Below are 72,089 nucleotides of genomic sequence, written 5' to 3'. Positions count from 1 at the left end.
ACATAAAGTTGTCTCTCTCTATCAAACTCCTCATATACTAATCAAAAGTCTCCTTCTCTTAATCAAGTCCCCATCTCTTTCTCATCCTTCATCAAATAATGTCGTAACACTTAAAACGATTTAGAAGGCTATTAGTGAAGAATGGGTTGAATCCCACGACATGTATAGTCTCTTTATGTCTTTCCAAAATGAGTAAACCAGTATTAAGTCTATTTTTCTAGTTATCTGTATTACTATGTAAACAATTTCCTATATACAAAAGAGTAAATTTCTGTCAAATTTTAAGATGGCATATGAAGTGTCAAGTTAAAATGCATAACTTTTTATCATTTTCTTTCATTCATACCCCTCTTCCCTTTATCAATGGTATTTATGTTTAATAAATCTATACTATATATTAGATTATTTATAAATAATAAAAAATAAGCTTATGGATCATAAACCCATCACATTCATTAAGAACATATATTCAAAAATACATTCTATTTTATTTGTGTATTTGGACTAAAGGAGTAATCAGTGAACCAAAATTAATCAAATTTAACATAAAATATGCTTTGTAATTTTAGAGAACTTAGTTAAAAATTTAGATGTAAATTGTCGACTCCGCCGCAACATGCGGGTTTCCCACTAGATAAAAAGATGTTGCAGTATACTATATAATGATTATCATAAGGGTTTCCCTAATTTTTCATAAGGGTTTCTTGTGCATCGTAACCGCGAAGTGCGAATTCTTTTATATATACACACACAACGTATATATGATTTTTTAACGTTTTTAGGTTTGAATTATGTTCTTGGCCTATGATATCGACTCCGCTACAAGATGCGAGTTCCCCACTATTATTATTCCAATACGTGTATGTATGTTTGAATTTCGACATTAATATCTTTATTCTTGTTGAGAGATCATGAATCTCCAGAAATAGTTGTATAGTTATATAAAATATTTGCAATGTAAGACACAAAATTCATATGTTTTTACTAATCAACTTTCATGTTAAATATGTGGCATCAAACCACTCATATTTATGATTAATACTTAGGCTATGATAATATCTTCCAGGTCATTCTCCCCCATATCTATTTATGATTAATACTTAGGCTATGATAATATCTTCCATGCCATTCTCCACCATATCTATGATTGATATTTATGCTATGTCATATGTTAAATATTTGGGCTATGATAATATCTTCCCGACCATTCTCCCCCATATTTATGATTGATATTTAGGCTATGTCACATGTTAAATTTTTGGGCTATGATAATATCTTTCCGACCATTCTCCCTCATATTTATGATTGATATTTAGGCTATGTCATGCGTTAAATGTTTTAGGCTATTATAATCTCTTCCTGACCTTTCTCCCCAGTATTTATGATTGATAGAAAAGTTTTAACTAACATTTTTTACTCATAAATACCGGTTAACATTTTTTTTACAAATATTTAAACTCACACCACTAAATATTGAGAAGGCCCGAACACTTTTCTAACCATAAATATGCTACAAACAGGGGAAAGATTGCCGTCGAGAGGTTTTGCTTGGGTTTCAGCTAGATTTTCTTGTAATCATATCATATGGTAGAAGTGGTGTAAATATCCCCTATATATGTTGTAATTTTTTGCCCTTTGTCCGTTTAGGTCGGGGGTTGTGTTTGTTTGTTTGCCTTTTGCCCGTTTGGGTCGGAGGTGGTTTTTTAATGAAGTTTAATTTTCAAAAAAAAAAGTTATTTAATGAATTTGATAAATGATATATGTATTTATATAATACAAAGTAGACCATAAACTAAATAAGGGTGGAAGGGGTGCCTGCGTGTACAAGTTTAAGGGTAGTTACCCTTGTCAGGTACACTGCTGCCACTCTTGCGGGTAGCCTTGGCAGTTTTGTTTAGAGGGTGGTGGAGACTGTGTCGTGGAGATCAAATGTGATAGTTGAATATGTTGGTTGAATGGTCATTCGACCGTTGTGGCTTAAAAAAATATTTTATAATTAAAACCCTATAAATACAACTCATTTCTTTCACAAACGCCACACCACACGTCACATACTAATTTCTTTCTCAATCTCTACACAAACATTAGACGTTCTTCTATCAATCAAATGGTCGAGCGGACCGAAAATGAAGAAATGACATTGGCGAGTGTTTGGTTACTATAGCAGCGAGCAAGGTTCGAGGGTCTTGTGAGATGTGGCTACTAATCCTTGACGTATTTCACGAATAAATGGGGTAACAAAACCTGCAAAGTGTACCGTGAATAGGTGGCATATTATCTAGACCAATGGTGTTAAGTTCGACAAATTGCTCAAAGAGGCGAGTAGCAACCAACAAATGCCAAACGAGGATGTCATTCAGGTTGCCCTAAGTGAATACAAACACACATACGAGCTCAAAGAATTTGATTCTCACCTTGAGGCTTGGAAGATTGTGCAAACTCATTCGCAGTGGAAAGAATTTCTTTAATTTAAAATTTACGAATTTTATTAATTTAAATTATGTTATTTGTTATTTCTAACTTACGTGTTATTTTATTTTTTAAAGAAATTATAAATTAGTTATTTTAATTTGTTGATTTTGTTTTTATTTAAAATAAAAAAAAATTCTAACGTAGTTTAAAGGAGTGCAACCAATGTTTTAGTGGTTTGAGGATGGTTTAGGGTAAAAATGACGTAACAATGCTGGATTGAAGGAAATAACATGCGTTGCTTACACTATTATACCTATATAGTCACGTAAGAAATTACATACTCATATACATGACAAAGAGTCACATATATACTTTCCGTGACAATCATAATTTCTTCTATCAATAAATCTAACTACTATAATAAAAGAAACCAACTTTTGGACACGTGTCATTCATTGAAGGTATTCTCAAATTTATATTTAGCTAAATAAATAAATAATAAATTAATATTAAATCTTATCATACTTTAATAAAATATTATCCTCAAATCTAAATTATTTATTTAATATATTTTTAAAACAAATACCTCTCTTATCTACTTATCTTATATTAAATATATAAATAATAAATTAATATTAAATGTTATCCTAATTATTTAAAAACATAACTTTTTTTTATTATTTGGTATACAAAATTATGTTTATTCGACTCGAGTAAAACACGAGGTTTTTAAGGATATAATTTTTTTTTATTATTTGGTAGATTTTTCAACCCGACTATACACAGGTTTTTTAAAGATACGACGTTTTTAGTATTTAATATACGAAATTACATTTATTTAGGATATAATTTTTTTTATTATTTGTTAATTTTTCAACCCGACTATACACGGGTTTTTTAAAGATACGACGTTTTTAGTATTTAATATACAAAAATACATTTATTTAATCTGTGTAATACACATGGTTTTTAAAGATATAAAGGGGTGTTTAGGATTCCTTTTCAATTTCTCCTTCTCAAAAAGTCCTTCTCAAATCCAGAAGTGAGAAATCCTTACTTCTCAAAAACTCCTTTTTGAAGACATAATTAGTACTGAAAGTTTTCATGGTGTTTGGAATTCTTTATGCTTCAAAAGTTCTTCTCAGATGATGTTTGGGTTTCCTTTTCCTTCTCAAAAGTCCTTATGAGCTCCAAAAGTCACTTTAAAAAGGAATCCCAAACACCCCCTAACTCTTTTTTATATCTATTCAACACGTGTAATATACGGGGTTTTTAAGGATGTAATTTTTTATTATTTGGTAGATTTATTCAACCCGATTATACATGAGTTTTTTTAAAGATACGACGTTTTTAGTATTTAGTATACAAAATTACATTTATTTAATCTGTGTAATACACATGGTTTTTAAAGATATAACTTTTTTATTATTTGATATATAAAATTACATTTATTTAACCTGTACAATATACAAGGTTCATAAAGATATAAGTTTTTATTATTTAATATATAAGATTACACTTATTCAACCCGTGTAATACACGGGGTCTTAATCTAGTACTAATTTAAACTAATGTGATACATGACAACACATCACGTGTACATAGAATGTTTATACTCAGGGTGTATTGTACCTTCCGTGAAGTTTGTTGTACCACACCAATATGATAGAAAGTATACCCATTAGCCAGCCAGATCGACAATTTTTACTTTTTTCCGGTACGCGGAAATCTCATTGTCAACACATCCATTCCAACTGTCACCTTCAATTATTTTATCCTTATTTTTATATTATTTATTTATTTTTATATCTTGTCAAACATTCCAATCTCCATATATACTCATCCATTCTCTCATTTCCCATCATCAAATCAAACTTCCAAATAACTCAACAAACATCCATCCATCCATGGGTAACTACGCTTCATGCACCCTCACAAAACACTCAAAGGCCACAAAGGTCATTTACCCCGGCGGCGAAATTAAAAAACTAAACCAACCAACCAAAGCCGCCGAACTCATGTTCGACTCACCCAACACGTTTCTAGTTAACTCCAAAACTCTCCATATTGGAGTACGCTTCTCCCCGCTCAATGCGGATGAAGATCTTCAACTTAACTCCGTATATGTATTGTTTCCAATGAATAGACTTAATTCGGTTGTCACCACGGCTGATCTGGCTTCGTTGTTTCTCGCGGCAAAATCTGGTGCGAATAAAATAGGAAGTGTGAGAGTTTTGCCTGAGAATCCGCCTACGCCGCCTAGGTTGAGTTTGGAGGAGCTTGAAGAGTTTTCGTCGCCTGAGTTTAAGAAGATGATTTCAATGTGTAGATCGAAGAAGCCGTTGTTGGAGACCATAGCTGAAGAACCGGTTTCTACAAGATGATTGTTTCGTGGCCCAAAGGGTTGTGAATTTGAATTATACATGGATATATAGATACACAGTATTCTTTTTATATATTCTTTTTTGCTAAAAGCAATAAGGGAATTGGGTTAATTACTTACTAGTTACTCCTTCATGTGTAACAATTGGTTTTTTAAGGTTGCTAATATACAATGGAGTGTTACTATATTTTTTTTAAAATATTGTTTGATATTTGGATTTATGTTCGATTGATGGCTGATGTTTTTTTTGAAATTGTTATTTATTTGTTTTTAAGGGTATATACACAATTATAACAAACATCTAACATGCTTATCTTACTACAAATGTTATACAAGTAGAAAATTCAAAATGCATGTCTTAAAAAACAGTTTTAAACAAATTTATATATTTACCTAATCCAATACCATTATATTGAATATATAAATTATGTTTAGGGCCGTAAACGAACCGAACAAACACGAACAAGGCCATGTTCGTGTTCATTCGTTAAGGAAATGCAGATGTTTGTGAACTGTTCGCGAACACATGTCGAAGAGAAGTTTATGTTCGTGTTCGATTGATAAGGAATTCTAGTTGTTTGCGAACAATTCGTGAACACTGGTCATAAACAAACAAACGCAAACGAACATTAAACTTGAAATAAAAAGCACAATTTACCTTAAACATCCGACACAACTAGTCAAATAAACCATAAAATGATAAATCAAGAATTCAAGATACAAGAAATCTACTATAAGCACCATACAATAAATCAATTTAGCTAATTTAATGTCACACCTTGTCTTTTGCGGAAGCGTATGATGTGTGACTAGTTTAATATCATTGCATTCAATCGTAATAAACAACTACATGATCAAAACGATGTTCATCCATTCATAAAATTTATGCATTACAAACATTGTTTATTCAAATTTTTAAAACACAACCTTCAACTAGGTTACAAACTAACAAAAGTGGATGACATCTAAACTTCTAGTTACGACACCTGCGTCCAAGATCCATCCTGTTACCTGAAATACATGTAATTTTGGAAAACATCAACAAAAGTTGAGCGAGTTCATGCGTCTAGTTTGTGTACTGTAATTGTTGTAAATCTTTGAGAGACTCTTTTGTAAACAGATATGAAAAACGTGTATGAACATGAATGTTTTACAAGAACTTTAAGGCATGTGAGGACATAGGGAGTACTTGTTATGACTCCTTGTCGGAATACTCGTTCTGATTCCTTGTCGGAATACTCGTTCTGATTCCTTGTCGGAATACTCATTCTGATTCCTTGTCGGAGTACTCGTTCTGACTCCTTGACTGTGTCGATTACCTTCGACTGTGTCGATTTCCCTCGACTGTGTCGATTAACCTCGACTGTGTCGATTAACCTCGACTAGGACTCCGAAGCACTACTAGGTACTAGTTTTGACCATGAGTGGGGTTCGGCCGTACCCGTTAGATCTAACCCTCGTCCCTAATTAATGAATGTTTTTAATGGCTTGGTACTAGTTTTCACCAAGACTTTATGGCATTTTTAGTATTTAGTCTATGCTCACATGCTCTAGTATTTCATAGGCATTTCATACCGTTTAAGTATTTGTACATGTATTTCACCCCCGAGAGTTATAAAACCAAAAACAGTTAAAGAAAAGGGGGAGCATGAACTCACAGTTTTGCGTCTTCAGTACTCGTAACTCAAATCTCGTCAGCAAATACGACTACCTACAATGTGCTAGGGTCTATTAGACGAGCGGGTCGTGCCTTGTCTTAGTATTCATGTTTTGAGTTACGTTTTCTTTATGTCTTTACATCATCCAGAGTTATAATACTTTTCAAGTATTTGTTTTCGCGTTTCTTTCCCAAGGATGGGAGTATTTCATATATGTATTCTCGTATTCTTGTATTTGTAGTTTCCAAAATAATATATTTTCACTTAGAAAATATACATAGACTTGTTTTGTCCAAAAATAATGAATCGTCAAAAAAATATATATTTTTCTTCAAAAATCATATATCTTCTGAAATATTCTAAGAAAATATATTTTTACTTCCAAAAGTAATATATTTCCTTTTTGTCGAAAATATGATATACTTTGTAATAATAACGAAAATTATATTTTCACCTCTTTCGTTTCCAAAATAATATTTACCAAAAATATATTTGTAATGGTATTTTCCGGAATATTTTATAAGTTACGTTCTTGTTCGGTTATCAATATTTAAGCGTGTAACTTATATACTTTATTCCTTGTAATTTTTGGCATTATTTTGGTGTTGTAAGTTCTTGGTATTTGTAAGTTATATTATTTTCCCTAAAATAATATAACTATTTCACATAATCACACACAATGTCTTTAATGTAAATATATATCCTAAATACATATTTACCCATTTTTATTTGTAAAAACCAACCTCCAATGCTTGTATTTTTGTTACAAAAATCTATGGCAATGTTTATCTGGAAAATCATAGTTAAAAATACACTTGTAAACACTTCTTTAGAAAATATTTTCTAAGTGTTGGTATTTTTAGAAAATTTTGTCATAGTTTCCTTTGTAAATGGAGGTTTCCATGCTTTCAAGCATATCATTTTCTTTTGTAAAATCATCACCAATCATCAACAAATCATTCAACACTTACCATGTGTCAAAAATACAAAATTTACACTATGTCATGAACTTGAAACCTTGTAAAAATTTGTAGTAACTTACTAGTGTACTTAGTAAGTTTAGTTACCCTTTAAAGTGTGGTTATTTATTTAAAAGTATCATTCTTGAAGAATTTAGATCTTCACAACTTGTATGAAGATTTTCTAAAAATATTTCTTCTTGTATTTTTCTTGTTAACAATATGTTTCTAGATTTTATTTAACACTTAAAACATGTTTATTTCAAGTTCATGTTTAACATAAAGGATGATCATTACAAATTTCTCAAGATCTATCCTTACACTTGCTAGATCATGTGTTTAATCGTCATCTAGCAAGCTTCATATGGTGATCTACACCACAAACACAAGAAATCATCAAACAAACTCAATACATACACTAGAACAACTTGACCTTCATGCTTTAGAGCTTTATGTTCATGTTTATGCTTATGTTTCTTTATGATCTTTAGTTTACCAAGTTACTTCATACTTTAACCACTAAAATTGTGAGTAAAAACAAGATCAAAGAGGCTTACTACTAGCACTATGGCTAGGGAAGAACTCAAGTTGATGAAGATGATCAACTAGGTGGATAAAAGCACTAGAGAGAGGTCCTTCAAGTTCCGTTGCTTGCAACCTTCTTAGATAGGCCCGAGACACCTTAGAATCACCTTGGATTACTTGGAATTGGATTGAAATGAAGGTTGTATGGAGGGTTGTTGTGGCCGTGAGCTAGAGGGGAAAGAAGGAGAAGATGTGGTGTGTGAAATGGTGAAGTGTTTAGTCTTATGGTTCTTATAATCTTCACCCAACATTAGATGGTATAAGGCATCTTATGTGTGGCATATTCCAAACACAATCTATTAAAATATGCAAGAAAATCCCCAAGTGGGACCTCCTTGTAACCGGCCCAACTATTGGGGGGGGGGGGATATTGGTTAGTTTCTAACTTCTAGTCAAGGGTGTTAGTTAGATATTAGGTGCAAGGTTTAGTGTTTAAGGTGTTATGGTGTTTTAGGGTGTATTATGGTGTTGGATGATCATAACTAGCTTTAATACACTAAAACAATGCTTCTAGTGAAAATTCGGTGTTTCGGGTAGTGTCCGGTTGGTTACCGGTTCGTTAAAGTGCTAAATAGCGCAGTTTAGTGTGCTTTATGTTATATTTTATGATAGTTTCGATTTCCGACACTTAGGAAAGTATTCTGGACCATTAAACCATTTTTCTGCATTATAATTAGATGTTTAAATGCTGAAAATAGCTGAATTTTAGTTATTTTCTGCAGAATTCTGCACTTTTAGTGTGTTTTAGGCACTTTCCGGCACTTTGTCTATCACTTAGGCATGCAGTTTTGTGGTCCTTACTTCCCTACACACTATACTAGTGTAATACGTCATCTCTGGCTCATACAGGGCCTCAAATATTGTTTGTTTATGTACTGAACTTTGTCAGCATTTTTTTTGTTTGTCTAATAATGGTGCCAATTTTGTTCTGTGCATTATTAGCACTATATCGTGTTGCATGTAGCAACGAATATGAAATGCCATTGTATGTATATAACAGTAATCAAAAATTCATTTGTCTTGTAAACTAGATCATGCATAATTATTTAAGTATATATTATTGTTCAATTAGTGTACGGAATGTACGGAAAAGTGACGGTTGTCACATTTAAGACATAATTATCTAAAGTTACTTAGACATCTCTCAAAAAATGTTTTTAGTGTCCAGCAGATAAGGGTTTACACACTTTACTATTTTTATAATATAATTATTAATTAATGTTTAGGGTGAAAAGTAAAAAAATGAGGGAAAGTAAAACCTAAAAGGGAAAGTGAAATATTAAAAAAAAAACATTAAATTCGTTTAATAAACTAACATAAACAAACGAACACGAACAAACGTAAACGAATGAACATATTACCAAACATTCAATAAATGCAATCGAACGAACGGGACATTTGTTCATGTTCGTTCATTTAGTTAATTGAACGTAATATCTTGTTCGTGTTCGTTTATTTAACGAACATAAACGAACTTTCTGCCGATCAGTTCATGAACTGTTCGTTGAATGTTCCGTTCGTTTATAGCCATAATTATGTTTGTATAACAAAAAAGTTGATCACTAGATGCAATGTTTTAACTTAATTTGTCAATCTTGTTAATTAGTTTTTATGATGATTTATTTTATAATTAGTTATTGACTTGATGATAAAGGAATTTCCTAAATCTAAGCATCCAGTGTGTGATTTCTATGCTTTAGATTACACGTATTATCTAGTCAAATTGGTCGATTAAACCATCCCAATCATTACATTATTCTTTAAATTTGAATGCCAACTAAAAAAGATATACAAGCATTTTGTATTTTAAGTTCCAAAAATATGTAACAATTACTTTGAGGAGCTTGTATATAACTTTTAACACAGAAACATTACACTCGTAGCACACAAAACAATTTATTAGAGAACGACATCATCATCATCATACTCAGTAAATCCAACCAGTAGCAAAGCTAAGGTACGGTCTGAGGAGGGTAAGATGTAGACAGTCTTACCTCTACCCCATAGAAATAGAGAGGCTGTTTCAAGTGAGCCCCCGACTCGATTAATAGAGAACGATAGAATTACATAATTCTAGTGTTACAAAGACATAACTTATAGAACATTAGTACCCCATCACCCACGTACAAACCGTTATGTACTTCTCTACGTAAAATTAGCTAAAACAAAATCAAAGTAATAAAATCTATGGTTTCATTTTAAAATGATACCTAGCTTTTAAGACCATATGTAGTAACCAATATGCGTTGGCCACCATCAAGCCACATCAGTCACGCCTTTCCCCCTCCACCCTTCATGCGTAATTAGAGCCACGCCTTCCCCCTCCACGCCCAAAACCTGCAGAAGTGGCGCCATCTTCATGATGAACGAGATCAACATATGCTCCTGAGAGTGGACCACTTCAGATGATCTAAGTTTCATCTTAAAATAAACCCTACGTGACATCTTGAGGGTGGGATAAAGCTTAGGGAGCAATTGGTCATGGGTTCGATTCCCACAAGGGGGTTTTCCCAGATTTATTGGGAATCCTTCTAAATTGGTGTATATGCATTATTGGCTAGTGGAGATGGATATGATCGGGTGGTTCCGCTGATGGCACGTTGATATTCCAGTGGTCTGTCAATGATCCAAATTTGCCGTTCAAAAAAAAAATCTTAAATTTAAGAATCTCGAGCCTAAAATTTAAGAATCTTAAATAAACAAGCATGGACCCAAGCTTTAAAATAGCCAAATACTAAATTATATGTACATAAAACTAACTGTAAACATATAAAAATTAATTAACACATCGTTAAGGAGTCGAGCCTGAGCTTTAAAAATAGATCTCAACAAACGGCGTTCTCGCTCCCGTAAATTAAATGAGCCGAGGCTCCGGTTCGGCTCATCTCGTTTAGACCACTAGTTTCCACCATTAACCGATATCAAGGCTTTCTATCTAAACTAAAAAATGCAAGCAACAACTCAGGATAGCACTGAACACTTTTCTCATATTTGCAGGGTATAAATCACTGGTTTTCTCCAATACTTTGAGTCAGTATATACATACACAGCAATAACTGATTAAATCTTAATATTAACTGCAAATCTGAGAAATAAAACGGAGCTATGATCGACGATAGAAGCAACTTGTGGAACCCAGCACCATCATGCAAAAAAATCTTAGATCCACCACTAGTTAGAGCATTCCGTTTTAACTTTTAACCATTTAACTTTGGATCATTCAATTTGAACCATTCACTTGTCGATCATCTATAGATCAAATTATAACAAACATCTAACATGCTTATCTTACTACAAATGTTATACCAGTAGAAAATTCAAAATGCATGTCTTAAAAAACAGTTTTAAACAAATTTATATATTTACCTAATCCAATACCATTATATTGAATATATAAATTATATTTAGGGCTGTAAACGAACCGAACGAACACGAACGAGGCCATGTTCGTGTTCGTTCGTTAAGGAAATGCAGATATTCGGGAATTCTTCGCGAACACACGTCGAAGAGAAGTTTATGTTTGTGTTCGTTTGCTAAGGAATTTTAGTTGTTCGCGAACAATTCGTGAACGCTGGTCATAAACAAACAAACGCAAACGAACATTAAACTTGAAATAAAAAAGCACAATTTACCTTAAACATCCAACACAACTAGTCAAATAAACAATAAAATGATATTAGGAATTCAAGATACAAGAAGTCTACTATAAGCACCATACAATAAATCAATTTAGCTAATTTAAGACATACTTATCTAAAGTTACTTAGACATATCCCAAATAATGTTTTTAGTGTCCAGCTTATTTGTATGTTTAGATAAGGGTTTACACACTTTACTATTTTTATAATATAATTATTAATTAATGTTTAGGGTGAAAAGTAAAATAATGAGGGAAAGTGAAATATTAAGAAAAAACATTAAATTCTTTTAATAAATTAACATAAACAAACGAACAAACGTAAACGAACGAACATATTACCAAACATTTACAAATGCAATCGAATGAACAAGACATTTGTTCATGCATGTTTGTTCAGTTAGTTACCTTGAACGTAATATCTTGTTCGTGTTCGTTCATTAACTAAATGAACGAACATAAGCGAACTTTCTGCCGAACAGTCGTTGAATGTTCCGTTCGTTTATAGCCCAAATTATGTTTGTATAACAGAAAAAAAAAAAGTTGATCACTAGATGCAATGTTTTAACTTAATTTGTCAATCTTGTTAATTAGTTTTTATGATGAATATTTTATATAGTAATAATGAAATTTCCCATTAATAATTAGTTATTGACTTGATAATGAAGGAATTTCCTAAATCTAAGCATCCAATGTGTGATTTCTATGCTTTAGATTACATGTATTATCTAGTCAAATATCTATTTAATGGTCGATTAAACCATCCCAATCATTACATTTTTTTTTTTTTGAAGGGCAAATTTCATTAAACACCACCCAAACCGCCTATCTCCAAGATGGAGAAAGACGAGGGACACAAAACAGAAACCGTTACGTTACATCAAAAGCAAAGCGATTCCACTCCTTCCACTCTACCCTATCCTTCTTGGCCCTACTATTAAACCATAGAAAACTAAGAGATTTAACATCCGCAATAATGTTACAAATTTGAACTTTCGCCGCCTTGAAAACCTTCTCGTTTCTAGCCTTCCACAACCTCCAACACGTGAGAATGAAGATGCCGAGCAGAAGGTCTTTTTTGCCTGCCCTAAATCTCGTCTGATCCGCTAAGCTTTGAATGTCTTTGACCGAGAACAGAAAAATAGGAGGAAGATGGCACCAATGCGCAATACCGGACCATACGCCATCAGCAACCGGGCAGGAAGTGAATACATGATCAGTCGTTTCTTCACCGTCTTCACAGAGGCTACACTTGAGATCTCCGACCCATATGTTCCGTCTACTAAGAGCCTGTTTCGTGGGAATCCTGTCTAAACTAATTCTCCACATGAAGATATTGCATTTAGCCGGAACCCATTTACACCACGTATGATAATCGTTAGCTTCCTCCACTTCATCTCTGGTAACCCACTTTTTAATATCATGAACCGCCAAGTGTTGAAGAGGAACATCATTCCACGTCCAAGTGTCTTTAAGCTGGGAAAGTTTAGTACCTGCAACAAGCCGAAAACAGTCAACCAGCTCCTCCTTTTCTTGATCTGAATTCGGATACGCCTTCCAATCCCACATCATAATTCCCATCAAGTCGTCATGGCCAATTCTATCCGCAACCGTACACCATTTATTTCTTTCGAGCCGAAACAAAGCCGGATAAGCACTTTTCAAAGGAATCCGGCTAACCCACGGATCAATCCAGAACCTGATAGCCGAGCCATCACCCACCTTCCCTTGCATTAAATTATTGAAAGTCGTTCCATTCAAAATCAGCTTTGACCCACAGTTAACAATTTTGCACCACACGCCTCTTATATTGAAGTTACACGGAACCGATTGCCATCTCCTCTTGGACCCATGAATAGCATCAATAACTTTCCGCCACATAGATTTAACTTCCATTCTATATCTCCATATCCATTTTAACAATAGCGCATTGTTAGAAACATCCAACTTAGTTAACCCAAGACCTCCACATTTCTTTGGTCTAGTAACTAAATCCCACCCCACCCAATGAATTTTATTCGCATCCGAATTACCTCCCCACAGAAACCTTTTAATCATCGCCTCGAGTTTATTCTTCACCATCACTGGCACTTTAAAAAGAGAAAAATAATAAACCGGGAGGCTCTCCAAAACCGATTTTATTAATACCACCCTACCACCTATAGAGAGGACCCTCGATTTCCAACCCGAAAGTCTTTTTTGGAAGACTTCAATGATCGGCTCCCAACTATTTATCCTGCCCATCTTTGCACCGACTTGGATCCCCAAATACTTAAAAGGAAGCTCACCCACCCCGCATCCCAACTCGTCTGCCTTTAGTTTAGTATCTTCCACATTAACCCCAATACCATAAAGAGTGGACTTAGAGATGTTTATCTTCAAACCCGAACAAAAATAGAAGATCCTCAAAATTCTTTTAAGGGTCTTGAAGTTCGCATCAGACCACTCTCCCATAATCATTGCGTCATCCGCGTATAACAAGTGGGAAACAGTCGGACCACCGTTAGGGAGCTTTATGCCCGTAAAAATCCCATCATCACAAGCCTTTTTAACTAGACCCGATAAAGCTTCCATAACGATAATAAAAAGGAAAGGCGAAATAGGATCACCTTGTCGCATTCCTTTCCCACAAGAAAATTCAAAGGTAGGCGACCCGTTGACTAGAATAGAAGATCTAGCCGAAGAAAGAACGCCATAAATCCAAGAACACCACTCCTCCGGGAACCTCATTTGACGCATAACCATCATCAGAAAACCCCAGTTCACGTTATCATAAGCTTTGGCAAAATCAATCTTGAACATAAAGAATTTCTTCCCACTTTGCTTGGCCCAAGCAATCACCTCGCTCACAATCAACGGACCATCTAGAATATATCTCCCCGCTATAAATCCCGTTTGGTTTTCATTGATCACCTTGTCTATCACCGTCTTTAATCGATTAGCAAGAACTTTGGACACGATCTTACTAACCGTACCAATCAAGTTGATCGGCCGATAATCCCCCAAGCTAATCGGATCTTTAACTTTAGGAATAAGAGTAATAAACGAGGACCCAGCTCCACGGTTAATCCGAGCATTATGAAAAAAATATTGGAAAATAGCGCAAAAATCCTGCACAAAATAAGACCAAAATTTTTTTATAAAGCGAAAGTTAAAACCATCGGGGCCAGGAGCTTTATCACTCCCACAACCGAATGCAGCATCTTTAACTTCCTCCTGTGAAAACGGCCTAATCAAAAAACCCGCATCCTCCGCACCCAAAAACTTCAAACCGTAACAAATAAGATTCGGTCTGTCAACCAAGTCTTCAGAAAACTTACTGCGAAAGAAAGAAAGCACTTCTTTTTTAATAAAATTCGGTCTAGTCTCCCACACTCCATTAACCATAAGCCCCGGTATCGCATTATTCGCCTTCCTATTATTAATGAAACCATGAAAAAGGAGGTGTTTTCATCACCCTCCTTCGCCCACCTCACCCGAGACTTTTGCTTCAAATCATGAATTCGGAATTGATCCAACTCTTTCAACCGGTTCGTACCTTCCTCAAAAACCCATAATTCTTCCTCTGTGAGATCTCTATCTTCCATAACCATTTGTAGATCATTCAAGTCTGACTTCAAACTGATCTCTTCTTCCATAACCATCTGTGAGATCTCTATCTTCCCAATCATTACATTGTTCTTTGAATTTTAATGCCAACTAAAAATATATACAAGCATTTTGTATTTTAAGTTCCAAAAAATATGCAACAATTATTTTGAGGAGGCTGTATATAAGTTTTTACACAGAAACATTACACTCGTACCACACAAAACAATTTAATAGAGAACGATATCATCATCATCATACTCAGTAAATCTCACCAGTAGCAAAGCTAAGGTAGGGTCTGAGGAGGGTAAGATATAAACAGTCTTACCTCTACCCAGTAGAAATAGAGAGGTTGTTTCAAGTGAACCCCCGGCTTGATTAACAGAGAACGATAGAATTACATAATTCTAGTGTTATAAAAATATAACTTATAGTACATTAGTACCCCATCACCCGCATACAAATTGTTATGTACTTCTCTACGTAAAATTAGTTAAAACGAAAATAAAGTAATAAAATCTACGGTTTCATCTTAAAATGAAACCTAGCTTCTAAGACCATGTGTAGTAACCAATATGCGTTGGCCACCATCAAGCCACATCAGTCACGCCTTTCCCCCTCAGGGCCGTTCTTACGTTTTTGGAGGCCCTAAACAAACTACAAAGGCAGTCCCTTTGAATTGGTATAAAGAAAACATCGCTTTTGCTTTCTTCTCTCTAAGTGTCAATCGCAAGCATAATATCAAATTAAAATGTTATTATAGATTTGGTGGAAACTAGTGATTAAGTAAATACAAATTAAATATCGCTTGTTGGAATTTGGCCTCTTTAATTTTAAATTTTGGTTATTCTGTTGGGTCTTACAATAAATCTAATTTTTATCTTGTTTATTTGGGCCTAATAGAGTAATAAATATATGATATATAAAGATTTTTTAAATTTGGAGGCCTCTATTTTTATGGAGGCCCTAGGTCGTTGCCTAGATTTGAAAGTCTCCTCTAGGTACGGCCTTGTTCCCCCTCCACCCTTCATGCGTGATTAGAGCCACGCCTTCTGATGTAGTGTGTGTTACGATAACGAAGAGCACAACACGTTGATTCAGCGAATACTCGTGTTGATCTTCCCCAACCCCCAAAATTCAACCAAAAGGGCACAGAATTTGAAGTGAAATTTGAGTAAATTCGAAATTCAAGTCTGATATTTCAACTTACAAGAGAAACATATAAATAAGGACATAAATTCGAAATGGGCCACAAAAAGGCCATGGGCCAAACACAAGCCCAAAAACAAAATGCCCAAAACACTTCAAAAAACATAAAAACGTAAGTAACTAATAGAAATAAGCGTTTTTTGGCCCGGATGATGACCCAAACCGCCGTAGGCAGCTCGTTCTCACGATCGTTTCACCTGGTCGCACGTCCAAAACGGACCCCCGTAGCCCAAGTTAGAGCCATTTTAGTGAAGCCCCTTTTGTTACACGATATTGAGCCTCCAAATACAAGATGGCCCGCTCCTCCACACTTGGACCCGCATCACCTTCCCTCTCCACTCCTAAAACCTGCAAAAGTGGCGCCATCTTCATGATGAACCAGATCAACATATGCTCCTGAGAGTGGACCACTTCAGATGATCTAAGTTTCATCTTTAAAATAAAACCTACATGACATTTTGGGAGTGAGATAAAGCTTAGGGACCAATTGGTCATGGGTTCAATTCCTAGAAGGGGGTTTTCCCAGATTTATTGGAAATCCTTCTAAATTGGGGTATATGCATTATTGCCTAGTGGAGATGGATATGATCGGGTGGTTCCGCTGATAGCACGTTGATATTCCAGTGGTCTGTCAATGATCCAAATTTTTCGTTCAAAAAAAATCTTAAATTTAAGAATCTTGAGCCTAAAATTTAAGAATCTTAAATAAACAAGCATGGACCCAAGCTTTAAAAATAGCTAAATAACTAAATTATATGCACATAAAAGTAATTGTAAACGTATAAAAATTAATTAACACATCGTTAAGGAGTCGAGCCTGAGCTTTAAAAATAGATCTCAACAAGCGGCATTCTCGCTCCCGTAAATTAAATGAGCTTTCTATTATTTCTCTCTTCATGATTCGGTTTCATAATTATTTCTAAACTAAAAAATGCAAGCAACAACTCAGGATAGCACTGAACACTTTTCTCATATTTGCAGGGTATAAATCACTGGTCTTCTCCAATATTTTGAGTCAGTATATACATACACAGCAATAACTGATTAAATCTTAATATTAACTGCAAATCTGAGAAATAAAACGGAGCTATGATCGACGATAGAAGCAACTTGCAGAACCCAGCACAATCATGCAAAAACAGCAACCGTTTTCCTAGTGAACATGAATCAGATTTGGCTGAGACTCTGTTTGTGACAGATCCTACCACACATAAACAACATTTTACTTTATAAGTAAATCTTAAACACACACACGCACACATATGTGGAATTTTTTTTTTTTAACGTTTACCGGTTGTTGTTGATGACGATGTAGATGCTGGGCAGCAGTAAAAGCTCTAGCCATGATACATATCGGCAGCAGAATGCCAATGACCATTAACAAGTTCAACTGCAGTAAGAAAATTAACAAATTAATATTTCAAGGCAAATTAGATTTAAATAATCCCAACTTTCTCAATTTGGCCGATAATAATCCCAACTCAGTTATTGGCCAATAATAATCCGAACTGGTCCACTTTTGGCCAATAATAGTCTGCCGTTAAAAATAGCTTAACGGAGTTAAGCTTGTTTACGAATTACAAACAGATGTTTAATGGATTTTGATCAGAAGGAGGATACGAGTCGATTTATGTAAAACTTACCTCGAAACGGTGCTTCAAACGGCTTGATTTTTGTTAATTGGAAGTTTAAACACCCGAATTGAAGCACCATTTTCGTCGTTTGGGCCAGTAGTATTTCGAGGTAAATTTTACATCAATCAACTCGTACCCTCGTTCTAATCAAAAGCCCTAAAACATCGGTATGTAATTCGGAAAAAAACTTAACTCCGTTAAGCTATATTTAACGCAGACTATCATCGGCCAAAAGTGGACCAGTTCAGATTATTATCAGCCAATAACTAAGTTGGGATTATTATCGGCCAAATTGAGAAAGTTGGGATTATATAAATCCAATTTGCCATATTTCAAACTAATTATCAAAAAACAAATGTGGAAGGTACCATTAGGACTGTACTAGAGTATGCTCCGGTTAATTTGATGATGATTGGCAGCGTGTAGCGCAACACCAGTAGAGTGATAAACTGCAAGAAAACGAATGAACAAAACTGGATAGAAAACATAGTGACAAATGATTCAAATGATCAAAGGGTGAAAAAATGCGTGCTTACGAATATGGAAACTATACGGCAACAAAAAAGGCTTGTTGAACTTGGAGCTGTGTACTCATCGAAGTCAAATTCTAATGAGTCATAGGAAGTGTCAACCATAGATGAAATTCTGGAAATCTCCCAGTTTCCCCTGAAATAAAATGGAATTTATTTTAAAGAGTAAATTACGTTTTTGGCCCCTGTGGTTATATCATTTTTACTATATTAGCCCAAAATAAGAATTTTTAACATATCTGCTCCCATGGTCTCTATAACTAACCATTTTGGCCCCTAAGTCTAGAGATCATGAGGCCAAAATGGTTAGTTATAGAGACCATGGGGACTAAAATGGTTAGATTTAGGGACCAAAATGGTTAGTTATAGAGAGACCATGGAGGCATATATGTTAAAAATTCTTATTTTGGGCTAATATAGTAAAGTGATATAACCACAGGGGCCAAAAACGTAATTTACTCTATTTTAAATTTGTTGTTTGGTGATGAAAAGAGCAAATGTTCGATGAAGATTTACCGGAAATTCATTGGAACGCTGCCATAGTGGAAGAGTTGAGGCGGTGATGTATAACCAGGCTTGAATGGCTGAAACTCATAGACAAACAAACATTCACCAACTGTTATTATTTTTTTTTTTTTTCTAACTTTGCTGAAACTAATGGTAAAATGGTCATATGGTGACTGAAAGATATATGTCATAGAAGACAAACTTGAAGGCAGATTTCACAAGTGGTGTTTCCCTTCTCGTTGCACCATCGCTGAACACATTTACGATGAGCATACTGAAAAAAAAAAACAATAAAAATTGAAAAGAAATTACTCAAATTAGTAAATCAAGAAACTATATATGATGCATTGTGAAAATGTACAAATTTTGGAATTGAAAATCTAGGAATAAAAGCAAGAAACCAGGTACCTTAAGGCTGCCACGGCATCCACAGGGCATCTCCATGCTCGAATCTTGATCATCGTCATGGCAGATTCTGCATTGCACTAATTTTCTCGGTGACGATACAACATAAAGATCCATCCTATGAGAAGAAACATCAGTAGTCATGGCTTTATTTGTTGAGGCTACTGTACGAATATGCAACGGATTTTGACTCTCATCAACGATGGATTGATCCCCCATGTTTTATATTACAAGACACAACAAAAGTTTACAAATACATGCAGTATTTGATTATTTGTTCCTTCACTGTAGGTCTGCAGTTTAATAGATAATCACCGTTAAAAACATAATTGAGCTCACTTATTACAAATGTTAAATGATTACAACTACAAGACTATTATATCTCCAATAATGGAAGTGTTGGTTGCATAAACTACAAAGCATTTAAAGCTGCATGATGCACCAACATAGCATGAGCACAATTTCTATGCACAAATAAGAACAAGAAATAGCATAAGCAATGGATCATCAAAAATGAGAACCTGAAGACTGAAAAAATCCCTAAATGTGAGAGAAATAGAAGAATTTATTGAGATATAATGGGCAATTGACATGAGAAATGGAAAGATTAGAGGAGCACGAATGGAATGAATGCACAACAAGGAAGATGAAACCTTCATTAGTCCTTGAACAGGGTTTCGTGAGGGTTGCAGCTTTGGGTTGAAGCAATGGATTGAGTGCAACAATGTCGACTAATAAACATCGATTGATTGTTTATTGATCGATGTTGGTTGAAGAACGCCGCAAATACCCTCTTCGATTTCCCCTTGCAAAGATGAATATAAGAATTTTAATGGCGATTCGGAGGCGGTTTACGGTTCAGCATCGCTGCCCATCCCCATCATTTTTCATCATTCTATATTATATTGTTCCAGTTGTTGCTAACCAACTTTTGGGCTAATTACAGCAGTAGAAAGTCATCAACTTTTAATCTCAGCCGTTTAAAGTCTCTAAATTCTTTCTAGAAGCAGCGGTTCTCGGCAGTTCAGCACTCTCTCACCCATGATCTTGCGGTTTTCTGCAGTTAATCAAGATGTACCAATCAGAAATGCAGGTTGCAATGCGGTTTAAAATGTGTTCTTTATTTTCAGGGAGTTAGTGGGGTAGTGGACACTTAACTGCATTTTTTGGTGCCTATATAATACAAGTTCAGGTAGTGTAATCTTCTGAATTTTTTTCGCTCTTCCTGTATTCATACAGCAACACATCTGCAGCAATGGATATCTCGGATGACTTCGTGGACATTTAGAAGACGATCAGCCTGCAAAGAAAGTAAGTTGGAATGTAAGTTGGAATGTAAATTATTAGTTAGCAAAGCATGTGGATGGTTTCTAATTGTTTGTGAATTGCACCAAATATTTAGTCTTCTAATATATGGTAGCAATTGTAATTTTTCAGCTGGGTTTTGATGCAATGACACCGAAGAAGAATCAAATATGCAGCCCAATGAAAGATTCTCCGAAGGTAACGTTTTAAGTCACAGCTAATGTATAAAAATTGTTTTGATATTTAGTCTGATTTGTTAAATTCTATCAATTTATTGTTTCAGACGGACAGTGGAAGTGTAGAGATCATTTCATATGGACAGTATTTTAGTCCATTCAAATCTGAAATGCATAGGGAGGTTATTGAACAGGTGGTGTTTTTTTTAAATAAAGTTTTCATTGCATAAGTGCATCATGATTGTTTCACACCTATATGTTTTTTTAAAATGTATTATACTAATGTTTTTAGTTCTTGTAGTTTCAGAACATAGAAAAACAAGCTAAAAGAAAGCATGCGCTCCTAACTTGGAAATGGGATGAGGTCATTGATATTACCCAAAGTGAAGATTCGAATGGTCAGAAAGATGATTCTAAGGCAAAACAACAAGATGATTTGGAGTCTGAGTTAAGTGATACAGCAGACTCTTTGGATAGTCCATTGAAAAAATCAAAGATTCCACGTATAACTAAAAATTGCAACGATCATGTTGGATGGGTTGAATTTTAAGTTTACTCAGTTTAAGTCCTGTTTTGTCATAGTCATCTTTTATGTTTTGCCTTTCAAGTCAGTGTTTGTTAAGGTTTGTTTGTTCAACTATTTTTAGTTTAAATGTAGTTTCCTTTTTTCAATTTATTTTTCTATGTTTTATATGTTAACTATATTACTTATTACATAATGTGTTATCATCAAAATCAACCAATCAATTAGATTAAGTTTTCCTAACTCATTGTTTTTGTTACTATTATAATAAGTTTTAGCATATATGTTGATGATTAATTGTTTATTTAATAATAAACATTTCTGTTATGAAAAAAAAAATGTAGGTAGTGGTTTTCACCAATTTGTATGTATGTTTATAAAGGTTAAATCTTCTTTTACTTTCAAAATACGTAAATAAAATTCCAGATATGCATAACTTCAACAGTTATATAAGTAGTTACACATAAGTCATAGAAAAACAATCTAGAAAAATTAAGTACCCAATAATATCCTGTTTCATGTTAACAAATTCCGTGTTCTCAAACAAGAGGCCTATTTAGGTATTTTAAAAAATATTTAGTCCTTTATAGGTTTTTTTAAAATAATAAGTTTTGTATTATTTAGAGTGAAAATAGCATTCAGTTATATAAATAACAACGGGAAAAGAATAAGATATTTTGAAAAAAAAAACATATAAAAAGACGGTTATACTGAATTAATATTGAAGTCAGCCTTCTTAGTCACGTTACCATGATCATCGGGCCACTAAGCGATGATCAAGTAACTAACTTAGGGTTTTAGAAATTAATATAATCGTTCGGTTATGTTAAGTTTATTTCTAAGTCAGTCCACTTACCCACTTGTCATGATCCTTGCTCACTAACCCATGATTGAATAACTACCTATGTTTTATTCAATAAATGAACTGTTTTCATTAAAAGTCGGACATGTAGCTCTATATAAGATATCACTAATATCCCTAAAATTTGTGTATTACTGTATTTCTAGATCTAATATCAGAAACTATCGAGTTATGAAAAAGTTGAAGGGGTATCTCTACTCAGCCTCTGACTCGAACACTAAGTTGCCTGACCTTGGTCCTGACTTAATAATGTCAGAGATACTGCCAAGACTTCCTGCAAAATGTGTAGGTCGTGCAAAGAAGGTATGTAAAGAATGGTTGTCATGTATATCGTCGAAGGAGTTTGTCATGATGCACTGTAGACATATGTGTAAGGGGTCTAGACAAAAAATTCTTAGTATTGGACAGGAATCATGCTTTATTTCCAGCACGGGTGTTGATTTAGTCGATGAGAAAACCATGATTACCCTACCGTTTCATGTTCGCCCTTCTGATGTGTGGATTTTATCAAGCTTGAATGGGCTTTTATGTGTTTGTTTACGCAATACGTTTGAAATGCTTATTTGGAATCCGTTGATCCGTAGCTGCATCAACATATCTGATTCTAAGTCTTATGGTTTTTTCAAAATCTATTCCGATGCTGTTGGCCTATACATCGATTCCTCTAATGATTACAGAGTTTTACATATAAAACGTGGTCGTTTTACAGTTGATGTTATGGCTTATTCAAGGAGGACCAGTCATTGGAAGAGAATACCGTTTTTACAAAAAAAGGCATTACCATACTAATGGTTATGTGTGGTCGGGGGGACTTTTTGTGAGGATGGTTTATATTTTACTGTATTCCAGTTTTGGCTTGCTGGTGATATTGTCATAATTCGATTTGATGTGAATACAGAGACGTTTTCAGAAATAGGGTTTCCATATGTTGGCAATGGTGAAACATGTCAGGGGAACTTGGTTAATATGAATAACAAACTTCACGTGTTTGTTAGTCATGGGTTTATAGATATGGCTGTGGATCTATGGCGTTATGAAGGTGAGCATTGGACGAAGGTCATGTTGTTTCCGAAGATCAGTTATATTCCAACGCCAGTTTGGTGCTCAATTACACATGTTAGTTCAGAAGAAAAGTGTTTTGTGATGACAGATTGGGGTGAGGTTTATGAAATAGATTTGAACAAGAAGACATGTGACCTTTTCATACCAAGCGATTGGAATCATGCTATACGGACAGCAATGTATGTGGAAACTATTGTGCCAGCAAGTCTTCAGTAATACATGTTGTTTGGTAATCCTTTTTTTTTTTGCTTCGAAATGTTTGTTGAATTTTGAAAAATTCCTTCATCGGATGTAATGTTCTTTTTTTAGTTAATGTTTGCTTTTTCTCTACTATTTGTTTGTGTATTATTTGTTTATAAAGAATTGCTTATATATTATGTTTAGATAAATATAAAATTATATTTTTTATTGTTATTGTATTCCAATGTCAGTACACATAAAAGTTTTTAATAAATATGTCTTCATTAGTGGAATTATCAAATAGTTTAATATTTTTGTTGATACATTTACAGAAGTTCAGCTTTGTTTATAAAAAATTCAAATGAAAATTTAGCTGGTATATAAAACTTATAGGTTTAGTAACTGATTATGCAGTTATTTTAAAAATATTTTCAGTTTAGCCCACTTTCCCACTATCCCATGATTTATTAACTGTCTGAATTAATATTAACTTCCATGAGAAAAATTCGGATATTAGCTCTATATACTGAAAAATCCCTAAATTGAGAGAAATAGAAGAATTTATTGAGATATAATGGGCAATTGACATGAGAAATGGAAAGATTAGAGGAGCACGAATGGAATGAATGCACAACAAGGAAGATGAAACCTTCATTAGGTCCTTGAACAGGGTTTCGTGAGGGTTGCAGCTTTGGGTTGAAGCAATGGATTGAGTGCAACAATGTCGACTAATAAACATCGATGATTGTTTATTGATCGATGTTGGTGAAGAACGCCGCAAATAACCCTCTTCGATTTCCCCTTGCAAAGATGAATATAAGAATTTTAATGGCGATTCGGAGGCGGTTTACGGTCAGCATCGCTGCCCATCCCCATCATTTTTCATCATTCTATATTATATTGTTCCAGTTGTTGCTAACCAACTTTTGGGCTAATTACAGCAGTAGAAAGTCATCAACTTTTAATCTCAGCCGTTTAAAGTCTCTAAATTCTTTCTAGAAGCAGCGGTTCTCGGCAGTTCAGCACTCTCTCACCCATGATCTTGCGGTTTTCTGCAGTTAATCAAGATGTACCAATCAGAAATGCAGGTTGCAATGCGGTTTAAAATGTGTTCTTTATTTTCAGGGAGTTAGTGGGGTAGTGGACACTTAACTGCATTTTTGGTGCCTATATAATACAAGTTCAGGTAGTGTAATCTTCTGAATTTTTTTTCGCTCTTCCTGTATTCATACAGCAACACATCTGCAGCAATGGATATCTCGGATGACTTCGTGGACATTTAGAAGACGATCAGCCTGCAAAGAAAGTAAGTTGGAATGTAAGTTGGAATGTAAATTATTAGTTAGCAAAGCATGTGGATGGTTTCTAATTGTTTGTGAATTGCACCAAATATTTAGTCTTCTAATATATGGTAGCAATTGTAATTTTTCAGCTGGGTTTTGATGCAATGACACCGAAGAAGAATCAAATATGCAGCCCAATGAAAGATTCTCCGAAGGTAACGTTTTAAGTCACAGCTAATGTATAAAAATTGTTTTGATATTTAGTCTGATTTGTTAAATTCTATCAATTTATTGTTTCAGACGGACAGTGGAAGTGTAGAGATCATTTCATATGGACAGTATTTTAGTCCATTCAAATCTGAAATGCATAGGGAGGTTATTGAACAGGTGGTGTTTTTTTTAAATAAAGTTTTCATTGCATAAGTGCATCATGATTGTTTCACACCTATATGTTTTTTTAAAATGTATTATACTAATGTTTTTAGTTCTTGTAGTTTCAGAACATAGAAAAACAAGCTAAAGAAAGCATGCGCTCCTAACTTGGAAATGGGATGAGGTCATTGATATTACCCAAAGTGAAGATTCGAATGGTCAGAAAGATGATTCTAAGGCAAAACAACAAGATGATTTGGAGTCTGAGTTAAGTGATACAGCAGACTCTTTGGATAGTCCATTGAAAAAATCAAAGATTCCACGTATAACTAAAAATTGCAACGATCATGTTGGATGGGTTGAATTTTAAGTTTACTCAGTTTAAGTCCTGTTTTGTCATAGTCATCTTTTATGTTTTGCCTTTCAAGTCAGTGTTTGTTAAGGTTTGTTTGTTCAACTATTTTTAGTTTAAATGTAGTTTCCTTTTTTCAATTTATTTTTCTATGTTTTATATGTTAACTATATTACTTATTACATAATGTGTTATCATCAAAATCAACCAATCAATTAGATTAAGTTTTCCTAACTCATTGTTTTTGTTACTATTATAATAAGTTTTAGCATATATGTTGATGATTAATTGTTTATTTAATAATAAACATTTCTGTTATGAAAAAAAAAATGTAGGTAGTGGTTTTCACCAATTTGTATGTATGTTTATAAAGGTTAAATCTTCTTTTACTTTCAAAATACGTAAATAAAATTCCAGATATGCATAACTTCAACAGTTATATAAGTAGTTACACATAAGTCATAGAAAAACAATCTAGAAAAATTAAGTACCCAATAATATCCTGTTTCATGTTAACAAATTCCGTGTTCTCAAACAAGAGGCCTATTTAGGTATTTTAAAAAATATTTAGTCCTTTATAGGTTTTTTTAAAATAATAAGTTTTGTATTATTTAGAGTGAAAATTAGCATTCAGTTATATAAATAACAACGGGAAAAGAATAAGATATTTTGAAAAAAAAAACATATAAAAAGACGGTTATACTGAATTAATATTGAAGTCAGCCTTCTTAGTCACGTTACCATGATCATCGGGCCACTAAGCGATGATCAAGTAACTAACTTAGGGTTTTAGAAATTAATATAATCGTTCGGTTATGTTAAGTTTATTTCTAAGTCAGTCCACTTACCCACTTGTCATGATCCTTGCTCACTAACCCATGATTGAATAACTACCTATGTTTTATTCAATAAATGAACTGTTTTCATTAAAAGTCGGACATGTAGCTCTATATAAGATATCACTAATATCCCTAAAATTTGTGTATTACTGTATTTCTAGATCTAATATCAGAAACTATCGAGTTATGAAAAAGTTGAAGGGGTATCTCTACTCAGCCTCTGACTCGAACACTAAGTTGCCTGACCTTGGTCCTGACTTAATAATGTCAGAGATACTGCCAAGACTTCCTGCAAAATGTGTAGGTCGTGCAAAGAAGGTATGTAAAGAATGGTTGTCATGTATATCGTCGAAGGAGTTTGTCATGATGCACTGTAGACATATGTGTAAGGGGTCTAGACAAAAAATTCTTAGTATTGGACAGGAATCATGCTTTATTTCCAGCACGGGTGTTGATTTAGTCGATGAGAAAACCATGATTACCCTACCGTTTCATGTTCGCCCTTCTGATGTGTGGATTTTATCAAGCTTGAATGGGCTTTATGTGTTTGTTTACGCAATACGTTTGAAATGCTTATTTGGAATCCGTTGATCCGTAGCTGCATCAACATATCTGATTCTAAGTCTTATGGTTTTTTCAAAATCTATTCCGATGCTGTTGGCCTATACATCGATTCCTCTAATGATTACAGAGTTTTACATATAAAACGTGGTCGTTTTACAGTTGATGTTATGGCTTATTCAAGGAGGACCAGTCATTGGAAGAGAATACCGTTTTTACAAAAAAGGCATTACCATACTAATGGTTATGTGTGGTCGGGGGGACTTTTTGTGAGGATGGTTTATATTTTACTGTATTCCAGTTTTGGCTTGCTGGTGATATTGTCATAATTCGATTTGATGTGAATACAGAGACGTTTTCAGAAATAGGGTTTCCATATGTTGGCAATGGTGAAACATGTCAGGGGAACTTGGTTAATATGAATAACAAACTTCACGTGTTTGTTAGTCATGGGTTTATAGATATGGCTGTGGATCTATGGCGTTATGAAGGTGAGCATTGGACGAAGGTCATGTTGTTTCCGAAGATCAGTTATATTCCAACGCCAGTTTGGTGCTCAATTACACATGTTAGTTCAGAAGAAAAGTGTTTTGTGATGACAGATTGGGGTGAGGTTTATGAAATAGATTTGAACAAGAAGACATGTGACCTTTTCATACCAAGCGATTGGAATCATGCTATACGGACAGCAATGTATGTGGAAACTATTGTGCCAGCAAGTCTTCAGTAATACATGTTGTTTGGTAATCCTTTTTTTTTTGCTTCGAAGTGTTTGTTGAATTTTGAAAAATTCCTTCATCGGATGTAATGTTCTTTTTTTAGTTAATGTTTGCTTTTTACTCTACTATTTGTTTGTGTATTATTTGTTTATAAAGAATTGCTTATATATTATGTTTAGATAAATATAAAATTATATTTTTTATTGTTATTGTATTCCAATGTCAGTACACATAAAAGTTTTTAATAAATATGTCTTCATTAGTGGAATTATCAAATAGTTTAATATTTTTGTTGATACATTTACAGAAGTTCAGCTTTGTTTATAAAAAATTCAAATGAAAATTTAGCTGGTATATAAAACTTATAGGTTTAGTAACTGATTATGCAGTTATTTTAAAAATATTTTCAGTTTAGCCCACTTTCCCACTATCCCATGATTTATTAACTGTCTGAATTAATATTAACTTCCATGAGAAAAATTCGGATATTAGCTCTATATAATGTAGTTCTATGACCTTACAGTGTCTTTCTTTCTTCGAATTTTGTTTACGATAGAAATCATCATATTGTGTAGCTTTGGAGAGCCAGTTGGAGAATTAAGGTATGTTTTCCTAATCTCTTTAGTTCATCTTTTTTCTACAAATCAATTTGAATGTGTGTTTGCTTTTTTAGTTTAAACAATAGAATCAAAACCATTTAGGTGTTTGCTATATGTTCAAATACATGTAGACCGATTTCTTATTAATTGTGAACATTCTACCAGTGTCAGATCAAAGCTAAGTACACTTAAGTGTTATATCTAAAACGCAGTCTATAACTTATATGAAAAACATAAATTGTGCAAATTATACCTTTAAATTTAAACAATGTTTTATTAAAGCAAACACATAGGCATAATAAGAAGTATGAATCAGTGGTTAGAAAGACTTACAGTGCCATAATTTTTTATTAAGAGCATGGGTTGCAAGATTCACAATATGTCCGTAAGCTGATTCAAACTCTCAAGGATAAGCCTAGCTTCTGTCTTTCATATGATCCCTCCTGTTAGCCCATTAAAACAGACAAAACCTTACTACTGATTCAATGATGTAGTCATAAGCATAACAAATAAAACTTACAAAGTGTCTGCCAAGTTTTGGATCCAACCCAGCCCCCATTTGTTTATGTTCTAGAGCTTATCTATGCCATGTCTTTAACTCGGTGGTAACATATTGAGGACAACGAAAAATCCTAAGCCCATCAATCTACCGAAACACAGATCTGGCATGTTTGCATAACTGAAGGCCTAAATTCCGAATATCTCTAATCGAATATGAATAAGCATAATAATATCAATCCACAACCGTTAACCCTAAAATTGCCTTAATACAGTTCTGACATGTTTGAATAACTCAAACCCTAAAATCCGGAGGTTATTTATCAAATATGAAGATCCACATCCATTAACCCTAATCGATAATCAAAGAAGGTATTAATCGAATATGAAGAACCCTAGTCGAACAAAATAGTATGATGTATAATATGCTAGGGTTTATAGAGGTAAATACCTTGAAATTTTGAATCGATTGAACTGCTGATACGTATGACGGAGAAGAATGGAGTGTACACAAGTATAACCATGGTGAATGGCCGTGGAATCTGTTGATGTCTCGATGAATACGGGATACAGAGAGGAGCGACTTGGACAAGAAAGAGGGATGAATTCATCGCATATGTGGTTAGGGTTGAGTTAACTGCCGTTATGTAGTATCCGTTTCTTAATTTGGATTATCCGTATTCAGTATCCAAACCGGCCCGTCTCATGTTTACCTGATCCAGTTTGTTAACCTGGCCCAAAATGCTAATGTGATATATCTGGCCCATTTTGATACAAATTCATACTTTAGTTTGTATAATTGTTTTATTGTTATTAGTTAACATATTTTTGTTGATTTAATTTTTATTTTTAATATTTTTATTATCCTATATTGTGATAATACATGTTTTTTTTGTTAGTTATATTATTATATGAATATTCAAGACCTATTATTAGTATGTAGTTTATGCTTGAAACTTACGATGATTTAATTTTTTTTTTTTTTTGTAAATTGTGTTTTTAGATAAAAGCGGTATGTCGTGCCTTCCATTTTTAGTAGTAATGTTGGATATAATTGCAAGACTTCCACCAAAAAATGTTGCTCAATGTAAGCTTGTCTGCAAGGAGTGGTTAGATTTCATTTTAGAACGTAAGTTTGTAAGGGCTCATTGTCATTACATGCGTGCATCGGCTGATCAAAAATTGTTGATGGTTGGTTGGAAGACTATCGAAGTACATTCCTTAAATTATAAGTCCCCGGGATTTATTTTACCAAGAGGTGTTGCCCGCCCGTTCTATGCTCATCCTTCTAGAATGTTTTTTTTGGCAAGTTTGGATGGTATGTTGTGTGTTTGTCTCCAAAACACTTGTGAGTTGGTTGTTTGGAATCCATTGACGACTAAGTTCAAGAAGTTGGCAAATTCTAATTCGCAAGGTTTCTACAAAGTTGATAGTGATGCTCTAGGATTTTTTGTTGACTCTTCTGATGATTACAACATTTTACATATTAAACGTAGACGAGGTACAATGACCGTTTATATTTATTCGATGGAGTTGAATTCATGGAGTACTGTACGCTTCCTAAAACACCGCCCGTACCACCATTATACGTACCTTTGGTCGCCAGCAACTTTGTGTGGTGGTGGTTTGTATTTTGTCGTTACCCAATGTCGTGGTCGTTCAGATGGATTGACGGTTATTCGTTTTGATGTGAATTCAAAGTCGTTTTCTGAATTGTGTTTCCCCAATGTATATGACGATGAAGTTAGTGGAAGTTTAGTTAACATAAACGAGGAGCTTCATATGTATGTTTGTATCGGAAACTATGACTATAGACGAGAAATTGTATTGTGGAGGCTTAAAAATAAAAGTTGGATGAAGGTTTTTGCATATCCTTATAAGTTGTGGATGCCATTATCAACTATGTGTTCTTTCACATATTACAATTTGCCAGGGACATGTCTTGTGATAACGAATTTTGGTCAAGTGATTGAAATTGATTTGCAACGGGATCATCTAGGTTATTTCTGTCGTATGTTTTTCTATAGGCAAATGCATGGTGCGGTTTACACAGAGACCATAGCTTCCCCGAATTATTAGTTTGAGAAAGTTTTATCTTGTAATTTTCGTAACTTTGAGTTTAAGTGGTACCTTGTAGTTGTCATAATGTTACTTTTGTTGTTGCTTCTATTTTGGTAATTTGATGTTGCAATTTTTAAAGTTTTGGTTGTCCTTGAGATATTATATATGTTTCTAGCATTTTATGTTTTGTGTGACATTATAATTGACTCTTGTCATGCTTTTCTAAAGATATATGTATCTGAAGGTGTTGATATGAGTGCACCTATATCAAATGATTCCGATTAAATTTCTTCGGTCCCTTCGCATGAAACGTCAGCATCTACACGTGTTGAATGTCGTAGGGGCCGTGGACGTATGGGCCGTCCTCGATTGCGGGAGCGACTTCCTGTTGTGACGCCTGATGTTGCATCCTCTCAACGGTGTTCTTACGGTGTGGTTATCTATGTTCTTGTATTTCTTATGATTTTTTTCATATACTAATACCCCTTATTGTCCGTTTGTTATGGGGTTTGCATGTTTATATTTACCATGTAAACCCTTTAAACCTGTTAGTGCTACTGTTGCTGTGTATGCAGTTGGTAGTTCTAGCAGAAGTGTGGTACGCTATATGCGTATGTCAAATGAAAATGTGCAACCTTCTCCGATCACTTCAATTTCGGATTCATTTGCGGTTATACGTACCACTCAGGAAAATATATCTTCTAATGCAACGACTGAAGTAGGGCGTAGACGGACGGGCCAAATGGGTCGTCCTCGATTACGTGATCGCCCTTCTGATTTAACATGTGAGGCTACAAGTACTCAAAGACGTTGCAATGGTACGCTTGATTGAGTTCTCGTGTTTGTTATGTGTTTTCACCCAATAGCACCCATGATTTTATATTATATGGGTTAAGCCTTTTAAATTGAATAGGTTTATTGTTATCTTTGCTTTTTTTAGTTGATCGTATCAACAGAGGTGTTGTGCATTATACCAGTAGAACAAATGGAGCTGCGCAATCTTCATTAGGTTCAACGGTTTCACAAACATCTGGATGTCTACATTCGAATCAAGTTGAAGTACCTTCCCGTGCAAATGTCTTTCAAGACGAAAACAGATATCGTAAACATCATATTTTTTTCTTGTGATACTTTGTATATATGAACACCTTATATGACATTGATAGTGTTTGCTTACACTTCACTTACCTTTTTTAGGGCGATGTCCGTCGTATTGGGATATCGGTGATGCAAACCATAGTTGTGTTCATTGTGGAGCTATGCTTTGGTATGAGGAACGAACTATTAAAAGTTTAACTCCTCGTGTTCCAAGTTTTTCATTATGTTGTAGTGAAGGAAAGGTTTGCTTGCCATTTCTTCGACATCCTCCTCAAACATTGGGTCGTCTTCTTGATTACAATGGGGAAACACGATCTCGCGTGTTTAGAGAAAACATAAAGCTTTTAAATGCGATGTTTGCATTTACCTCAATCGGTGGGAGAATATCTACGGATTTAAATGATGGTCGTGGGCCTTATACATTCCGTTTGAATGGCCACAACCATCATAATATTGGATCATTGTTGCCTATGCATCCTGATGGACGCCCTAGATTTGCTCAATTGTACGTTTATGACACGGAAAATGAGATTGATAATCGCTTTTATGCTTTGCGAAATTGTGTGTCACCAACGTCTGATCAAGTCATCCTGCGCACATTAGTGAATGATTTGCTGTTGATGCTTGATGCGAACAATGCATTAGTGCAGGCTTTTAGGATGGCACGTGAAAGGTTTAATGACAACTCAATGCAACGTCTTACGCTTCGCTTGCTTGGTACGCGAAATAGAAGAGAAGGACAATATTCTTTGCCTACTGTTCCTGAAGTGGCTGCATTGATTCCAGGTGATGGAAATCCTACGGACTCACGTGATATTATTATTGAAGAACGTGGTAGTCGTAGTGCAAAGCGTATATCTGAATTGCACCCAAGTTTTATGGCGTTGCAGTATCCTTTGTTGTTTCCGTATGGAGAAGATGGATTCCATCTTAATATTCCTCTATGTAATATATCTGCATCAAGTAGGCGGCAATCAGTTTCATTAAGAGAATATTATTCTTACCGTTTACAACTTAGGAGGAATGAAGGTAAGACATTACACAAATCTGGCCGTTTATTTCAGACGTATGTTGTGGACTGTTATTCAGCTATCCTTGAACATGAGATGAATTGGTATAAACAAAACCAAAACACTATTCGTTCGGATTTGTATAATGGTTTATGTGATCGTATCGCTGATGGTGAAACAAGTTGTGAAGCAGTTGGTCGACGTGTTATCCTGCCAGCAACATTTGCCGGTGGGCCAAGATATATGATTCAACAGTATCAGGATGCAATGGCTATTTGTCGTTGGGCCGGGGCTCTGGACCTTTTTATTACTATGACATGCAATTCAAAATGGCCGGAAATTACCCGACACATTCAAGCAACAACCCCTGGTATGAGTGCATCCGACCGCCCTGACATTGTTGCCCGTGTTTTCAAAATTAAACTTGATGAACTTATCAAAGACATAAGGAAAAGGAATATTTTTGGACACACGAAAGCAGGTTTGTTACTAGCATTTCCATTGTCTAAATATTATACGATTTTTTTTTATTCTATAGCTAGGTGTAATATTTGTTTTGGTCATTTTTTTAGTTATCTATACAATCGAGTTTCAGAAACGAGGACTTCCACACTCTCATATTCTGCTTTTTTTACAACCTGAAGATAAGATAAATACGGTTGACAATATCGATAAATATATATCTGCTGAGCTTCCTTCGGAGTTGGAAGACCCTATAGCTTTCGGTATTGTTCGTACACAAATGATGCATGGTCCAAGTGGTTTCCTCAACCCTTCAAGTCCTTGTATGCATAATGGTGTATGTAGTAAAGGGTACCCAAAGAATTATTGTGAGGAGACATTCATCCGAAATGATGGTTGGCCGTGTTATAAGAGGCCCAATAATTCAAGAGTTGTTAAAGTTGGTTCTCAAGATATTAAGCTTGATAATCGGTATGTTGTTCCGTATAACCGTGAATTGTTGGTGAAATATGGTTGTCACATTAATGTGGAGTGGTGCAACCAAGGGATGTTAGTCAAGTATCTTTTTACTTATATAAATAAAGGTCCAGATCGTGCAACTGTGGTTTTGGAAGGTGCTCAAAATAGGACAACGTTTGCGTCCTTATTACATAATGAAAATGAAATTGAGGAATATTTAAATTGTCGGTATATATCTTCTATTGAGGCATGTTGGAAGATTTTTGAATTTGAAATGAAGTACCGTGATGTTGCTGTTGAGCGATTACCTTTTCAAGAGGAAGGGTGTAATAGAGTGTATTTTCATGATAATGATGAGGTTGAGGAAGTTGCCCAACGTGCTACGGCTAGCATGTCAAAATTTACTGAATGGTTTCGGGCAAATGAAAGGTTTCCGCATGGTCGTTCTTTGACATATGTAGAATTTCCAACAAAGTTCACTTAGCATGAAAAGGAGAAGGAGTGGTTGCCACGACATAGGGTGACTTCTATTGGCCGCATTTATTATGTAAGCCCATCGATGGGTGAAAAGTATTACCTCCGTATGTTATTAAATGTTCAACGTGGGCCATTAAGCTTTAAAGACATTCGTACGGTTGATGGTGTTGAGCATCCAACTTATATGTCTGCTTGCAATGCGTTGGGTTTGTTAGGAGATGATGTTGAGTGGGTAGATTCAATACGTGAAGCTTCTCAATGGCAGTTGGGGAATCAACTTCGTGATTTATTTGTCTGCATTCTATTGTTTTGTACGGTTAGTAATCAACGGAGGTTATTTTTTGATTGTCTACCTTACTTATCAGATGATATTGCTTACAATCGACGCACAATGCTGCAGAATGATGATGTGGTATTCACAGATGAAGAGATTCTCAATTATACATTGATTGAGATTGAAAGAGTTTTAATTGGTCATGGTAAAAGTTTATTAGATTTTCCTAATTTGCCTCAAATTGATCGTCAATTGGTTGATACTATGGAAAATCGGTTGATTATGGCTGAGCGCACCTTCAATATTGAAGAAGAAATAACGCTTTTTCATGATTTATTTCGTGGATTGAATGCTGAACAAAGGGAGGTGTTTGATTATGTATGTGATTGTGTTGATAGACGGACGGGTGGTGCCGTTTTTGTTTTTGGTAGTGGAGGGACGGGAAAAACGTATTTATGGAAGACTCTCATTTCCTGTTTTCGTTCACGTGGCCAAATCGTCTTGTCTGTTGCTTCTTCTGGGATTGCCTCTCTTCTACTACCTGGTGGTCGTACAGCGCATTCGCGTTTTAAGATTCCCTTTGAACTTGATAAGGATTCTTGCTGCTTGATTGATGTTGGGACGGATCTTGCTGGGCTGATTAATGATGTTGCGCTTATAATATGGGATGAGGCACCGCTGCAACATCGTTATGCATTTGAAGCGGTTGACCGTACTTTTAGAGATATTTGTCGAAATAATATACCTGGTGCAGACCGTCGAGTATTTGGAGGGAAATGTGTCGCTCTTGGAGGAGACTTTCGACAAATTCTTCCTGTTATTCCGCTTGCTCCGCGTAGTGAGATTGTTGCTTCGGTTGTGAATAAGTCATCGACTATATGGGGTGAGTGTAAGGTGTTTTCTTTAACGATTAATATGCGGTTGAATAGTTCAAGTGTTAATAACGATGTTGTAATACAGCATCGAGATTTCAATAAGTAGATTTTAGATATGGGGTCTGGTCGTCTTCCTGCAATTTCGCTAGACGGGGAAGATGAGAGAACTTGGATTAATATACCTCGCGATCTATTGATTCCTGTTTCAGATAATCCTATTCAATCAGTTGTTTCAGATACATTTCCTAATATAGAAGAACGATTCACTGATGTTTCTTACCTACAGGAGCGCTGTATTTTATCATCGACTAACAATGAGGTTGATACGATTAATCTACATGTTCTTGATAAGTTGCCAGGTGACAATCATGAGTTATTTAGTCTCGATTCCATTTGTGCAAGTACAAATAATATTGAAGAAATGCAGGCTATGTATCCTACAGAGTTTCTTAATACTTTACAGTTTTCTGGCTTACCGAATCACATATTAAAGTTAAAGGTTGGGGCACCAATCATATTGCTACGTAACTTGAATCTCAAGAAAGGATTGTGTAATGGGACCCGTTTAGTGGTTACTCAAATAAGTCGTCGTGTTATTGAGGGCGTTATTATTACAGGTACGCATGTTGGAGAAAGAGCTTTTATTTCTAGAATCGATATGACTCCAACTTCTACATGTTGGCCTTTCCACTTTAAGAGAAGACAGTTTCCCGTGAAACTATGTTTTGCTATGACAATTAATAAAAGTCAGGGCCAAACATTTAAACATGTTTGTGGTTACTTGGTAAAGCCTGTTTTTTCACATGGTCAACTTTATGTGATTGCCTCCCGTGTTACATCTCGAGCTGGTCTACGATTTTATGTTGATAATGATGGCAAGTGTTCTAACCAATTAACAAGAAATGTTGTTTATAAGGAAGTTTTTTATAACTTACCTTTGATGTCAAGTGATGCATTGGTCTGAGTGTTTTGTATGTTGTTATTGAGAAGTGGAATTGCTACCGTGTACGCTTCTATAAAGGTAGCATATTATGTCTCTCTTATTTGAACACTTGTATTTAATGTTTATTTACTTTATATATTGGTTTGGTTGACTAAATATGCCATTTGTAATTACGTTGTTTTGCATGTGGTTTTTATATGTTTGGTTGTTATATATAGATATATATTTCCTTTATGTATATTTTGTTATTAATATAAGCTTTCCATAACATTTTTTTGTTTCCATGTTTTAGGTTCTCATAATATAGAATGGGACATCGGTACATTTCAGACTTGATGCCTGGTATTACTGACCAATGGCAAGTCACTGTAATGGTCACACGTTCTTGGACAACATACATTCCTAGCTCAAATCGTATATTGTCATTTGATGTCATCCTTTCAGATGAACGCGTAAGGCATTTTTTTAATTAATTAAAAAAACTATAATATATATGTTTTGTAATGTTGCATGTTTTCCTTGCAGGATTGTTCAATTCATGCAAAAATTCCTTTTCATTTGATGCATCTTTTTACTAATCGTTTGGAGGATGGTTGCGTGTATAGGCTATATGGTTTTAAGGTTCTTGTATACGACTCATGGTATCGTCCGTTGAAACATGATTGCTATGTTAAGTTTATGCGATCTACGTCAATTAGTCCATCAAGAGTTCAACCGAGCTTATTTAGACGTCATGTTTTTGAGCCGATGCCTTTTAACATGCTTGGATCACGCTTGAAGAATGACATATATCTAACAGGTTTAGTTGTTGTTTTTCTCTTTGCGTCTTCATGTCTATATATAATTATATTTTTTATGTAGATGTTGTGGGTGTTCTTCGTGTGTGGGGTTATCTTGATACTGATTTGCGGTCTTCACAATCAAATAATCGGGAAGTACGACGAATTGTTTTATCCGATGAAGTGTAAGTTTTTTAGACTGTTTTTTGTGGCGCATTCTATATTTTTTATTTTTTTTTGTTTTTGCTTATTTTGGAATGGTTGTGTTTTTATTAAATATAGTGGTAATAATTTCAATGCTTCTTTATGGGGCCAACTTGCACTTAAGTATACTGATGAGGACATGAGGCGCCATGCCACTAATGCAGTTGTTGTTGTATTAACATCTTGCAAGGTTCGATTGTTTGAAGGTATGTGTAATGCAATAGATGAAATATTTGTATGCATATTTTTAATATATATACTTGATCCATTGGTGTTTTTTTTTTTTTTGTTAGGTGCTCCTTGTGTGATGTCAACAGTTGCATCTCAATTATATATTAACTTGTCATCATCAGTTTGTGATGTCTTCAAGACAATGTATAAATTCCTTGTATTAAAGGTTATTTATGTTTCAAAGCATTGTATGTTTTAATGCAACTTATTTTATGTCCTTTGAAGGTTACCGGTGCCTGTTTTATTTAAAGCTAACACACCACAAAATGAAGACTCGCAAGTTGTTAGTATTGCTGATGTTTATCGATTTATTCAGGCAGGAGTTTATAAGGTATTGGCTTTTAACCTATCTTATATCTTTTGTTTTTGGTGTAGATCAATTATTTTAATAACGTTTAACTTGCTTTTACAATGTTTTTAATTGATACCATATATTTTTTGCTTTGCAGGGGACATTTTATAACATCTTTGGTACTATAGTTGATATTGATTTGTTTAATGATTGGAAGTATGTTAAATGTTCTAAATGTCGAAAGAAGGTGCGGTTCATGGATGCTACCTATTATTGTGTATCATGTCAACAAAATGTTATCAATCCTCAGATAGCGTAAGTCTTTATATATTGTTGTGTTTTTATATTGTTTTCTTAATTATAAGATTTTGACAGTTTCAAGTTGGTTGTCCGCGTGGTTGATAATGATGTTGAGATGACGTGCGTTCTTTTTGATGATGTTGTGATTGCACTTATTGGGATTACTGCGGACGAGTTGCTTTCTAAAAGTTTGTCTGAGGTATAAACCAAATATTTCGTTAATATCTGTTTTTATATGGATAAATGATTTGCTTTATTTGCTAATGTTTATCTATGTCAATAATAATGTTATTCTGTTTCTGCAGGGTGTTAATGATCCTTTATGGGCTCACACATATTTGGTTGATTCTTTATGTGCTAGGAGTGTTACTTTTCGGATTAAGATTGATGAATATAACTTGGCACCTCACTATTCTTATCGCTTTACTGTGTCAAAGTTCATTAAGGATTATATCGAATCGCACGCGAATAACATTAGTTTATCTACGGTTAGTACTTGCACGGATGATATAGATCATGTTTTTGAAGACAATGAAGATGAATGCACAGAGTTTTTTTCAAGAGTCTCAACTGAAGAAATGGATATGGCTGATGAATTGTTATGGGGTCCAATCATTTCATCAGTCTCGTCTAATGAGACACCAATGGTATGTTATTGTTTTTTTAATTTTCACCTATTGCATTGATTGTACTTTGCTTTATTGTATTGAATATTTTTTCTTAGCAGGTACAGTCGTTTGATTGTGAAGCGGATAATGGTTCTATCATTAATACAAGAAAGTCGAATACTAGGGATGTTACAACTGCTACCACATCTGTTGTTGAGTGTTCTAATGAGTGTGATCAACAAGGGAGGCCTAAACGAGCAAGACGAAAGCCAAAGAAATATACTGATTAGATAATATGTGCTTTTTTGAATCATTATGCATGTTTTTTTTGTTACTTTTTGTGATAAGACTTTTGTTGCTTTCTATGTTACTTATGTGAACCAGTTGCAAACTAATAAACTTGATGTAGTGTTGTTTATGCACTTATTTTCATAGTGTTTGAATTCAACATAAAATATTGATTTTATAAGCATATATGTATTTTTAACTATTAGAATTAGTGAATTTATTGATTTGTTATTGATATTGTTAATTTTAAGTTGTACGTTTGGTTAAGAAATTGAGTTATTAGATAGAGAAGATGTTTGAAATTGATACGTTATTTGCGTATGTCATATTTTGTTTGTAAATTTATCACTCATAATGATTTAACTATAGAAAATAAGGTAACCTAAACTCCCGCTAAATATACATGTCCGATGTTGCATACATGGGTCATAAGCCTGCCTTTTTGATAAACAATAAATACATTTTGCAGCCAATATTGATTAATTTTAACGTTATTTGGCAGGTCAGGCCCAAATCATATATCAATTTATACAACCTTTTATTAAAAGCCGGTGGCCAAAGCCGAAGCCTCAAAACGATTGGGCTTGGGCTGGCCCTGTTTGTATCATAGCCCAAGACAATTGACATAGATATTTAAGTTATATAATTTAGACATCCCGAACCAAAATTACGATAACATCGTAATGGGATGTGACTGTTAAAGTTCTACATGCAGTTAGAAAAGAAAAGTTGTCCATCAAACATAACAAAAACATAAACCAGTGAATCTGAAACAGTTCTCCGAATTGATATCTAACAAACTTCGAAGTAGACCGTATCACCTGCGACACTTTTTTCTCCCACCAGCTCAAACCTCCTCACTTTGTCCTTAGTCATCCCCGCTTCGTCCAGGATATGCTGCCAGTCCGCATACATTATGACATGGTTTTCATCATCCACTCTTCTTGGATCTGTCCTTACACGTAGCGGTACCAGAAACTTAACATGGCCAAATGACAGCATAGCATTACAGTAGTTATTGATTTGGTGATCCCGAACAAAGTTCTTCGGTATCGTCTGTAAAAATAAATTGTTGGTTTTGTTATTCAATCTCCAACATTATAATGAAAATAAAGTATATTAATAGTTAGTTTTTAATTACCAGCATGTGTGTTTCTATGGCATGGTGTTCAAATTGTTTCTGGTAGTTGGGGCGGCTGTTGTGGTGGCGGTGCTTGGTGCGGTTGCATAGATGTGTAGTGGCTGCATGAAGTCCGATGCCATCTTTGTTAAATATCAGGACATTGAAGTTAAAGTGCTCTTGTGGAGTGCTTCCCATCCATTGTAAGAGAAGTTGGTAGTCCTCTTCAATGTCATTTTCAACACAAAAGGTGGTCCAACCTGACCCCATGAAACCAACAGCTAATCCTTTTTCATTTCCAGGAGGGAAAGCATAACACACATCGACCTTGCAATTTTGCTTAGGGCCGTGTACTTTAGCAAACAAGTTGTCGATTTTTAAGCGCCTCTCGGATAGCAGCCACAGCAAACCATGCGGTAAATCCTATAGTTCTCACATTTCAGAAATGTGAGATTAGAGTTTATTCAAAACAGAAAATATAAATTATTAGTTTCTCTTTCAGAAAATAGAGGCAATAATATATAAAACAAGGTGGCAAAGTTCTACCTGATGATGGTATGTTTCTGCTTTAGCTTGTACCAAACAGCCATGAATGTAATATCTTCCTGATGAATGCTTTCTGATTTCCAAACCGTCAGTGTTTAAAAGAAGTATCTCAAATTTAAGTTCTTTCAATCTTTTGAAACATAGTTTGTCTATATTCTTATGTTTTATAGACTGAAAAAACCTCATCCATTCGGGCCCATGTAGTGTTTTTCTTCTTCGACCCAAGCTTTCGACTGCAACCTTGTATTTCATTCCCGTATAATCAACAAGTTTGATTATTTCACAGTTTTTGGGAAGCTGGTTGCTCAATATTTTTGGGAGTTCCTATATATACAATATTTTTTATTTAAAACCCAGATGTTAGGATAAAAGTCAAATATTTAAAAGAGATGAAATCAGATTTGGGTCAGGATGTATCTTACCAGTCGGTATTGCAGGTCGTTGCAATCAGCTACTTTGATTAGTATTGTAAACTCCATCTGAATGTTTTCAAAAAATAAAAATCTCATACTTATAATAGTCGAAATCAGATTTGGGTCAGGTTGGTAAGGATGAGTTTGGGTAAAGATAATATTAGAAATTTTTTTAAAAATGAGCAACACACATCAGCCCGATTGTACAAAGTTCTTGAACAAAATTCAAATCATGAACTAATGACAACTAATGTTCGAATCATATACATTCAAGCCCTCAAAACTGTTTGAAAAGTTTCTGTTTTTTCAGTTGTTTTAATCATGAGTTCAAATTTATATCTAATCTAAAAATAGTAAAACAATAACATCTCTGGTTGCAAGGTTAGAATGAGTCAGGTGGGTTTTGGGTCAAAGGGATCTGTTATTTCATTTTCTTATTTTTATTTTATCCATCTAGACTTATGTGTTTGGGTCAAGATTGCCAGGACCAGTCCTAAATATATTTTTGGAAAAACCGAAATCTTTAAAACTTATAAAAACAATCGAAATTCATTTGAACATATATAGGTGATAACTGGCAGCCCCAGCCCTAAATATATTTTTGGAAAAACCGAACACTTTAAAACTTATAAAAACAATCGAAATGCAGTTGAACATATAGGTGATAACTGCCAGCCGGTTTTGGTAACTGTCAAGCGGTTATGGGAAGTATGTATTTCTGATTTAAAACAAAAACAATAGAAACCAAAACAGTTTTGAGGTAATACTTGAAATTAAATGAAATCAAGATATCAAAGTGAACATAGTAAAACCTAACTGTAAAATATAGAAGAAAACAAAAAAAAAATACCTGATTAGGCTTGAAAGTTCTGATCGGCAAGATGAGTGTAGAAGAAGGTGAATAGTATCACCGTAAATGAGAGAGAGCTATGAGTAGAAATGAGTAGATATGTATTATTCTTGATATTTATTAGGGTTTTTAATTTCTTTATTGGGGTATGTGAACTGATTTGATGTTTAATATAATATTAATATAATAGATTTTGTTATTTAATTGTAAATTTATATTGTTTGATTAAAATTATTAATAAAGCAATAGATATAGTTTTGTTAAACAAATAGTTTTTAATAGATTTATAGGTAAACCTATTAATAAAGTTATAGATAAAATTTTGTTAAACAAATAGTTTTTAATATTTTTATAGGTAACATATGTTAACAATATTTATTGTATTATATTTTAAATAATAAAGGTAGAATAAGTAACTAAATAACTAAACTTTCTAAATATGTTTATAATTTTGATTCTATTCTATTTTAAATAATAAAGGTATACTAACTAATAGAAAAAAACTAATCTTTCTAAATATTAACATATAATAGGTGTGATTATTATAATTAATCCGTAAAGGTACAATAAGTAACAAAAACTTACCAATGATTGGATTAAATAAAAGCCAAATTAACTGTCCGCTTCGGAATCAAATATTCCTTGGTTTTTAAATGAATCCTTTAACGTATTGTTAAGAAAAAATTGTCCTTTATACTGAATAAATCTTATCTCATGGGAGTTAAAACTGTTGCATCATCTTGATCGGTCATTAAAATATTGGGAGCATCCTTTGCTTCCTTCTTATCTGTAATGACAATAAGATTGAAGTTTAAATAACATGTCTAAGTTACAAGTATTGGGTGATGAAATATGTAAAAGAGTTTTTGTGATTACCTTACAAATATGAATGCATTCTTGATTTGATTCAGCTTATAATTCCAGTTAGTTCCCATCTCCATGCAAATATTAGTGTGATGAATTCATGATACAACAGTTAGCAAGAAAAAAAATTAAAATATTATGTCCTAAATCTAATGATCAAAACTGTGAAAAAGAATAAAAACTGTATATGCGGCAAGGTGTAAAAGTTTGTAAATTGAACCCATTTTTTGAAATATTATGTTTTATATAAAGTTTAGCATCATTTTTTACTTTATGTTTGCAAAAAAAATGTATTTATACTGAAATAGAACACCTTAATTATATATGTTGTTTCCCTCCAAGTAATTTGAAACCCAAAAACTTCCTAAACCGTCGTATGTTTAGTTAAATGAATTAGTGGCCATTGATGTAGTGGCCACGTGTCAAGTTTTTGTGGTGTGTACATGTATTTTGACAGTATAAGAAGATTCTTCCTCCTAAAATCTTATATGTCTAAATCAGCAAGGAACAGAATAGTCAAAATCGTTCTGAAAAAAATACATAATTCCAAGGTATTTTATGTAGTGAACTCATGTTTTAGTGTGTTGTGTGATGGTAACAATTGCTTTTTAACTGTTGGCTTGTGTTAACTGGAAGATGGAACCGGTGTACAAGGCTGAGTTATATGAGCCCAAACTAATTTCGGCGATGCAGTTTATGACTGAGAAAAAAATCCAGGTATGAATCTAGCTTTTTTGTATGTATATTATCTCTTCTTAGTTAACATGCTGCATTGTATTTGAGTATGCATCCAAACATGTATATTGATAAATTACTTGTCTTTAATGCATGTAAGGTCAAAGCAACTTACAGGGCTGAAGAAGATGATAAAAAGGTTTATGTATCAGACAATGTGATGGAGCAGTTAATCATCAAAGATCTAAAGGATCCAAATCTAGACGTAGAGCTAGAGCAGGAATTTAGTGATGAGGTATTTTGTTGGTGTGTTCATTCATGTGGTCATATAATATATTAAACGTCTTTATTATAGATGCACCGTTGGGTAAAAGGAAGAACAAACAAAAGGTCGTTATCCCTTGGAGAAGAGAACAAGACAGAAGTAATAGATGTGGATAGTTCTGAAGAAGATAATGGTGAAGAGCATGAGCTTAGTGACACAGCCGATTCCATTGCCTCTTTTAAGAGAAAAATAAGATTCGTAGGGTATCAATTCAAAGCCGAAACCGAGTACTTCGTGTATATCCTAGCTTGTCTTAAGAATGTTTGTGCTAATTATGTTAGTGTGATCCCTGAGTTGTTTATGTTTTAAAGTTTTCTATCCTAAGGGTCTTATGTATTTTTTTTTTTTGTAATTTGATGTGAACTATAACTCTTAAAAAGTTGTTTGGGTATTATATGTTTCATTAACAAAACATGTTCTCTTTTTTAAATACATTTATATTATTACAGAAGAAATATATTTTTACACTTTAAAAGGAATTGCAACATAATAACCTTTCAATTATTTACATGTAACAAATGTATGACTACTAAAAGTCAAGTTCAAACGTTTTTTCAAATAATCATGTAAAAGGTATGAATTTAAAAGAAAAGAAGTATATATAAATCAAACTAACATTTGATAAATTGAATACATGTGAATATTATTTTAGTTGTGCCAATTTTATTACTAACATGTATACTGGTTGGTACATTTAATATTTAGATTTATATAAAAAGTTGGTAGTCTATGTGACACTCTAGGTTTTTCCGAACGAACACCTTGTAATAGGTTTGTGTATATATATGTTATTAAATGAAAACGTGATCTTTATTTGCATAATGTGTGTTGTATGTACGTATTATATATATATGTATGTGAGTCGAGACCATGACTCGCAACCACTCGGTTGCGAGTGGGCCACTCGGTCTCGAGTGGGCCTCTTGGGCCGTAACCGGTTTGGGCTGAAACCCCCTTAGCCTAAGTTGATGCTTGTTATATAATCCCACCTTTCCCACTTTCCTTCATTTTACACAAACACACAAACACTCTTCTCTCTCACTAGAAAACCTTCAACAACATCCCATCTCTTCCAACTTTCGGTTCAAGCTCAAGGATCTCGGACAAGAATCTCGGTCAAGACCATCATCATTCGGACACTCTACTTTCTCGGTTCCTTTTCTTTGTTTTCGGCTCCTCCTTCTCAACCGGTTAGTGTTGTTATTATGTGCATAAGATTTATGTATGTTGAATGGACTAGATAGTGTTTAGTTAATAGTGTTGTGCATGATTTTTCAAATGATTTGTGAGTATTTCACCATATGTGTATACCATGTTAGGATGCTTGTTAAAATGTTCAAATGACTAGTTGAATGTTTAAATTAAATGGTAGGTAATTTGGAAATGAATGATGGATTTTTATGACAAAACATATTCTTGTATGAAAAGTGTTGTTTAAAGATGATGGACCAAGGATTGTGTGTAATTCATGAACAATATGGTTTATGTTTGCTTTGAATATGAAAACCCTAGAATGTTGAATATGGATGAACTTGTTGAATGTGGTTTGAAGATTTCAAAATGGCAAAGTTTGATCTATTTTCATTAATGGTCAGTTTAGGAAAAGTGTTAGTGAAACCTTATTGGCTATTACCTGATTTGGGCCTGATTACATAGTACAATGTGGACTGATGTATCTGAATCTACACGTGAACATGAAAGAGACAGCATTACGACTCGCAACCGCACCGTTGCGACTCGCAACCATGGCATGACAACTCGAAACCACACGATTGCGACTCGAGACTACGACCGTTGCGACTCGCAACCACAACGTGACAACTCGAGACCACACGGTTGCGACTCGCAACCACAGCGTGACAAGCCGAGACCTCCTGGTTGCGACTCGAGACCATCTGGTTGCGACTGGGCTGTCCACTTTGGTTATTGGGCCATAGTATGCTTGATATGGGCTACCTGTTGACTGATCTGCGTGTTACTGTTTGACTGCTTAAATGCTAGGGCCGGCCCAATAACCCACTGTCTATATTTTTATGCATGCAACGTGATAGTTATGTGTAGATTTTACGTGATTGCTTGTACACCAAACCTGACCTATACCGGTAACCATGTTAGGACGTGGTGACCAACGTGTTTGACAAGTAACCCAATCTGCCGAGCAACCCAAGGTGAGTTCACACACTAAAAGCATGCGTCCCGCGGAGGGACACGAACAAACTACCGACTTTGGGAAAAATACTTTTGACCCATTACTCCGGGGGAAAACAGAATGGGTAATTACTATCTCCGGGGGAGATACGTTTGGATATTATTTATAAATCACAACTAGCCAGACTAAACGAAACTCTATCACTTTAAGTCCTTGCTTACAGTACCGATTAATCGCCGGGGGCGAACGGGTTATTAGTTGATAGCGCTATTAGGTTTGACAACCTCACACCGTGACCGGGGGGATCGGGCGTGAACTAGTAGACCTTGCAACATGGTCAATGACGATAGACATTGACTCGGGGCACGAATATATATATATATATTCCGTCAACAGTTTCGGTATCTACAGTTTAGTGAGCTTATAGATGGGGTAGCTCCCCACAACGTGATTATAAATGCTTTATCTAAACACTTAAGTTTTTGGTAAACTAAAACAGGACAACTAGTGAACTCACTCAGCATTATTGTTGACCCCTTACTGCCTGCTTTGCAGGTAACCAGTGACTCAGGAGCTGCTGCTTGGGGATGTGTAGTGTTCGTCAAAACCCGTGTGTTGGGTTTAATTATTTTGAACTAAGAACTATCTTTAAAACTACTTTGGTTTATGCTTCCGCTGTTTTGTTAAACTAATTATCGAATTTAAACTACGATGTTGCTAACTACTTGGGATATTAAATATTTCTACTATTAATTCAATGCTCGGTATAATTGGTGGCTGGATCCTGGTCAGTCATGCCCTCGAAGCGGGTGTTATCCGCAGGTGGATTTTGGGGGTGTGACAGTCTAATTTAGTTAAAAACCCAAAACTTATAATATTAACATCTATCCTTAACTTTTATAACTTACGGTTATTTTAAAATTGTTAGTTATAAAACTTCAATCTCCACTCACCCACTCTTGCCCAAATTTCTCACAAATAACTTCCCATAATCCCACATTCCTATTTTTTAGATACTAACTTCCATTTAGAATAGTATAAATAATTTAATTAGTATTCTTTTTGTTATTCAGAATGGATAAAAAAATTAAAATCGTGCTTCAAAACGGGGCAAATCCCAACAGTGTTTTAAGTTGTCCCCTTTGCAAGAAGGTGTGTCATAGTGTGCAACAGTACTATGCGCATATTGCTTCCAAAGGGCATATTAAAAAGGTAAAATCTTTCGGGTTTTGTTGTTTTTGCTAAATAAGTATATTTTGGTACGTTTTTTAATATAATTTTACATTTGTCAGAATGCTGGAGTTGTTACCACTCATGGATTCAAATGTGAGGTTTGTGATGTAACTTGCACGAGTGCTGAAAATCTGAATACTCATGTTAAAGGTAAGAAACATTTGAGAATTGTGCGTGCTGCGGAGGACATGGCAAAAAAAGATGAAGGGGTGGAGTTGGAGAAAGAGGAGGCAGTCGAAAAAACTGATGGAGTTTTAGGGGAAGAAGAAAATGATGATAGTGAAGAGAACTGTGTGGTTTATAGTGAAGGAGGTGTTGTCAATGGTAAAACATGTTTAGTATGTGCAGCTTATTGTCGGCCTAAGGTTGTTTCATGTTGCAAGTCATGTTACAATAACTTCTTGACTTCATTTAGAGTTTAGGTTTACTTTAAGTAATTTGTGTTTCAAGTATGTTTATCATTTATTTTAAGTTATTTATGCTTTTGAATTATTTTTGTTTCGTTGTTATCATTGAAGTTAATGTTGTTTTTTAACAATTGGTTATATGCAATAAGTTAAAATTATTGTCACAAATAATACCACCAAAAGAATCAAAACAAAAACTCATCAAGCTATCACGAGACAGAGGGTCAGATCAGTGGTTCATCACTCAAGGTGCCACCGCAAACCATGCCAAGGAAGCCACCTACATCTGACAATGCAAATAACTAGACAATAAGAACAAACCAAACAACAAACACGAATAATGCATTACATAGATTCAAACAAATGTCACAGTTAATGCAACAAGAAATTTAAGGTTGATAAGATTTTTTAAGAGTTTTTAAAAAGATGTCTTTATTAGTGTAAAATATAACTTTTATCAATAGTGTAAGCTTTTGTTAGAAAGTTTAAAAAAGATCAGTTTCGGTTATAAAAGAATTCAAATAAAAAAAATAGCTGGGATATAAATCTTATAGGTTTAGTAACCGATTATGCAGTTATTATAAAGAGGTTACTAAGTCAGCCCACTTTCCCACTATCCCATGATTTATTAACTGTCTAAATATAGATTAACTTCCCTGAGAAAAATTCGGATATTAGCTCTATATAATGTAGTTCTATGATTTTTTTGTTTATCTTAAAAAGCATCATATTCAGTACCTTTGCAGAACCAGTTGGAGAAATAAAGTATGGTTTCTTAATCTCTTTAGATTAGCTTTTATTACAAATAGGTTTGTTTGTGTTTTTGTTTTTATAGTTTAAACAATGCAATTAAAAGCATTTAGGTTTGTGATATGTGTGTTAATGAATGTAGACCATTTTTTCATCAAATGTGTAGAATCTAACAGTCTCAGATGATAACTAACTTCTGTAAAATGTTATATAGAAAACACATACTATAACAGTTGTGAACAACAAGAATTGTGTAAATATATCCTTAAATTCAAACAATTTTGTATTAAAACAAACAAATAGGCATTGTAAGGAGTTTGAATCAGTGGTTAGAGTCACTTACAGTGCCATAATATATGATTAATACCATGGGTTGCAAGATGCAGAATAGGTCTGTAAAATGATTCAGTCTCTTAAGGATAAGTCTAGCTTCTGTCCCTCATTTGAACGCTCCTGTTAGCCCATTAAGACAGACAAAATCTTTAATAATTGATTCAATAATGTAGTGATAAACATAAAAAACAAAACTTACAAAGAGTCTGCCAAGTTTTGGATCCAGCACAGCTCCATTTGTCTATGTTCTAGAGCTTATCTAGACCACGTCTTTATCTCAGTGGTAACATACTCACTTCAAGGAACAACCCTAGACCTATCAAACTACCGAAACTCAGATCTGTCATATTTGAACAATTGAAAACCTAAAATCCAAAAATTTTTACCCGAATATGAAGAACCCTAATATCATCGTTCCACAACCGTTAACCCTAAGAATTGCGGAAATAGAGGTCGAGCATGTGTCAATAGCTGAAACCCTAAAATCCAAAAGGTATTAATCGAATCCGAAGAATCCTAAAACCATATATTCATAACCATTAAGAGAAAAAATGGCGAAACACAGATCTGCAGTCGTTATCCTGCACAAGCGTTTATCATTGAAGGTGTTAATCGAATATGAAGAACCCTAATCGAACAAAATAGTAAGATGAATAAGACGCTAGGGTTTAGAGGGGTAAAAACCTTGAAAGTTTGAAACGATTGAAGTGATGATACGTATGACGGAGCTGAAGAGAGCGTACACAAGTGTAACCATCTTGAATCGCCATGGAATCTGATGATGAGGATGAAATCGAGATGCAGAGAGAAACGATTTTGGACAAGAAAAAGGCTGGATTCGTCACATTTGTGGCTAGGGTTGAGTTAACTAGCATTATGTAGTATCCATTTCTTAAATCGGATTATCCGTCTAATATTCGTATTTCTAAATTGAACCCGGCCCATTTCCAATTTGTGTTTAGATCAAACCTGGCCTCTGTCACACCCCGACCACGTAAAACAACAAATCGTTACGGAAACGTCGGGGAGTGTTGTAACAGAATCATTGTTTCACAACCATGGATCAAATAGTTTTGTTTTATTGAATTATTGAACTCAATGTTTTGATACAATTTAGATAAATACAAATAATTGTTTCTCAGTTTTAAAGTCGCTAAGGCACAAGTCCATCCTATGTGTAGCATGCATCAACAATCATCACAAAGCAGTACCTGAAACATATATGAAAATAGGTACGTCAGCATAAAAATGCCTGTGAGTAACATAGGATTTTATGAATTAGATTCATGGCTTTGGATAAAGGAGGAAAAGGTTTTATGTTTTCAAAATAGCCATGAATCCAATGTAAAAAGTTTTGTTTCTGAAAACGTGTCGTTTTGTAAAAGGGTTTATAGTATATACAAAATATACTTTGGTTTTGGAAAGTTTGTATAAATAGTATAACAAAGTATACTTTAGTTTTGAAATAGTTAATAGGTAGTATATCGAAATATACTTTAGTAATTAAAATATTAGATTAGGTAGTATATCTCAAGTATACTTTAGTTTAAGGATAAAAGTATTGGTAGTATATCAAATTATACTTTGGTTTATGAAATAACAAAGTAGGTAGTATATCAAACTATACTTTAGTAAACAGTAGCATATCAAACTATGCTTTGGATAGTATATCAAAATATACTTTGGTTTAAAATAACAAGATTGGTAGTATATCAAACTATACTTTGGTAAACAGTAGCATATCAAACTATACTTTTGGTAATTAACAAAGTAGTATGTTAAAACATATGTTGGATTTTGTACTTAGTATATCAAAATATACTTTGGTAGATCACATTTGAGAGCACATCAAACTGTACTTTTGTAGTATATCAACATATACAAAAAGAGTGTGATTTGGTATTCAATCATGCCTTAGTGTATCAAACTACACTTTGGAGACTATAGAAACACCACAAAGGCAATTTCTATTTGGTTAAAATTTGGATTCTGACATTCCATACAACAGGAATGGGGTGTCTAGTCCTATAGCGCTATATCATACTACCAATCGGCTGGGTGAATGTATAAAAATGGTACAATCCAACAATTTGTTTATTAAGTTTTGGAAAATCAGTGTTTAAACCATAGGTAATTGTTTAATTTGTCAAAAGAATATGTATTAAGCATGTGTAATCATATAGTTTAAAATCAGGAAAATAACAGATAGGCATATATGTTTCACCCCAAAACAATTGAAAACAGTAAAAGAGGGGACTATGTACTCACTTGAGATTGCAAGTATCCTTGATTAAGTGTCCTAACAAAGCTCGGGAAATCAAGGAATCAAGTGGCACTTAGTATGGATCACTATGTTAAACAATCGGATCCTAAATCGGAAGATAGGATAGAATGAAGTTCTATAAATCAAATGAGTATTGCAACTCATATGGCATGATTTAATAGACCTAACATTCTGATTTGGAAGTTTACCTAAGTGCTTTTGACCCGTTTCGACCCATTATGGTAGTATAAGCCACTATAATGCGTCGTTTGCGTAAAACTTATGTTCGGATGGTTAACTATGTGCTATGTCAAGTCTTACATGCCCAATTATCCCTAAACATGTTACTAATTCAGATTATATGTCAAAAATATGTTCACATAATCAAAATAAGGATTTTAGCTTCAAAAGGGCATTTTGGTCATTTCCTATGGGCATACAAGCTAACTAGCATACGACTAACCAATCCTATGTGATCATAAGGTATAACCTCAGTGGTTATTCCCTATGCAACTATGATCACTAAGTAAGCTTGGTCGGATCTTAAAGATCGACCAAATGGGTCGGGTTCGAAAGGCTAAGCGGTTGTTTAGACCGCTTACCTTACGACCCTAAACAAGCACTAATCTAATAGTGTCGAGTTAAACATGTCAAAACATGTCTAACCTACTGATTTGGTATCAAAACAAAGCGTTTTGATACCCTAAAGTAGTTCCGTTGCAAAATGCGTGCTAAAACGCATTTTGACCGAAACTTTGACTCGACACTACAACTAGTTAACGTGGTAATCAGCGGCTATAATCACGAAGGATTATAACTATCGTGATTACAATCACGTTTCAACACAAATTAAGGAAAAAAGCCAATAAAAGAATGAAAGAATCTCACTTAGGGTCCTTGCTATCTTTTCAACAAAGAAGACAAAGTCCCAATTCAGCTTAGGAGAGCTCCCAAGCAGATGTAGAGAGGAGAGAATGAGCAAGGAATGAAGGAGTTAGGATGGCTATTTATAGTTGTGGTGAGTTAATAGGATCATCACAAGTGTTTTGATTAGCCATTAAGCAAAGAAATCTGGCCATACAAGTGTAATTGACAGCTATACTTTGCTTGGAGAGGTGCTAACTTGGTCACCACACAAAGGAATTGCAAGAAAGGTCCCTGAATTATCAAACCGATGCTGAAAACAATGTTTCTGCCCAGATGTGATGGTCGCGTAGCGCGACCATAAAGCCTTATGGTCATCGCGCTACGCGACGGTGTAGGCTGAACTTTCAAAGTTTGGCAGAAATGGTCCCTGCACGTTTTTAAAGCCTTTTTCGATGCGTTTAAACCCCGTTAACCTCATTTCAAGGCTCTAAAATGAAGTTAAAGTATAGGGGATTCAAAACGTGCTCGAAAAACATCTCGGATGTCGGTTCGTTTGATCGTACAATCGCGTTGTTCGGTTAATTACGACGGAAGTCGTAACGAACGCAAAATCGATCCAAACTAAGCGACGAATGGAATTTTTGCATGCCGATCACTAAAATAAAAATATTTTAGTGTGTACAAAAATTTTGGATGTCCAGATGTGGTCAGAACGTAAGATATGCGCGAAAATGCAAACTTACGCCGTTTTTGACACTTTTAGTCCCTGTAAGATCATATAAGCATGTTTTCGCACACCGAACCTATCAAAGCTTATTTCTAAGCTATGTTTAGGTTATATATGGTATGTTTAGCTTATGATCAAGTTCCGGACTATTCGTTACCTTACGAATCGGTATAGTTTCGCAGTTTGACGCAAATAGTCCCTGCGATCGAATAAACTTGTTTTCGCCATACCTGTCACACCCCCAAAATCCACATGCGGAGTATCACCGCTTGGAGGCGTGACTGACCAGGATCTTAGCCACTAATTATTTTGAACGGATTAGTTATGGTTATAAACATTATCGTAATTAGTGCCCTAATTTAAATTTTTTTTTTTCAAAACAGAGTTTAAGTTCACAGCGGAAAGGGGAAGAAAACTTATCATAATTGAAACCACAAGTTTATTAACATGTTACTTACGGACCACGCACTCCATCCGATTGCAACGTCCGTCCAAAGCTGTATCGAGCAACCTGCAAAGCATGCAGTAGAGTGTCAACATAACGTTGGCGAGTTCACGTGTTTGCAGTTTTCCAGTTTTAATTCCAAAAACTTGTTTTAACCAGTTAATTTACCCGTTTATACATGCCATGGGGAGCTACCCCATAAGTAAGCGACTAAACTGTTTTTCCAATACCGAACACTAGGTGACCGTTTGCGTTTCCGCAGGATGCCCCGATGTCAATGTTCTATCATCATTGACGGATGCCTGAGTACATTAGTTCACGACCGATCCCATACCATGGCACGGTGTGAGGTTGGTAAGACCTAAATAGCGCTATCAACTAATAACCCGTTCGCCTGGCCCCGGCGACTAATCGGTATTATGTAGTAGGGACTTAAGTGATAGAGTTTCGTTTAGTGTTGCTTGTTGCATTTCCGTATAAACAGTAATTAACTAAAAGTTCCCAGTAACCAGGGAAGAAAAGTAAGTTTGTATCCCTCACCGGGGATAATGTTGTTACCCGTATCCCACACAAGGAGATAGAAATACCGCATCCCTCATAAGGAGATAGTAAGCAATTCCAAACCAGGAAAAGTTGTTTCGTTCCGTTTCCCAACCACCGGGAATGCATGCTTTAAGTAAAAAGTAGTGAACTCACCTTTGCTTTGCTCGGTAGTCAATTTACTTGTGTTACGTTGGTCAACCATACCCTATTATGGTTTATAAATATTTATTAGGTTCGTGTGCAAGTAATGGCATGTACAACTACACGTATTTAGCACATAGCACGTAAGTTACACTAGCATAGCAGCATAAGCGTCATTGGGCCTATCCTATCATAAAAACAGTTGAACAGTGACAGTTAAACAGCAACAATGATATACAGTCCATAACAGTAGTTTGTATGGCCCAATAACTAAACAAAATAGTTTAGTCGAAACCGGGTGGTCTCGACTCGAGAACAAGAGGTCTCGAGTCGCAACCACAAGTTTCTGAGTCGCAACCGGACGATCTCGGGTTGTGCATTTCTGAGTCGCAACCATGAGGTCTCGAGTTGGGCTTGAGTCGAGATCAGGAGATCTCGAGCCACAACCGTGCCGGTCTCGAGTCTTTACATGTGAAGTGCCTGGTTTCGAGTTATCAACATAATGGTCTCGAGTCGCAACCATGGGTTTCGACTCGCAACCTTCGCTGATGTTTCTAGAATCCTTCGAATGGTACTATCCAATCATATTTCACAAACATGTTTTATTCTATCGTACACTACCAAATCATATCAAAACAACAAATTTCACATCATTATTCATTTTAACCATTTAAAACATGAAGCACCCATTATACTAATCATCTCATCTATGACTTATTTCAAAACCCCATTTAATTATTCAACCAGCATATGTTCAGATACAACGAGCAGCTTGTCCCAATACTATTAAAAATCTCTACCAAACATGTAAAAGTACCCATTTTCATCTCAAATATCGTCACCATCAAACATAAAAAAAAAACATATTTGAATAACAAACATCAAGAGTACCCTTTTTAGAATTATTCTAACAGTCCATATTTTCATCATCAGTCATTTAAAAGAAACACATATGCTTTCATTCAACCAAATCATTTCTACTAAAAAAATAGTTAACACTTTTGCACTAACAGTCCTTATTGTTCTACATTAATCAATATATTATTTACAACCATTCTTTCAAATAAAAGCCACAAAAGGGTTATAAGATAAATAGGCACTAACCATCATTTCTATACACTCTCATTTCACAAATTCATCATCGTTCAATATCTAAATTCCTAATTAATCATTCATACAACCATCACTTATATAAAAACCCCAAATCACATAAATAAATCGAACCACTGTGTAGACTTAGACAAGTAGTAAGTCAACATATACCCAACTAAAAATAAACCACAAGGATGCAAAATAATCAAGGAAAATTATGGACTAACCAAAGGGTTATGAAGAAACGAGTGTGCTTGTATGGGTCGCCATTGCTCCTCCGTGCTGCTTGAAACCCACCTCCAAACCCACTGCTGTTGCTAACGTTGCTGCTCAGATTGGTTTCTACCGGAACTGCTGTTGTGAAGGTCCACCTGCCGCCATTTCCAGTGCGGCCGCCATGGCTGCGGCTCCGCCACCACCACCGCTGCTTTAGACGGCTCCACCGTCACCGGAGATGTGTTTCGGTCATCGGTTTGCGTGTGGGAGAGAGGAAGGAGGAGGGTGTCACTGAGGCTGCGGTGTGGCCAGGGCTGGTTCGCCGGAAAATGAGGCGCCGGAATATGCTCCGGTCGCCGGAAGTTCTTGATCGAGAGGGAAGGGGCAGGGGATAGGGGTGTGCGGCTGGTGTGAGAAAGAAAATGAGAGGGGAAGGGGGTTTAGGATGTTTAAATAGTGTAGGGTTTTAGGGGAGTGGGGTTGGTCTTGGGCTTGACCCAAGTGCGTGAGCCCGTTTAAACGATTACGCGTCTCGCTCAAACCGATTGGCCCGGTTAAAATTAACTAACATGTATATATAACTAAAGCTTTCGTCGCGGATTATTATTTTGTAATTGATAATAATATTTATAATAATAACGATATTAGTAAACACGCGTCTTACTAAAATGCCCTTCTCTCGGCAACGAAAGTACGGGTTGTCACATTCTCCCCATGTTACTGGAATTTCGTCCTCGAAATTTAAGCTAAAACATACGATTTGCTCTAATTATAGACTCACTGATATCCTAGTGTCATACGTACGTACACGTAGTTCACAAAAGTTCACAAAATAAACATATATGCCACGTAGCACATAAAGTCACATAGCACGTAAAATCACATAGCATTAGATTCACAGAGTTGTACGTATCCCACGTAGTACGGATTTTCACAAACTTAACTATAACGTCCAAGAAACGTACAGGAAAAACCCGAAGTGTCACAATACCAAACCTTCCAAAACTTATTTCTAAGTTATGTAAAGGTCATTTAAGGTATGTTAAGCCTATTTCACTATTCCGGAGTGTTTGTCGCGCTAAACTGATTACGTTTACGCACCAGTGCGCGTATAACTTTCCAGAAAGCGATTTAAAGCTCGGAATTGAACGAGAAATGATATGTGCAAAGGATACACATATTTATACAAATCCCAGGTATGAAACACAATGTTTCATAGGTTTGGCATTTGTTTGGTGTTCGTGGTGACACAGGTGTCACAGTCTCCCCTACTTTAGGAAATTTCGTCCCGAAATTTTATTCTAGAGGAAACTTGTGAAGACAACTGTGATCGTTTCGCTTTCAAATGAATCCTTCGTTTCCCAAGTAGAACTCTAGGTCACGTTTGGATTCTTAGCGAATCTGTTAACTGCCAAAATGTCGTTGTTGTAGTACCAAAAACATGGGGTTTTGAACAACGGATAGGAGAATGTTTCCTATGAAGACTATTATAGGAAACTTGTGTGTGCTCGAAATCAGAGTCGGAGAATGCAAAATAAGATAACATTGGTCAAGGTCCAGGACTTCTAGCAATTTAAATAACGCTACTTTCGCAATGTAATAAGGAACACTTATATATAGGAAGTACCAGCGGCGTATCCACCATGCCCTTTTTACATTGTTCCCGTCTCGTTATTCTTATCACTATAGGTCTTAACACATGACAAAACTTGTTGTGGTTTCTGTGCACTGAATTCCATAATTACGTATGCATCCATAATTACGTAATTCCTTGCACAGTCCGCACAGTTCATCTCATAATGTGTAGGGTAAAATCAATCGAATAACCATGAAATGACTTGACTAGACCACCAAGGATCTTTTTAACTAGATCAATGAACGATCCTTTTAACCAGATCAACACATGATCTTCCTTAACTAGACCGTTGCATGATCTCTTTAAATAGACCACTTAAGGGATCTTTATAACTCGGAACCAAATAACCGTTTTGAATCAGCACTTTGGAATCCAAGGTTCTTACTATTTGCATAGAAGCCCCTTAAGGATTTAAGACAGTACTTTGAGTATCCTTCTGAGAATCTAACATATGAAAATACGGAAGATTCCACCAGGACTTAGATAACAAGCTTTAGGATTACATGTAAACACAAAATCACAAAATTGTGTATTTGATAAATTTAGTTATTAGCTCGTTTGTGAATTTGAAGTACACTAGAAATCCAATCACGGACTTCAATTAGTACTTTAAAATATCCTCAAGAATCTAACTATGAAGATAGGAAGATCTTATAAGGATTTGGAATTTGTTTCTGTCGTGTTATAATATTCGTATTAGGATAAATAAAGAATCCAATTAAGGACTTACGACAGTACCTTTATCAAATCAAAGATTTGAAATGGTACTTCAAGTATCTGATTAAGAATTGCACCTGTACTTTGTTTCTTAAAAGAAACTAGTACTTAGGATTTTTGGGGAGATCACAAATGATCATAGAATGAAGGAACCACACGAGTAGTTTGTTCTGGAAAGAACATGGTTCTTTGGTGTCAATATTGTAGAGGTATGCCAACACATACATAATCATATCAGTTTTGGAAATAAAATTGGAATAACCATTTTATTTATAATAACTGAATTGTCTCAAATGTCAAAAGATAACAAACAAAGGAAATACAAAAGACTAATTGTTCACTGCTGCATTGTCATTTGCATTTGCCTCGTTTATGTTAAATGCTCGTCCGCGCGCTGGATTTGCATTAACAAGTCTCGGGCAATTGTTCCGGTGGTGAGTAAGATCACCACAGTTATAGCACGATCCAGGTGGAAATTGTGCTTGAACAGCAGCAGGATTTGCAGCATTCTGGTTTTGGATAACATGACGGCAGGTTTCAACCAAATGTCCCAATCGCCCACAGTGGGTACACTTGAGACACGGTGTTTGATTCACATGATGACGGTTGCATTTGTTGCACAAGGGTGCAGTACCAATATAGTTCTTCCTAGCACGAGGCTGTGCTGGCTGATTTGGTGCAACCTGATCATTCTGAGCGACCACCGCGAAGTTTTGTGAAGCCTTACGCTTCTTCGATTTCTTAGAGGACTCGATCTGTTTATCCTTTGGTTTTTCTTGTGCCAACTTGTCAGAGGGTTTCAGATCGCCTTTTCGGAAAAGCTTACCCTTCCTGATTTGAGATTCAGTCAGGGTAGCAGATAGTTCAATGGCTTGTCTGACGGTAGTAGGGTTGCTACCAGTAACAATATCCTGAACTGGGTCAGGAAGACCATCGATGTATCTTTCAATCGCCTTATCCAAGGGCGTAACCATGGTAGGACATAACAGACTCAATTCCTCGTAACGATCAGTGTAGGCTCGATGTTCACCGCTGTCTTGTTTGAGATCATCAAATTCCCGTTCCAAAGCCCTAAGCTCATGACGAGGACAGAATTCCTTCATCATTAGAGCCCGAAGCTCTTCCCAGGTTTGTGCCATTGCTACATCGGCACCTCGATCCCTCATTATGCCATTCCACCATGTGAGTGCTCTTTTCTGGAATACACTCGACGCAAACTCAACTTTTCGCTCGTTTGGGCATTGTACATGACGAAACGTGCTTTCGAGACTCTCGAACCACTGTAGGAGCCCCGTGGCCCCTTCAGACCCAGTAAATGTAAGTGGCTTAGCTGAGTTGAATGTCTTAAAGGTGCACTGAACATTGTTATTGTTATTGTTTGCCTGATTTATCTGGGTGATAAGGTTCGGGAGTACAGTAGCGAATTGCTGAGCGATTAAGGCTGCCAAGGCGGCATCCTGAGCTTGATCACGTCGAGGAGGCATATTCTAAAAGGGCAAAGAAACATGAGGGAAAAACGAGTGAGATGTCATTGGATATTCAAAACTGGATGTTTAAGAATATCGACAGAGCATAAGGATTGTGATCATTCGTTCGTTACTTAAAACAAACAAACGACACGGTGACAAATCAAAGTAAATGGGTCAACATAATGTATCACTGAAGACATGCTCGCCTATAAGTGAACACTCACCCCAAGAGTTCCCAGGTAAGAGTGACTGGTCCGATACTGCGGATTTGTACGAACACTCTAGCCTTAGACAGAAAACTCAGGGTACAGGCATTCACCCTTCCAGTTTGCACGTGTTCACATTATTTAGACCCAAACTTTGACGAGATTTTAAAAACACCAAAGGCTTAAAATTCTAAAAACAAATCATCTAAGGATAGATGACTTCTTGTGATGTTTTGAAAAAAATTTTGACTCGAGAGAATGAATTGTGTTTTGTTTTTGTTAATCACCTAAGGATAGGTGAAGTGTATTGTTTTAAGACTAAACACAAGATAATTTGTGTTAGGGTCCTAGGAAGGTTATAGTCTAGGTCAAAGCATTACTAATAACCTAATTCCCTATAACCATTGGCTCTGATACCAACTTTTCTGTCACACCCCGACCACGTAAAACAACAAATCGTGGCGGAAACGTCGGGGAGTGTTGTAACAGAATCATTGTTTCACAACCATGGATCAAATAGTTTTGTTTTATTGAATTATTGAACTCAATGTTTTGATACAATTTAGATAAATACAAATAATTGTTTCTCAGTTTTAAAGTCGCTAAGGCACAAGTCCATCCTATGTGTAGCATGCATCAACAATCATCACAAAGCAGTACCTGAAACATATATGAAAATAGGTACGTCAGCATAAAAATGCCTGTGAGTAACATAGGATTTTATGAATTAGATTCATGGCTTTGGATAAAGGAGGAAAAGGTTTTATGTTTTCAAAATAGCCATGAATCCAATGTAAAAAGTTTTGTTTCTGAAAACGTGTCGTTTTGTAAAAGGGTTTATAGTATATACAAAATATACTTTGGTTTTGGAAAGTTTGTATAAATAGTATAACAAAGTATACTTTAGTTTTGAAATAGTTAATAGGTAGTATATCGAAATATACTTTAGTAATTAAAATATTAGATTAGGTAGTATATCTCAAGTATACTTTAGTTTAAGGATAAAAGTATTGGTAGTATATCAAATTATACTTTGGTTTATGAAATAACAAAGTAGGTAGTATATCAAACTATACTTTAGTAAACAGTAGCATATCAAACTATGCTTTGGATAGTATATCAAAATATACTTTGGTTTAAAATAACAAGATTGGTAGTATATCAAACTATACTTTGGTAAACAGTAGCATATCAAACTATGCTTTTGGTAATTAACAAAGTAGTATGTTAAAACATATGTTGGATTTTGTACTTAGTATATCAAAATATACTTTGGTAGATCACATTTGAGAGCACATCAAACTGTACTTTTGTAGTATATCAACATATACAAAAAGAGTGTGATTTGGTATTCAATCATGCCTTAGTGTATCAAACTACACTTTGGAGACTATAGAAACACCACAAAGGCAATTTCTATTTGGTTAAAATTTGGATTCTGACATTCCATACAACAGGAATGGGGTGTCTAGTCCTATAGCGCTATATCATACTACCAATCGGCTGGGTGAATGTATTAAAATGGTACAATCCAACAATTTGTTTATTAAGTTTTGGAAAATCAGTGTTTAAACCATAGGTAATTGTTTAATTTGTCAAAAGAATATGTATTAAGCATGTGTAATCATATAGTTTAAAATCAGGAAAATAACAGATAGGCATATATGTTTCACCCCAAAACAATTGAAAACAGTAAAAGAGGGGACTATGTACTCACTTGAGATTGCAAGTATCCTTGATTAAGTGTCCTAACAAAGCTCGGGAAATCAAGGAATCAAGTGGCACCTAGTATGGATCACTATGTTAAACAATCGGATCCTAAATCGGAAGATAGGATAGAATGAAGTTCTATAAATCAAATGAGTATTGCAAGTCATATGGCATGATTTAATAGACCTAACATTCTGATTTGGAAGTTTACCTAAGTGCTTTTGACCCGTTTCGACCCGTTTCGACCCATTATGGTAGTATAAGCCACTATAATGCGTCGTTTGCGTAAAACTTATGTTCGGATGGTTAACTATGTGCTATGTCAAGTCTTACATGCCCAATTATCCCTAAACATGTTACTAATTCAGATTATATGTCAAAAATATGTTCACATAATCAAAATAAGGATTTTAGCTTCAAAAGGGCATTTTGGTCATTTCCTATGGGCATACAAGCTAACTAGCATACGACTAACCAATCCTATGTGATCATAAGGTATAACCTCAGTGGTTATTCCCTATGCAACTATGATCACTAAGTAAGCTTGGTCGGATCTTAAAGATCGACCAAATGGGTCGGGTTCGAAAGGCTAAGCGGTTGTTTAGACCGCTTACCTTACGACCCTAAACAAGCACTAATCTAATAGTGTCGAGTTAAACATGTCAAAACATGTCTAACCTACTGATTTGGTATCAAAACAAAGCGTTTTGATACCCTAAAGTAGTTCCGTTGCAAAATGCGTGCTAAAACGCATTTTGACCGAAACTTTGACTCGACACTACAACTAGTTAACGTGGTAATCAGCGGCTATAATCACGAAGGATTATAACTATCGTGATTACAATCACGTTTCAACACAAATTAAGGAAAAAAGCCAATAAAAGAATGAAAGAATCTCACTTAGGGTCCTTGCTATCTTTTCAACAAAGAAGACAAAGTCCCAATTCAGCTTAGGAGAGCTCCCAAGCAGATGTAGAGAGGAGAGAATGAGCAAGGAATGAAGGAGTTAGGATGGCTATTTATAGTTGTGGTGAGTTAATAGGATCATCACAAGTGTTTTGATTAGCCATTAAGCAAAGAAATCTGGCCATACAAGTGTAATTGACAGCTATACTTTGCTTGGAGAGGTGCTAACTTGGTCACCACACAAAGGAATTGCAAGAAAGGTCCCTGAATTATCAAACTGATGCTGAAAACAATGTTTCTGCCCAGATGTGATGGTCGCGTAGCGCGACCATAAAGCCTTATGGTCATCGCGCTACGCGACGGTGTAGGCTGAACTTTCAAAGTTTGGCAGAAATGGTCCCTGCACGTTTTTAAAGCCTTTTTCGATGCGTTTAAACCCCGTTAACCTCATTTCAAGGATCTAAAATGAAGTTAAAGTATAGGGGATTCAAAACGTGCTCGAAAAACATCTCGGATGTCGGTTCGTTTGATCGTACAATCGCGTTGTTCGGTTAATTACGACGGAAGTCGTAACGAACGCAAAATCGATCCAAACTAAGCGACGAATGGAATTTTTGCATGCCGATCACTAAAATAAAAATATTTTAGTGTGTACAAAAATTTTGGATGTCCAGATGTGGTCAGAACGTAAGATATGCGCGAAAATGCAAACTTACGCCGTTTTTGACACTTTTAGTCCCTGTAAGATCATATAAGCATGTTTTCGCACACCGAACCTATCAAAGCTTATTTCTAAGCTATGTTTAGGTTATATATGGTATGTTTAGCTTATGATCAAGTTCCGGACTATTCGTTACCTTACGAATCGGTATAGTTTCGCAGTTTGACGCAAATAGTCCCTGCGATCGAATAAACTTGTTTTCGCCATACCAAACCTTCCAAAACTTATTTCTAAGTTATGTAAAGGTCATTTAAGGTATGTTAAGCCTATTTCACTATTCCGGAGTGTTTGTCGCGCTAAACTGATTGCGTTTACGCACCAGTGCGCGTATAACTTTCCAGAAAGCGATTTAAAGCTCGGAATTGAACGAGAAATGATATGTGCAAAGGATACACATATTTATACAAATCCCAGGTATGAAACACAATGTTTCATAGGTTTGGCATTTGTTTGGTGTTCGTGGTGACACAGGTGTCACAGCCTCTTAAGTGAATATGGCCCAAAACCTCAATTCATTATATAATAACCTGGCCCATTTGTATATATAGTTTAGAAATTGCATTTTTTTTACTTTTAATTTTTATTGATAATTATTACTTTTTTGTTCTTTCATTTTTTATTCTTTTAATTTGTTATTAGAGATTTTTTTTAAATCTTTTATGGTATTTGTATTTGTTATTTATAGAAGATGGATGAAGATTACACTGTAGCTGATTTTTCTTCACTAACTCACTATGGAGTATGGTATAATCTTAGTGTTGTACGTGTTGAATTTACTTGGTATGATGTCAGCAAAAACAAATTACTACTTATTTTACTTGATAAAGATGTAAGTTCATTTATTTATCTATTTCGTTTTTTAAGTTTACATACATTATATTTAAGTAACATACTTTATATTATAGAGAAGAAGAGTTGCAGCAATTGTCCCTGCTAATTTGGTTCACTTATTTGATGGCATGGAACTCGTGGGTCATGTTTTTTCGGTTTCTCATTTTCAAATTGAGAATTTCAAGTTTAATGATTATCCATCATACAAAAGCTACGTATTAATTTATGGTCGTATCAAAATAGTTATAAATGAAAGCACAAAATTTACTCCGTGTATACATGAGGTTTCAAAGGGTTTTCCGTTGTATCCACTGGTGCCGTGCTTTAATGTTTTGAAAGAGTACAAGGGTTTTCACAAACATATTGTTGGTATACATAAATTCTTTCTATTTTTTTTTTTGGATTTGTTATATATATATATATATATTTTATGCGTGTGTGTGAAAAGTCTAACATGTTGTTGCCTTTATTGTAGATGTTATAGGAAAAATCATCAAGGGGAAAAGAATAAAGCATATGTTTACTTTTAAGATTAATTTGCAAGATGCTACGTAAGCCACGTTTTTATTATTAATGACCTTAATGTTTTAAGTAACACATATATGTAGAAATATTTTTTTAATATAATGTGTTTGATTATTTTACAGTGGTCACGTTATAAAGTTGCGTCTAGACACATCGAGGCATATAAATATTGTACGAACATATCGTGCAATATCCAGTAAATCTATCATATACGTCTCTCAACTCAAGTTGGTCTATACGTCGTCAAGTATGTTATAGGCTTAATACGTATTTCTTATATATTTTAATTTTTTAAATGACCTATGAATATTATTTGTAACACTTGTCTGCTTTTTCAGTTAATATGTTGAAGGATACGGAGTTTACTAAAATGGTTATTGAACCAGATGTGCATGAGGCACACTTGCTTAGATCTATGCAACGTTAAAATTATTGTTCATGTTGTTTAATGTTTTGGATTATTTAGTATTTTGTACTTAATATGTTTTGTTTTTTTATTTGTTTACCTTTTTTGTTGAAAATTTTAAAATGTTTTCCAGTTTAAGATAATAACCTTATGTATTACTGTTGTCATGTAGCTTTAATTTTATGAATGAATGACATTATATAGGTAATTTTATTCATAATCATGTGCTAACAATAATTATACTAATATTACTTCCAGTGAGAAATGAGTACGAACAACCTACAATCATGCAAAAGAAAAAAGTTTTTACATGGCCATGGACGACAAAGTTCTTCTATTGATGATCTTGGTCTTGACATTCTTGTGTATGAGATATTAATAAGGCTTCCTGCAAAGGGTGTGGGTCGGTCAAAGTGTGTATGCAAGGAATGGTTATCTGTTCTATCGACACGTCATTTTGCTATGATGCATTGTCGTCACATATCTACATCCTATAACCAGAAATTTATAGCAATTGATTCGCGTTTATGTTCTGTATTCCCCCTTTCGTGTGAAGATTCAGGTCCATTATTAAACTCCAGAATCTTACTTCCATTTGAAGCGCCTTGGAATAAAGTAAATATTCTAACAAGTTTTGAAGGATTGTTATGTGTTTGTTTTCGTAATACTGGCAAATTGGTTATTTGGAATCCATTAACTCGTGCATTTAAAGAGGTGTCCAGCTCAAATAGTCGTGGTTTATATAAACCTAAGTCAGATGCAATTGGGTTGTATGTGGATAAGACGGATGACTACAAGCTTTTACACATAAAGCGTAGGCGTGGTAGAATGTGGGTTCATGTATATTCAAGTATGTTTGACTCGTGGCACAAAATCACTTTTGCAAATAAACTTCGTTGTTGGCGTGGAAAGCCTATTTGGTCTAATGGAACTTTTTGCAAAGGTGTTTTATATTTTTTGGTTAACTGTTTTATTGAGAATAAGGGTGTTATGTTGTTTGGCTTTGATGTGGAATCAGAGAGATTTAGGTTGAAAACCTTTCCAAGATTTCCACATGCTTGCTATGATGGAAATTTAGTTGTTGTTCATAAAGAGCTTCATGTGTTTGTTACTCATGGGCTTCCTAATTGGACGGTTGATTTGTGGAGGATGGAAGGTGAAAGTTGGGTGAAATTATGGGTTTTTCCTCGCATACAGCCTCCTATTATTTTATCATGCTCTATTACACATATTACAAGTACTGGCAGATTTCTTGTCGTATCAAATGATGGAGTTGCTAATGAAATTGACACGACAAAGAAAGGGGTTGATTGTTTCTTACCTTTAGTTTGGTTTCACGGGTTACAAGGAGCAATATATACCGAGACTCTTTCTTCACCAGATTTTTATTTCGATTAAGTATGCGTTTTTGCTTTGTTCATTTTAATGTTTTGTTGTTTGTTTAGTGACATTATAAATATGTTTTATCGTTTTGTTTATTATGTGCTATAAGTATTTATGTTATTATGCCGTTAGGGGTGCCCGGCCTATGGACGGGCTCTCAACTAGTTCTGTTTTGCCGTTGATGAAGATGATGGATTTTGTCCTCATCTTCAAATATGAACCACGCACCGCACTTAGGCCGTGGGGTATGGGGCGGGAGTTTCGGCGTGGGTTGGGGTAAAACGCCAAAGTCATCACCCCGGGTGGGCTTCGGTTTAGGGCGTGGCCCTTGGGGCTTGGGTTTCAAGCCGGGCGTGGGGCGGGGGAGCAAGGTGACATGGCTATTGCTGAGTGGCCCATTCAAAGTAGCCGTTGGGCCTACTTTTTTTTTAAATCTTTTTTCCTTTATATATGCTTACCACATTTAACATTTTTCTCACACAATATCAAACACATAAAACACAATATTACCTAGTTGATGGGATTTACCCAGAGTGGGGGGTTTTGTAAAATCGTTCACAAAACACGGTACCACAGATCCAAAGAGATTAAAGTTTAACAGGGTCCAGATGGCTGCACGTAAAGACGTCGAGCGAGCATTCGGTGTTTTGAAGAAAAGGTGGCGAATATTGGCAATTCCTTGTCGACTATGGGACAAGGATCAGATTGGAAACGTGATGTACACATGTATCATTCTTCACAACATGATTTTGGAGAATGAAGGTAGAACGGTCGTTACCTACTATGATGACGATGACCCCCAACCAGGTAACATAACAGACGAAGATAAAGCGGCAAATGAATTTTTAATAGGGGATATACATCAGAACCTTCGAGCTGATTTGGTGGAACACGTTTCAACGATTCATGTGTTCGAAACTGACGAAGACGACGAAGAATGACTGTCTTTTATTTTGATAATTATTATGTATGTTTATGTATTTTTTTATTAAAAAAATATTAAAAAAATAAATTTGTGTTTATTGGGTCTGCCCAGCGGGTCAGCCCAGCCGGTCAGCCCACAAGCCCACCAAACCCACGCCCCAAACCCTCGCCCCACCATACCGTGTTCAATGTGGGTTTACCCATCTCTGCCACCCTATTCCACGTGTCAACCAATGCCCAACCCAAGCCCTAAACCAAGCCCCACCATACCCCATGGTCTTAACTCGCAAATATTAGATTAAAAAGTAAAAATAGCTAAGTTACGACAACATTGTTAAACTGAAAAAAAAGTAAATTACAAGTTTTGTCATTTACGTTTACATCAAATTTCAGGCGCTGTCCTTTTGGCCAAAAGTTGACAGGCACTGTCCTTTACCTTTCAAAATCTTGCATGTTATGTCCTTTAGGCCAAACCCAGTTAGATTTTTTGGTTAAATCTAGTCACCCAAAGGCATTCTAGTCTTTTAACCCCATCTATTTAATTGTATTTAAAAATATTACAAAATAATTTAAAATATTATTAATATTTTAACTATGTAGCCTCTATCACCACCACCCTTCACCACCATGACCACCACCCTTCACTGCCAACACTAGGGATGAGCAAATACCGATACCGTCCCAATACCATCCCGATCCCGACCAATACCGATCCCGAATTTTGTATACACTTGGTACCGATACCGGTACCGAAATACGTCGGTTCGGGACGGTATCGGTACGGTATCGGTATTTTAAGGGTAAGAGTCGGTATTTTACCGATACCGTACCGTACCGATACCGAAAAATCACAAAAGTGGATACCGTTTCCGGTACCGAAACCGGATCGGGATGGGATCGGGATCGGGACGGTATTTTATACCCTTTGCTCATCCCTAGCCACCACCACCCTCCACCTCCACTACGACTTGCATCCAAAACCCCAATCAAAAACCTGAATACCAAATCAAAACCCCCCAAAACTCCCCAAAACCAAAATATGAAAACCCCAAAATACAATCCCAGCAGACCCATCCATCGAATTACTATGCCGGTGACGACTCCTACCGTCGCCGGCGGCTGAACCAAACCCTAACTCATCAAAAAAATCAGAATCCATAGAAAGACTCCTGAGATGGTTACCATACCCTACCGGCTTTCTACCGGCGTGATGTATTGTAAAATACATCGGTATTCGCGTCGGTTTTAGTCGTTAGTTAGTTAGTTTTAGTGTCGGTTTAGTTTAGAATGTACATACTTTTGATTTATTTGTGTTTCCAGGTCTTTACAGCCAAAAGGAGCGAAAATGAGCAGAAATCTGGAAAGGCGGAAGGCTGGCACAGAAACCGAGGAGTCGGGAGCTGAAACGAAGCAAAAATTACAGTTCTGGAGTTCCCAGGCGGGCCGCGTGGACTTATAATCACCCTTTACGCGCCCCGCATGAACTTAAAAGAGAATTATGGAAATTTGAATGTCTCGCGCCCCGCATCAACTTAAGCAACATATCTACGCGGGCCGCGAGAGACATGGAGAATGGTTCTGATCTTTTAAACCCTAGGCGACCCGCGTTAACTCATCAGATTCCTTTACGCGGGCCGCCTGAAGATCCTGTGTCGGCAACAGTCGCGAATAGCATGGAAAATTAGGGTTTTGGGGTTATATATGGAGGATATGCATGCACAGCCGGGTATCTACGAAATTGGACATCCTTAGGCGAGTTTTGGCTGCTGTTTGGAGAAGATTGAAGTGTTCGGTTGCTGGGAATCATTGGGATAGCACTTTGGAGCATTCGGGAGTGAAGATTCGGGTTCTATACACCTTATTCTTTCGTTTTCGTTTGTTTAAACCTTGTTATCCTATGAATTCAGATTATACAATGTTTTTAAATGCGTTTTTGATTATGATTTTCGGCTAAAAACCGTTAACTACCTAGGCTGATGACTATGGCATAATAAAGTTTGGATTTTTATTTGATTTTTGTCGTGGTTGTGGATCTTTCTTGTATCGTAAACGCTATGGTAGTTTATCTTGGTGTGTATGCGTGCTTGTGATTATTTGATTATTGTTTATTGCTTCATTCGATTCTTGGTGACGGTCTTTATCACATAATAGAGTCGGATTAGGGTTCTTGATTTAGGTGAGTGTCTATATCACGTAATAGGTCATTAATCCTTTAGGGTGAAAACGCGTAAGTAACCTTAGAAACAATATTCGGTAATTAATTAAAATCAAGTGTGCTGCTAGACTCGTCGCGGAAAGGCTCGAGGATATTAATGGGTCTCGGAGTAGTTATAAGGATATTAATAGCTCGAGGATATTAAGCCAAGATTAAACCCATAGTTGCTTTAGACGTTCGTGCGGCAAAGTAGAGCGTCTTACATAAGCACTTTCAAGAAACTAGAGGACGGAAAAGAAATCTAGAAAACCGGTGAGCTTAACATCCTAGGTAGTGCCGCAAGAATCGCCTCGAGAGTGTTTGAGGGGCTTAGTGGTGTCTTAATAGGTTTAGCATTAAAAGATCCCGGTTCCACACCACAAAATTATCAAATAGGAATCCATTCTGAGTTTAGCCTGCGTCTAGCCTAGGTAGTCTTCATCGTCACTGGTCAAACCTTTCGTTCGAGTTCGTGTCTAGCTTTCTAGCATTCTTTTATTATTTTATTTAGGATTTTTAGAAACCCCCCCCCAAATTAATAAACAATTTAGTTGTCGTGTCAGTCTGAGTCTAAATAGAGTCGTAGCGTAATCAGTAGAGTCTCGTGGGTTCGATACTCGGACTTACTTTAGCTTTACTACATCGATCGGTTCACTTGCCGGTTGTGTGTTTTAGGGTTTAGGTCGAGTCTCAGTTTTATAAATTTAAAGCTTAGAGAGTCTAGAATTAGGGTAATTTAGTTAGTTTTATTTGACCCATTTTCAGCACATCAAGTTTTTGGCGCCGTTGCCGGGGACTCTTGGCGATTGCGTTGATTACTTTGTTTGGACTTACTTGACATATTACGTGCTATTTGTTTCTTTGTTTGAGTCGTAGGTGTCTAAGTAATTTAGTGTCTTTTTATAGTTAGTCGAGTCGTTAGTAGAGTCTTCTTACTTGATTGTTCTCGGTTTTTGCAGTGGATGCCCCATACGCGCTCGCAGGGACCGCCGTCGTTGCCGTTTGCACTCAAGTCTTCCTTCTCGTCTTCTACGTCCGAGGTACGTGCTTCTAGCTCTACTTCATTTTCACAGTCCACCCCAGCGTTCGATTTTACACCAAAGTCTTCACCCCACAATTCCCCGCCACCCACCCGTCCACCTAGTCCACCACCCGTAGCTCACATGGCCCGTAGGACAGTTTACGACCAGGCTACCACCGGTTTTGCCGGTGGTAATTCCCCCATCACCCTTCCCGAGATCCCGAACGATCGGTCTTGGCAGATTCCATCCTACATTATGACCGCCATCACCAATTCCTGCCAGTTCCATGGTCGTGACGACGAGGATGCCCCCGCCCATATCAATCGCATCACTCGTCTCTGCAGCACCTTCTCTATCGAGGGTGTCAATCTTGATGCTAGGTATCTTCAGGTTTTTTCCGTTCTCACTTGCTGGACGCGCAGCCGTCTGGTTCGATTCTCAGCCCGCTGGCACTTTCACTACTTGGGCAGGCCTTCGCGATGCATTATTAGCCAAGTATTTTCCGCCAGCCAAGGCATCTCGCCTTCGTGACCAGATCCACTCATTTCGTATGGAGCCAGATGAGCCTTATCACTTAGCTTGGGAGCGTTTTCAGACCCTGATTACCCGTTGTTCTCAGCATGGTCTATCTGACTGGGCGTTAGTAGAGAAGTTCTACAATGGACTTACTCCTGAGATTCGAGCTCGTTCCGATACTTCAACATGAGGTCAGCTTATGGGAAAGAAGACAGTGGCGGAGTGCAATGATTTGTTTGAGAGTTTTGCCCACTCCGATATGGACTACAGTACTACCAGCAGGACTTCCATTCCTGTGCGTACCACCTCGGCCGGTCGAGGGGTAAACCAAGTTAGCTTGGACTCATCGGTAGCTGCTGTAGTCGAGAGAGCGAAGGAGGAGCTGAGGCAAGAGATGAGGCAGGAGTTGAGTGAGATAAAGAAGAAAGTCGATAGGTGTGAGGTTTGTCGAGGAGGACATGATACTATAGATTGTCCTACGATCACTCTTGAGCAGGTGGAGTACATAGCCGGTCAGTCTAGGGGTCCCACGAATCCGTTCAATAATTCTAATTCCAACTGGCGCGGTAGTGGTAATTCGAGTGGTTATCGTTCGTCTGGAAATCCTCCTGGATTTCCATCTGGTCAGTATCAGAGTAGAGGGCCCGGTATTTACACGCATTCTGGTTCAGGGCAGTTTAGTGGGACAGGGTCGAGTGGTCAGTTTTTGAGTGGAGGACCGACTCAGGAGAGTCAGGGTAGTGGGAAGGCTCCTGAGGTTAGCACGAACAGGTTGGAGGAGATGTTCGCCCAAATGATGACGTGGACCGATGCGTTCATGAAAAATCAGGAGCAAATTAATAAAAACAACGAGCTCCAGTTCAAGAATCAGCAGGCCGCCCTCCTCGATCTTCAGAGGACAGTAGGCGGGCTTGCTAAACAGTTGCAGGAGCACCCGCCGGGTCAGTTTTCGGGAAACACTTTCACGAATCCCGCAAATCAGTCAGCGAAGGCGATTACGACCCGTAGTGGGAAGAGTTTGGGAGAGGTTGTGAGAGAAAGAGAAGTTGAAGAGGTAGAAGAGGAGGTCGATGAGGAGATCGAGATGGAGGCTCCAGGCAAGGTGCACACGAGGCTAGCCCCAGCAAGTACCGCACACGCCGAGGAGTCGCCAGTAGAGAAGAGAGTGGAGAAGCAACCGACGAAGGTTCGGCCATCACCAGTGATTGATTATTCTCGTCTTCCGTTCCCCGCCCGTGCCAAGCAGTAGAAATATGCTTAGGAGTACGGGAAATTCCTCGAGATGTTTACTCAGTTGAAGATCAATCTTCCGTTCATCGAGGCGCTTCAGTCTATGCCTAAGTACGCAAAATTCCTTAAAGATCTTTTGAAGCGTAAGGAGAGAATCGGTGAGCTTTCGAATATTCCATTGACAGGAGGTTGTTCCGCGGTAGTCTTGAATAAGCTACCAGAGAAGTTGACCGACCCTGGCACATTCACGATTCCATGTCTCTTTGGGGGAGCCGTTACCCCTGCTCACGCCTTAGCCGATTTAGGGGCCAGCATCAATCTGATGCCATTCTCGTTGTATGAGCGACTTGGTCTAGGAGAGCTTACACCCACGCGCATGTCATTGTCCTTGGCTGACCGATCAGTCAAGTATCCTCGTGGGATAGTAGAGAATTTGTTGGTGAAGGTCGATAGGTTTGTGTTCCCAGTAGATTTCGTTGTGCTCGACATGGAGGCCGATGAGAGAGTTCCTATTATTCTAGGCCGTCCATTCCTT

At 35.8% G+C, this 72,089-nt stretch overlaps 4 protein-coding genes and 1 long non-coding RNA gene across 9 annotated transcripts; 4 read left to right on the top strand and 1 right to left on the bottom strand.

The window, feature by feature from the left end:
• Nucleotides 1-4,319: 4,319 nt before the first annotated feature.
• On the top strand, nt 4,320-4,796 carry LOC110907090. Its single transcript, XM_022152122.1, has one exon. The coding sequence runs from the start codon at nt 4,320-4,322 to the stop codon at nt 4,794-4,796; it is 477 nt and encodes a 158-aa protein (XP_022007814.1).
• A 12,586-nt stretch (nt 4,797-17,382) lies between these two features.
• LOC110908927 lies at nt 17,383-20,456 on the bottom strand. Of its 4 annotated transcripts, none has more exons than XM_022153929.2 (8): nt 20,161-20,456; nt 19,511-19,800; nt 19,305-19,376; nt 19,112-19,179; nt 18,602-18,731; nt 18,448-18,514; nt 17,723-17,821; nt 17,383-17,632 (listed from the first exon to the last, which is right to left on the bottom strand). In XM_022153929.2, the coding sequence occupies exons 2-7, from the start codon at nt 19,724-19,726 to the stop codon at nt 17,769-17,771; spliced, it is 606 nt and encodes a 201-aa protein (XP_022009621.1). In that variant the 5' UTR covers nt 19,727-19,800; nt 20,161-20,456; the 3' UTR covers nt 17,383-17,632; nt 17,723-17,768. The 4 variants fall into 4 exon arrangements, with proteins under 4 accessions (XP_022009621.1, XP_035838537.1, XP_022009619.1 ...); XM_035982644.1 differs by having other exon boundaries at nt 18,434-18,514; nt 18,602-18,710; nt 20,161-20,451; XM_022153927.2 differs by having other exon boundaries at nt 18,434-18,514; nt 20,161-20,428.
• A 163-nt stretch (nt 20,457-20,619) lies between these two features.
• On the top strand, nt 20,620-21,556 carry LOC110905707. 2 transcript variants are annotated; one of them, XM_035982645.1, is made up of 4 exons: nt 20,620-20,818; nt 20,945-21,010; nt 21,096-21,182; nt 21,296-21,556. In XM_035982645.1, exons 2-4 carry the CDS (start codon nt 20,960-20,962, stop codon nt 21,536-21,538), a joined length of 381 nt encoding a protein of 126 aa, XP_035838538.1. In that variant the 5' UTR covers nt 20,620-20,818; nt 20,945-20,959; the 3' UTR covers nt 21,539-21,556. The 2 variants fall into 2 exon arrangements, with proteins under 2 accessions (XP_035838538.1, XP_022006944.1); XM_022151252.2 differs by having other exon boundaries at nt 20,621-20,818; nt 21,290-21,553.
• A 3,287-nt stretch (nt 21,557-24,843) lies between these two features.
• Nucleotides 24,844-25,409, top strand: LOC110944610. The gene is made up of 4 exons (XR_004878316.1): nt 24,844-24,921; nt 25,048-25,113; nt 25,199-25,285; nt 25,393-25,409. It is a non-coding gene; the product is annotated as an uncharacterized LOC110944610 (long non-coding RNA).
• Nucleotides 25,410-34,487: 9,078 nt separating this feature from the next.
• Nucleotides 34,488-35,660, top strand: LOC118486528. Its single transcript, XM_035983030.1, has one exon. It carries the CDS (start codon nt 34,488-34,490, stop codon nt 35,658-35,660), a length of 1,173 nt encoding a protein of 390 aa, XP_035838923.1.
• The last annotated feature ends 36,429 nt before the right edge of the window (nt 35,661-72,089 follow it).

This window comes from Helianthus annuus, chromosome 14 (genome assembly GCF_002127325.2).
Source record: "Helianthus annuus cultivar XRQ/B chromosome 14, HanXRQr2.0-SUNRISE, whole genome shotgun sequence".
In the NCBI taxonomy this organism is placed as follows: domain Eukaryota; kingdom Viridiplantae; phylum Streptophyta; class Magnoliopsida; order Asterales; family Asteraceae; genus Helianthus; species Helianthus annuus.
The sequence above is the reverse complement of the archived record's forward strand: the minus strand, read 5'-3'. Positions and strand labels throughout refer to the sequence as shown.

What these genes read in the sequence shown, in the direction of transcription:
- LOC110907090 (XM_022152122.1), top strand. Translation starts at nt 4,320, where the DNA reads ATGGGTAACTACGCTTCATGCACCCTCACAAAACACTCAAAGGCCACA.
- LOC110908927 (XM_022153927.2), bottom strand. Translation starts at nt 19,726, where the DNA reads ATGGGGGATCAATCCATCGTTGATGAGAGTCAAAATCCGTTGCATATT. An exon ending in AGCGTTCCAATGAATTTCCG is followed by an intron (nt 18,732 to 19,111) that starts GTAAATCTTCAT and finishes ATTTTATTTCAG; the next exon opens with GGGAAACTGGGAGATTTCCA. An exon ending in ATCGTCATCAACAACAACCG is followed by an intron (nt 17,633 to 17,722) that starts GTAAACGTTAAA and finishes TATGTGTGGTAG; the next exon opens with GATCTGTCACAAACAGAGTC.
- LOC110905707 (XM_022151252.2), top strand. Translation starts at nt 20,960, where the DNA reads ATGACACCGAAGAAGAATCAAATATGCAGCCCAATGAAAGATTCTCCG. An exon ending in CAATGAAAGATTCTCCGAAG is followed by an intron (nt 21,011 to 21,095) that starts GTAACGTTTTAA and finishes TTATTGTTTCAG; the next exon opens with ACGGACAGTGGAAGTGTAGA. An exon ending in ATAGGGAGGTTATTGAACAG is followed by an intron (nt 21,183 to 21,289) that starts GTGGTGTTTTTT and finishes TAGTTCTTGTAG; the next exon opens with TTTCAGAACATAGAAAAACA.
- LOC118486528 (XM_035983030.1), top strand. Translation starts at nt 34,488, where the DNA reads ATGGGTGAAAAGTATTACCTCCGTATGTTATTAAATGTTCAACGTGGG.